Source organism: Amblyomma americanum, chromosome 9, assembly GCF_052857255.1.
Source record: "Amblyomma americanum isolate KBUSLIRL-KWMA chromosome 9, ASM5285725v1, whole genome shotgun sequence".
Taxonomy (NCBI): domain Eukaryota; kingdom Metazoa; phylum Arthropoda; class Arachnida; order Ixodida; family Ixodidae; genus Amblyomma; species Amblyomma americanum.
In genome coordinates, this window is record NC_135505.1 from 148161925 (window position 1) to 148223331 (window position 61407).

The 61407-nt window shown below is 47.1% G+C and overlaps 3 protein-coding genes and 1 long non-coding RNA gene across 4 annotated transcripts in view; all 4 read left to right on the plus strand.

Moving 5' to 3' along the window:
- The window catches only part of LOC144103778 (venom metalloproteinase BumaMPs1-like), a 12039-nt gene extending 5567 nt beyond the window's left edge, over nucleotides 1-6472 (plus strand). The window contains exons 7-8 of the mRNA XM_077636432.1: nucleotides 1299-1407; nucleotides 6331-6472. Coding sequence (XP_077492558.1) covers nucleotides 1299-1407; nucleotides 6331-6472 — 251 coding nt within the window. The remainder of the gene's footprint in view (nucleotides 1-1298; nucleotides 1408-6330) is intronic.
- A 4456-nt stretch (nucleotides 6473-10928) lies between these two features.
- On the plus strand, nucleotides 10929-13825 carry LOC144104831 (uncharacterized). Its single transcript, XR_013308635.1, has 3 exons — nucleotides 10929-11071; nucleotides 11807-11929; nucleotides 13675-13825. It is a non-coding gene; the product is annotated as an uncharacterized LOC144104831 (long non-coding RNA).
- A 9433-nt stretch (nucleotides 13826-23258) lies between these two features.
- LOC144103779 (venom metalloproteinase BumaMPs1-like) lies at nucleotides 23259-37230 on the plus strand. Its single transcript, XM_077636433.1, has 14 exons — nucleotides 23259-23336; nucleotides 25546-25736; nucleotides 26148-26243; nucleotides 27456-27588; nucleotides 28827-28862; nucleotides 29056-29174; nucleotides 30616-30687; nucleotides 30741-30871; nucleotides 31119-31168; nucleotides 32383-32491; nucleotides 32762-32902; nucleotides 34506-34656; nucleotides 35416-35541; nucleotides 36751-37230. The coding sequence occupies exons 1-14, from the start codon at nucleotides 23279-23281 to the stop codon at nucleotides 36775-36777; spliced, it is 1440 nt and encodes a 479-aa protein (XP_077492559.1). The 5' UTR covers nucleotides 23259-23278; the 3' UTR covers nucleotides 36778-37230.
- Nucleotides 37231-49903: 12673 nt separating this feature from the next.
- LOC144103781 (venom metalloproteinase BumaMPs1-like) overlaps nucleotides 49904-61407 on the plus strand; it is a 17909-nt gene continuing 6405 nt past the window's right edge. Inside the window, exons 1-11 of the mRNA XM_077636434.1 lie at nucleotides 49904-50080; nucleotides 50919-51112; nucleotides 51862-51954; nucleotides 52609-52741; nucleotides 55433-55471; nucleotides 55552-55679; nucleotides 56565-56636; nucleotides 56696-56826; nucleotides 58347-58396; nucleotides 59391-59499; nucleotides 61138-61278. Of these exons, the coding sequence (XP_077492560.1) occupies nucleotides 50026-50080; nucleotides 50919-51112; nucleotides 51862-51954; nucleotides 52609-52741; nucleotides 55433-55471; nucleotides 55552-55679; nucleotides 56565-56636; nucleotides 56696-56826; nucleotides 58347-58396; nucleotides 59391-59499; nucleotides 61138-61278 (1145 nt within the window). The 5' untranslated portion in view covers nucleotides 49904-50025. The remainder of the gene's footprint in view (nucleotides 50081-50918; nucleotides 51113-51861; nucleotides 51955-52608; nucleotides 52742-55432; nucleotides 55472-55551; nucleotides 55680-56564; nucleotides 56637-56695; nucleotides 56827-58346; nucleotides 58397-59390; nucleotides 59500-61137; nucleotides 61279-61407) is intronic.

Below are 61407 nucleotides of genomic sequence, written 5' to 3' on the forward strand. Positions count from 1 at the left end.
CTTGCCACTTCTGGCAAGTTATGGTCCGCGCTCTCCAGGCCGCAGTGATGAAAAGCCAGAAGGGGGTCCCATGGCAGCGTCGAAGGTCAGTCACCTGCACTTCACAGCGGTAGCATGGGAACTAAAGGTTGCCACTGCAGTTTGCAGAAGGTTCCACGTATAAGGAAAAGCACAGTCTAAGACGAAGTTGTTTTCGAAGCACGAGGATTGCGGCGACGTTGGCTTAGTAAAACCCGGCCGCATTTGCCACGGCTCATTTGCAACCCCGCCGCTCGCCGGCTCCCCAGCCGTCCCCTCCGGGATAAAGATGTCCCGGGTGGGTCCGGCGTTTAGAACAAACGACAGGTTCCCCAAAGCCGTTCTCAGGCAGCGGACGGCCATTGCACCCCGTAAACAGCAGGGGGGGGGGGGGGGGGGGGGGGGTGGAAGGACCCTTGTAGACGCCACCACCTGCACTCGTGGCGCTGGAACCACGTCGACGGCCCTTTGAAGCCTCTGTCGATTGATGCTTCTCAGTGGCTTGAATATTCTTGGCATGTTGGCGTCTCCAAACGTAACAATGCCTAAGGCCCCGTTGCTCAGGCAAAAGTTACCAGCGACCCCGTGCAACTACACGCACACGAAATGCCCTAGATTTCGAAATTGGTCAAATGATTTATTTTTATTTCAAAAGCTTGCATTTCGCTCCATGCGCACGCAGTTTATCGCGGTCAGACAGCACTGATAAGCTGGAGGTGATGCTCCGATAAATATTCTATTAAACAGCGTGCGCTAACAGGACGTACACAGGAAACTTTGAGACAGAGGAAAGAAGCGCAACTTCCAACTTTAATGACAGGAAAGGACGCCAGACGCTCTTTTATAAATATTCATGTCACCACGCCTTGCAGCTAACGTAATGACGTAACGTAACGTTATGTTGTTCGACATGCATTTGAAGCTTCGCTCGCAGTCCTCGTGCACACCACATGTACGCCGTGAGTCATATAGAAATCCGTTGGTTAGGACCATTCTTGCTAGATACCTGCGTGTAAGAAAGATACCCCCCTCCCCTCCACGTAGTCCGCGGTAAAAGCATCAGTGCAGCAGGAAGGGCAGCACTCCTAATCGCATAAAGACCAGAGACATCTAGTGGTACCAAGAGTCCCACCAGAAACCTCCTGATTGCAAGGTGGTTGTTCTGCCGCCACTGAAAACTGGGGTATCGGAAGTTGGGATCTTTAGATGCATGAAAAGTTGAAATGTTGTCAGTCTGAAACTAGTCCATTAGCGCTGAATAAACCACGTGTAACTCGTAGGACTCGCCTTCATCGGACAAGCCTGCAGGCTGCACAAGACCTCAATCGCTCAGGACAAGCCTGGAAAGTTCAATGGAATAAACACCGCTGCCCACGAAATAGGACATCTGTAAGTGCGCTCACACGATATTGAAGCGAAAGCTATATCGGCTATATCGGCGGTTTCGTGTCAACAATACGTGTCCGCAGCCATTGTGGGGAACTATAAAAACAGAATGTCTAAAAAGTTATTCTAATCGAAGGAGGGTGATGTGAGGATATGGCGCAAAAAGTTTGGTGACGATAGGATGAATAGGTAATTAATTGGAGCCAAAAATGTGTAATAAGTGGCCGTGGCCAGCTCAAAAGTGGCACCAAGTTTGAAACGCCGGAAGTGTAGTACCACGTGACCGGAAATGTGGGCGGAGCCACCGCGCGGCGTCAAATGTGAAAGTTTGGAACGAAGCGTGTTGTGAATTAGCTGAATTTCGCAAATTCTCAGGCCAATAGAGGCAATAGAGGAAAAGAGGAGCAAATAGTGGCAAGAGGAGCAAATAGAGGAAAAGAGGAGCAAATAGTGGCAAGAGGAGCAAAAAGAGGCAAAGAGGAACAAATAAAGGTGACGAGTGCCGAGGAGGCGTCAATGCTTTCGCATTACTCCAATGCGGGTTACCGCAGAGAAATTTTTTTGTTGAAACCTTCGCCAAGAATGCCTTACCACATTCTCATTTACTAAGGCATAAGAAGTTGGCACCACATAACACCTTCTTATCTTCTTGCATATCTTTTCCCTGCCCCTCCTTTCTGTCGGAGACATCGGGGCCAATAATGGGCGCTAAGCAGAGGACGTTTGTAATCTTATGAGGGACTTCATTGCTGGAAATGACCGAACTTTCAAGGCCATCGTACACCTCGCAAGAATTAATTAGGCGTGATGTTTTTGACACCTGGGGATCTTTTTCAGGCGAGGCTTTTAACACACCATGGTCGCCTAAACTCGCGTAAATTTATTTTCACAACTGCTCCTTTTACTGGGAATAAATTGCTATGTAGTCCTGCTTTGTATAACTTTGCGTACGCCGTGTTGTGTACTCACCCTTTGGATGCGTAGTTGTTCATTGCTATTATGTATTGTGCCGCTTGCATGCCCTTCTCCCCCATGCCTTTAGATTATTTAAATTAATAAAGAAATAGAGGTTGAACTAAACCATTTGCCGTTTTAAGGAACTTGATATTAAAAGTATTTTTGTGTCAAGTGCCAGCCATTCCGTTAACTACTTATTATTTCAGAGCAGATATTACAAGCTTTTATGTAAGAGATTATCTGAACTGTGGAAAAGACGCACTTGCTGTGTGATTATTTTCGGTGGAGCAAAAATCCCTCGCCCCGTCCTTTTTTTTCCTTGTCTGATATTCCTTGACCGGCATTCTTTTTATAAACTATCCTTTGATATAACATGTCGAGCCGTATTACCTTGTGCGGTCTTGTCTGCCATTTCTTCTGTTGGGGCGCGTTTAAATGCACAGAGCAGGCCGTAAACATACCATACATTCGGTGGCATACTTAAGACCCGTTTTCACAGCGACTGCACCCCATAGCTCACGCAGGTTTAATTTATATTATTCTCTGTTCATTCTGCTTCTAACAGAACAGTATATTGTATTTTAGGTCAGATTTTAAACTTTGAACTTTTTCTCAATACCATATATATATATATATATATATATATATATATATATATATATATATATATATATATATATATATATATATATATATATATATATATATATATATATATATATATATATATATATATATATATATATATATATATATATATATATATATATATATACATATATATATATATATATATATATATATATATATATATATATATATATATATATATATATATATATGAAGGGAGCTAACAGTCACCGAAACCAAGGTGCATAGGGGAATGTTTTTTTATGTGTTGTGCTTATCAGTGGGATATTATAGTACTTAGATTAATAAATCGCTTAAAGAAAATTAATTATAAAGCAGCAGGAAAAACAACCATGCCGCCGGTGGGATCCGAACCCACGACCTGCGAATATCGCGTCCGGTGCGCTTCGGATATTCGGAGGTCGTGGGTTCGGATCCCACCGGCGGCATGGTTGTTTTTTCTGCTGTGTTATAATTAATTTTCTTTAAGCGATTTATTAATCTAAGTACTATAATATCCCACTGATAAGCACAACACATAAAAAAACATTCCCCTATGCACCTTGGTTTCGGTGACTGTTAGCTCCCTTCATAAGTTTGTCAAACGGGCCCCTCATTTTCATTTAACTTATCTGCTAATAAACACACATATATATATATATATATATATATATATATATATATATATATATATATATATATATATATATATATATATATATATATATATATATATATATATATATATATATACATACTCTGTTTTCATGGAAGATAACTTTCCTAGAAAAAAAAGAGACCTGTTGCGTAGACGTGAACCATTCTAGCTCAGTAGTTTTGAATCTCTCTAGTTAAGGTCGAAGAAAATATTGGCATTTTATTTCGTATAGTACTTCTGACAACTGATCGCATTTAAGAAATCAACAGCTATTTATATTCGGATACAACTTAAGTCTGCAGTGAAGCTCCGCCCACATTCACGACCGCCGCACAGATTTCCTCCACGACAAAAACGTAGTCCGTTGTTAAAATCTATCTTGTCACCTTAACAAGAAGCTAATCACGAAAAAAAAATTATAGGGACTAGAGTTTTGATACCTGGCTTGTTTATTATAGTCAAACATTAAAAAGTTGATTTCGTTTACTTTTGTAACTGGCTAGCGGAGTAATACAGTACGCCGCGGGCCATGGCCCACTGTTAACAACTGCTGTTTTTTTTTGTTGTATCCTACATTAGTAACCACTTATCTTAAAGTCAGCCACAGTCTCAATTTGATGCTTATTTGCTTGTGAGCTTGCAGCTGTTTTTTTTCTTTGTGATTTATTCAGCATCTTTTTCCATATGATACTTTCCACGACAGTCTAGCTCACTCAGCCACCTCACGATGCAGCAGCTCGCTGAAATACCATATGCAGCCGGGAACATCACAGGGCGTTAACTCATTCCCTTTTCTGGTCAGGGAACACCACAGCTGCGTCTAAGTAATTCCGCAGGAAGGCATTTTTGGTGGGAGCTCAAAAGCCGCGGGTTAATTGAGCCGTTGGTATTTTGGCTTCAGCCGTAGAGAAGTTTCTTTAGAAAGTGTTTTTCCGCGCTAGCTATAGGAAAGCAGATTTTGTGGAGCGAAGAACTGATCTGAGCCAATACCTATTCGCAAGAGTATTGTCCTTTGGCACGCAGCAAATGTCGCAGTATTTCGCCCATGGAACATGGCAGGCATTATTGTCGTTACGTGAAAATATGTGGCCCAAACAGCCATGCGCATGTTTTCTTATTTCCGAACCAAAAATAAAAAATAAAAATTATGATGATAGCCGCACGGGAGTCAGTGAATCACACACCTAGGGTACGGTAATAAAAGCATAGAGCAAAACACGCCAGCATAAAATAAAATGAAATTTGAGGTTTACAACCCTTTTTCAAATGTGAACAGCCCAAAGGGTTTCATTTTTAGCCAGGCTCAAAGGCCATTTTCTCAAAGGCTATTTTCTCAGCTTGTTGTTTTTTTTTTTGCCAACTTGACTATCCTTACAGAAGTTTTCGACATGTTTTTGAGGTGAAATTTCAATTATTCTCATACCGCTGACTTCGGAAAGACCTTCACTATGGAGCTATCCCATATTTATGGCCGAGTCAAGCTTGTAAAATTTTTTGAAAAATTTCCCCTAATTATATTTGATAATTATAAAACTTCGACATAATTGAATACTTTTATATGACGATGTAGACCAATATCAATATAAACAGCATAGCTCTCTATGGCAGGCATTTGGCTACACTAACATTTAAATCGGAACGAAAAGATGTTGAATGTGCATTAACGACCCGTAAGAAATTAACTAAATAGGCTTTATTGTTTTCCCATAATGTGAAATCTAATTGAGGTTTACCAAGCCTAATTATATTTTGAAAATAGGTTGAAGAAATACATACACACTGCTAATTTCCTTATATCTCTATATAATAAAAAATTTCATTTAAAACCCAAGTTTCCCCTAAAGTGATAAAACCTGGCTATTCTAGCTCCACCAAAGAGCGGTAAACCGGCCAGGTCATTAATTGAATGCCTTTCATGAAGGTTCGGCATTCAATATTTATAGAAAACAGAAAGTCTTATTTTTTAAATATTTTGGCCTACCCTTTGTCCTCAAGGCGCCCTCCGTCCAATAACACTGTTACGGTCCCTGCGGCCCATTCTGTTATTTTCGTAGTGTAATACTGTCACTGATCTTGCTGCTCCTAATAGTATATACTGCTACTAAACCTACTGGCAATACTACTACCTACTACCGTTATTGCCACTACATCTGCTACTACTACTCCTTTTACTACTACTGCTATACTAATGATGATGATGATGATGAATTTTTATGGCGCAAGGCAGCTGTGGCGAAGAGCGCAATGGCACAAGGTATTCTCGATTTCTCAAGGTGGGGTCAAAAACCAATTTCCCAAGAATTTCACCCTAAATAAGCCGAGCACCAGACCAGGGGAAAGCTTCTACCCACTGTACCCGGCGGCACTGGGGACCGAAACCCGCACCTCCCGAATGCGCGGCGGATGCTCAAACCACTAGGCCACCGCTGCGGACTACTACTACACTACTACTACTACAGCTTCTATTGCTGCTGCCACTACTGCTACTGCTACTACACCTAATACTTCTACTACCATTATCCCTACTACGACTGCTAACACTACTTTTACTACTACTACTACTTTTTTGATGAAGCAGGAATTATTAACGGACGACAAATAACCGGTGACCTCACCATTTTTAGTTATTATTTCACTTCCGTACAAAAGCCATGTTTTATAATGATTAACTTGCCTTTCAGACTGGGTGCTTTCCATGACGGCGATAAGAATAAGATTGCACAGAATTGCTCTGCGAACGGCCGGCACTTGATGAGCAAGCACGGCGGAGGCTTCGACTTTTCGAATTGCAGCAAGGAGCTCATCGCCGACTTCGTGACGTAAGACCTCTGGTCGCAAAACATCTACCGCTCAAAAAAGATGTGGTTGCCATGACTACATGCGTTGCTAAGAAAGAAGTCAAAACAATAGTTGATGGCAATAACTTCATCCTTCCATCTCACATTCCTTTTCGATCTAGATTATTATTCCTGTGCGATATCAAGACCACACCCAGTGCTCATTGAGGTTCCTGAGAAAGCCTTAGCACCTGCACGAATTTCATGCCAGCTAGATGTTTATGTAATGCTCTTGTCTTCTGCCGACATTGCAGTGATGCACCGTGTAGAGGTCTGATATCGCCCTGCAGAGAATTTATTTCCGTCCCTTGTTTCCCGGATAAATGCCCAGCGTGTCTCCTTTTTTTCACGTTGTAAGGCCACTACTGTAAGCGCTAAACTTTTCCAGCGCGCGCCGCGCGGAGAAAGTGAACAAAAAAATGCGGGCGGTTTAGCATTGCTAAGCACGAAATATTGTGCGAAAGCACAGTTTTTTGCAGGTGGACGCCATCTTTACGTACGTGGAAGCGCGATTCAGGTGTCCACTGACACAGGGAGCCAGTTGTGCGCGTCTTCAACATTTTCATCGTCAATGCCAATTTACCCAATGCACGCCGCTGGCATATATGCTCCAATTCCGCTTTCCCGCGGCAATGTTGTCAACGCCAATGCGTATTGCTCTAATGCCGTGTTTCTGCCGCAACGTTTACCAAGCCAAAGCATGCAGCGCACATCTCTCTGTCACTACCGCCACATAGCTCCAGGCGCGAATATTAGTTTTATAGAAGTATTAGTTGGTGAAGAAAAGAACGTGCAACGCACATGGCGAGAGTGTGCTGCAGTTTAACACGAGGCGTGTTCTCACGAAAATTGTAACTATTTACCTTTAAAGAGTACGTGTAAGCATTAAATGCGCTGCAGGAAGTGGCGTCCATTTCTTTTCTGGTTCGAAGCGTTAAGCTGCAAAATAGTTGACCTGGCAGTGGCGCAGTGCGTTTGTATACTGTAACACACAACGTTGGATACACGACTTTAGAGGAGCTAAATATTCTTTTACTGGTGTCTCGTGTCTATTCGTTGTATAGCCCTAAGCTGGAGCGCACGCAGTCACTAAGTTGCAACTCAAGTCGTTCCACATCGACCGCCACAGCTACTTCCAGCCAATATGCAGATAGAATCCCCAACACACCCAATACTATGCGCTACCAGCTGTAAACCGTTTATCACGATCAATTAAGAAGCTTCGAAGGCCCGCAAGGCGGGGTCTCGCTCGCGTGGTGCCGGTTTTCTACGTGTACGCCCAGCTTCATACCATTCGCACGGAAAGTTCCGGAAAGTTCACTTCATAGTCTTGCTCGTGTTTGGTGTTTTGTTCGCTCTGCGGCTTCCAGGACGATGTTCGCTTGAGTTCGCTGAAAATGTGAGCTCGAAGCTTTCCACGTTTAAAATATTCCCGAGTGATCTCAAAGGTTGGCGCGGCCCGACGCACGAACGTGGCCCGCCTCCCTCAGCGACCTTGGCGGAGAGACGCAGCTTCACGCGGACTTCTAAGCGATGCCGGGTTCGAGAAATTCAGCCTTCGTACTCGACAGCGTCAATTCTCGGCCACCTTTGGGCTACCCATGCGACGGAGGGGGAGGCTGGTAGTTCAAAAGCAACTGTTCGTGTTCGCATTACTAACTGACACGCGTGTCTACACGAGCGTCCGCTGTGCGAATTGATTCAGTTTTTGTCCAGGTCTCGAGCAGCAAAGCAGACGAGCCCCAGGTAAGAGAAAATCCAGTATTAGCGAGCTGCGAGCTCAGTCAGCTGTGGTAGCTGACACGTGAGTGTGCACGCGTTGTTTGTATTTTTGTTGAAGTTTTATATAATGCAGAGTTCTCAGTCCTTCTTAGCAGACTTCCCGTTCATTGTCACCGAGAAGCGGTTCGCTGCTGCGCCGTCTAGCGCCAGTCCAAAGAACCCAGCTGAAGAAAAGAGCCTGTAACTCAACCCCGGTGTTATAGTTAACCTCCAAGGTTTCGCTTTTCTCTTGCCCGCCATGCTGGCTCCCTCTGCCCAAAGGATGAAGCAAGCTACCACAGTCAAGAATGGTCTGACGTTGAAAGGATTCACAACCCGAATGAAGGTTATTAAAAAAAATGACCATCATTAGCCACGGTACTTTCACTGCAAGGACAACGCACTTCTCAGTGATCTCTGATTAGTCCTGTTCAGTGCCATCTCCGATCATCTTCTTCCCGCTGACCTCTTAATCTCATCTCCCCGAGAGACCGTCCGCCTGAATCAGGACGCAGGTTCTTTTCTTCACCTCCTTTATTTTATGTTCATGTGACTTGGCGCTGGAAGCCATAGCAGACGGCCCCTTTCCAATGCAGGTAAATGGACGATACACACAGTCTCTCGGCAGAACAGGCAGCTTGACCTCATATAGAAACTTCAGACAAGATTCTAAGAGGATATACATAGCAAAGAAACAAACATTAAGCACACAGCTATCATAGCTGACAATCATTTCATAAGCCGAGGCTCGTCCACATCGCTCCTCGAAGCCAGATCAAACACCGGGTCATAACGCACAGCACACGCTCTCCTAGATGTGAGAGTCTGGAAGACACGCGCGCTCGAACGCTATAGGTTTCCGCCCGTTAGGCTTCCTGACCGTCGCATCACAAGCCCGATGACGGCCGAAAACTGTCACTCTGGTACGCAGAGAAAAACTAAGCGCTTGGGCGTCGCTCAGGCAGCGGAGAGTGAAGTTCACAAGGTCGACAGCCAGTCAAAAAAGATGTACACAAGCCGAAGAAGGGCACAGGACAACATCCACAAAATATGGAGAAGAGCGCAGATAGTACAGGTGCTGGTAACGGCCTTTCTCCTCTGCTTTTTTATGCCTTGTATAGAGTATTCCGCATATCACTGGAACTTAATATCACTGCTCGCCGTGCCGAAAAGGCCGCCGAGGGAAGAGGGCCATCGGCTGTGGACCGGGACGAGCACGCAGTAGCTCGCGCCTTCCAGATCAGTCTGAAGAAGGGTGGTGATTTGGGCTGGTTGGATCATCACAGAACAGGGAATATGCAGCGCATGAAAACGCACAGGCGACAGAGACAAACGCAAACTCTATCGTCCGTGCGTTTTTATGCGCAGCATATTCTGTCTTCCTGATCAGTCAACAGAATTTTTTTTTTCCGGCTGGTGCGCCAGAAACGCTTAGCACGAAATGGTACAGCCTAATATCAGGATTCTGCTAAGTCCTCCTCGCTTTGAATTGATTCTTTTGACGCAACAGCCATCTCTAAAACCGCAAAGGAAATATTTGTCGTCCCACCAGATTTTTGTATATTATTTTGAGACAGAACTTGTAGTACCAAGAGAGATTTCTGTAGTATTGCGCTGTCTACTGTCGTAGCGACGGAACTACGGAAAAATGCCACAGGAAAATACTGCAGCACTACAGAAAAATGCTGCAATACTCCAGAAAACCTTGTTCTTACGACCGGACGGAAAACATTGTGATGTATTTTGGGCTCAAATCTGTAGTCTTTTTCGAGAGGGAGACCAATGTGCACCATTAAAAAGGAACAAGAAATGCAACTGCGTTCTTGTCAGCTCATGATAAAATATCTAGTGCTAATCAGCAGGGTGATATATGTCGATTAGCGGCATACAAAAGCTCCTTCTGCACCTCTACAAGAGCATGGCACTCCCGCCTCACCAAATGGATGCCTCACTACCACCAAATGTCATTGGTGTGCTGAGCGAAAGTTCCACGTAGTAGAAAATGGGCCATATATTTTAAAGGTGCACTAAAGAGGAACCTGAACTCGTCTTTTTCTACCGCGGGAACGCTATCTACACGTTCCGGGCATTCTTAGAAACTTCGAATTATTGCCCTGTGTTGCCGACTGCTCTAATTAAATCGGGTTAAACATCCCGGCACCCGCCTTTCTTTAACTCAACGCGGTAGGTAGGCGGAGTCAACCAACGCGTCAGCAAGTCCCGTGGCGGCTTCGCTTTCGCTTTTATTTTGTTTTTTAGGTTTCTGTGAATAAACAGTTTCAGTAACAGACAATATAGACGCATATTAGGCGCACGGAAACAAAAATACACGTGGACTCTTTGGTTTACGTATCACTCCGCCGATGGCAGAGCGCCAAGCCGCCACGGGACTGGTCGACGCGTTGGTTGACTCCTCCTGTCTACCGCGTTGAGTTCAAAAAAAGAGTGGGAGCCGGGACGTTTAACCCGTTTTAATTAAGGTAATCGGCCGCACAGGACAATAATTCCAAGTTTCTAACAATGCCCGGAACGTGCAGGTAGAGTTCCCGCGGTAAAAAGACGAGTTCGGATTCTTCTCAAGTGCAACTTTAATGTGCGAAACAGTTTTGATGTGGAGTCCTTGAACCGCGAGCGCTGTGCAGCATACTTGACTCGCCTCTTCTTTTCTGAAAGGTGGCCTTACTCTCGCTGTCTCAAGAGCCGAGCGAACTGCGGCGTCCTTTCGGTGCCGAACAAAGCGGTGTTGCTGCCCGGGAATGTGATGGACGGAGACACCTTCTGCAAGAAAAACTACCCGACATACAAAAGCGCCACTTACATCAAGGTAAGGCGACATTTAACTATTGTTCAACCGAGACAGATTACCGCCTGCGTTCCATTTCAAGCTCCAAGTTCGCCAAGCCGACAATTTGAATTTAAAATCTCAAAGAACGCAAAGTGCGAAATACCGGAGCGATGCTCGCTTATCATCTTTCGCGCTGCGCGTTTGTTTAAGGGGTACAGGCACACAATTTCGAACGCAAACAAACGATACGATTTATTTCTCGGGCGAAAGGATATGCCTTCTAGCAAGTGCAGTCGCAGGCGTCGAATGGAGAATAATTTAATGTGATTTAGGATGTTCTCCGAGGATCCACTCGGCATTTCCACCCGCATCGAGTGACGTCAAGGTGCCCTTGGCCCCAGTTATTGTGACGTCACCGAACGCAGTGGTTGTTCTCAGAAACAACCAGTGCTTGCCGGCGACGCCGACGTCATCAGTATTGTGGTAGTCCAGGTTGGCCGCTCAACCTGACATCAAGATGCACTTCAGCGCTGGCGCCCACCGAGACCTAAACTGCCGGTACAAAATCCATTGTAAACAATGATCTACGCAGCGAACTGCTATTCTTAGCCGATTTCCATGATTTCATGAGCTGATTTTCATGATCCACGATCAGCGATTATTACTGCGCATATTTTTCTCCTTGTGCTTTCCGTTAGCATTAGCATTATTTTCAAACATTTTGCTCAACTAATTAACAGCATCTGTATAATACTGCATTCTGTCTCCTTGCAGGTGGAGTCAGACCTAAGTGAATGTCGACTTCGTTGCTTGTTGGTGCCTGAAAAAAACAAGGCAAGAAATGTGACGGCTTTTGCTCTGGACGGGACACCCTGCAACGCATCTGACCCCAAGAAGGTAGACAGACATGCGATGTTTAACGTACTTCATGTAGTCACTGCATGCCGACCCCTCGGCGCGGCGTTGTTACGCCAAAATCACCGCCGACGTCGCAGAAGCGGCAAATGTGCCCTTAAGAGTGGCTGCGGTGAAAACCAAACCAGTTGAAGCTGGTTACCTCTCAGTTTAGGTACCAATGTCAACATGCTTGAAGTGAAAATTATACGAGGCGCTACAGCTGGTGTATAGGTCAGGTATTCAGTGCGCCATCAAGAGGCAAAAAAATCTTCGGAAGTAAATATCCTGCTGAGGCGCCCGGGTTCAGTGGATCCGGCATGCTGCTGAGACCGAATAAATTGTGGGTCTCCGGCTTTTCCAAAGCATTCAGTTGTGATCATTTGGGTGTTAAAAGATGATTCAAATATATTTCGTTGTATTTCAAACTTTTGGCATTACTTTGTCCACTATAAAGAAAACTGTAACATTTCCTTGGAACATGGAGAAACTAGAGCTATATCTGCCCAGTGTTAGTCTCCGCGTCGGTCTCGTTGCTAGCTGTGCTGAAAAGTGCCTGAAAATGCTTTGCGTCATGTTAAAATGCACGGGAGTTCGTTTGTATTGTATGACTGTTACGGTAAAAGGTGCTTGCGCTGATGCCCGCTTTTTGGAAGCTCCAGAAGAGGCGGGAAGCAATTCGCGACTTTCACCACTTACAGTCGTGGACAAAACTTTGCAGGGGGTAGATTCAAGAAAAAAACTTTATTTCTACCCAGCCTCGATAACCACTCTGCTGGTATTTATTCCGTCAGAAGAGGCAGGTTTGTCTCTGCGTGCATCTTCGCTGTTCATTTAAATGCTCTGCCTGAGAGCACATAAGAAATGTCTCCCCGCGATTTTGCATCCCGAAAATTTTCCTCCATGACTATTCTTCCTTTACGGTGGCACACGCTGTATCAGTAGCCGAGAAACAGCTTCCTACGGAACAAAAACCTTCCTCCACGGTTTCTGCACTAGTGCTGTCTTGTCTAGCAATATATATACATATATATTGGATGAATTTTCTATTTCCGGGTCTGAGACTATCAAGCTGAGTGTACACAACCCCGGCCGCATAAAAAGAAAAGTTAGGAGCTAAGGAGTGAGTTCAGATACATATGAACCAAGCCAGCCAAAAACATTTGAAATCAAAAAGAATGTTTAAAAAGTATTGAGATTGACCTTTTTGAGCCATAGCATATAAGCCTCGCCGCAGCAAAAACCCGTCGCCGTACGGCATTGTCAAGAAAAATCATGGCAGGCAGTGACGTCACCTGTGATGCCCCAGACTGACAGTGACGTCACCAAACCACGTGCGCCTGTGAATAGTCTCCTTCCAACCATGGCAGGTTCGGAACAGCAACCTGGTCTCAAGCCCTGCAGCCACTTCCCTCAAATGCGGCAACAGCTTCGAATCCTATGGCACTGCCAACGCATAACGGCATTATGTATTCCATAGTTTTGTTCTTGTTCCGAAAGGAAGAGTAAGAAATTTAATCAGTCCAAAAATCACGCCGTTTCTCTAAGAGGCAATAAAAAAGGTTCGGTAATATTTTTAAGCTTTCCCTGGTTTACAAGACTGCTTGCCTTTATGGGCTGTATTCCGCTTCCAAAGACACTAGAAAAGAATGCTTAGCTTCGGCCACATTCGGGGTGACTGCGTCACATATCTGAGAAAACGCTAACAAGGAAAGCGAACTAAGCTACCAATCTTTTCATTATTCCAGGTATGCAAGAACAGCATCTGCGTGTGACCAAGAACCTCTTACGTGCTCTCGTAACACTTCAGCTTGGCCTATCGGCCCAAGATATATATTTTCTTCGTCTAAATATTTTGTGCATAAAAGCTCTATCGCTTTCGTTTGTAATAAACTTTATTCCCCTAAACAGCGAAATGACTGAATCAATCGCTTTGGGAATTGCCTGTATAAATCGGTGATTGTTGTTCCTTTCATTTAGAGTTCTTCTCGCGTATTTACAGGCTGTTATAAAGACGTGACTTCGCAAGTAATAATAATAATAATAATAATAATAATAATAATAATAATAATAATAATAATAATAATAATAATGTACCAAAGGGTTGGATTTAAACGCAGACGATCCTATGTCTTGTTCCGTGGTTTCGTATCGCTACTCATATGGATAACCGGTTGCTTAAAGAAACACTGAAGAAAAAGACAGTAGGGGGTCTCCTTCTGTGCCTTTGCGTGCCTTTCTTTTTTCCCTCCTTTTACCTTTGCTCGAAACGTGCAGTGCAGACCGTGGTTTCTTCTTGAATGCGCTATGTTTCTGCTCCCTACGGTGAAGCGCGACGAAGTCGGCGCCTCAGCGAAAGCGGCCCGGAAAAGTCATGGACGCACTCTTGTCTCCAGCCTGTCATAAAAAAAAAAAAGCTTGCAACCGCTAATGTGCCAATCCTGGCAAAGGGTCTCTCCCCACGCGGACAAAAATCTCCCAGAAATGACATCAGAGCTTCTGCAGAAGATCAGTTACATTCGTTAATCCCTTCCACCAGCTTAAGGAATTCCGCCAGTTTTGTTAAATGCACAGCGCATGGCAGAGGTAAACAGTGGTACAAAAGCAAATTTCTGACGATTCAGCGTGGTTACGCCAAATGCAACTATAGCAGCGCTAGCACTTCGGTTCCGTTGCGCACAGATGCAGTTGATGAAGACGACGATATCCAAAACACAGCGCAAGAGACTGGTATTTTAGGTCGCAGAATGTTCGGGGGCGGCGGTGTTGCAGTTGTCTAGTGCAGTAACCAGCAAAACTGATGTGTTCTCGCCGCCCAGGGTTAGAAAATCACTCGCGGCAGTGAAACATTTTCGATTATTTTATCACAGGTCAAGTAAATTTCATACATACAGACAGACCACGTCCAAATACAAAATTGAAGCCTCAGTGCCACAATAAAATAGCAGTGGCTTAGCTCGGCTACGCCAGGATATACGTAGCGGGAGCTACGCTGAGCCGCCGAGCATCAATTGCCGCTGAGCAACAATTTCGCTCTCCTTCATGGCTATACCACCCTGGCAAACGCCCCGCTATATGTACAACCCCACTGATACCTCTGCGCATGCGCACAAAATGAGAGGCGCTATCAAGCGGCTCCGGCGCAGCGTCAGACGGCTACTGCGCTACGAAGGCGCACAGCTGGGCACGCGCCGGCGCCAGTGCGTCTGCCGCGGCTATGACTTCATTCCTCTGGAATGCGCAGACCGCCGAGACGTGCGCGGCTGCGGCGGAGCGCGCGGCGGCTCCGGCGCGCCAGCTGTGCGCCGTGTGACGTCACTGCTCCTCGCGCATGTGCAGCACGGCTCTCCAGGAGCCACGCGAAACTGCTCAACCTCCGCCAGTGTAGCTCACGCTACAAAAAATGCGACCCCGTTTGCCCGCTGTTGTTCTACCAGCTTGTGGAGGAGGCGGTTGGTACAAATGCGGCTGCTCGGTGGAACCGCATCATCGAGTGGCTGTGGTTCTCGCCTTCTCATATACTGGAAAGGACGGCGCACTGAAAGGTTTTTCCTTGGAGCCTTTACTTCGTTCCTTGTCATGCAACGTCAGTGCACTTTGTTGTCATGGCCTGTGTACAGTACAAAATAAAACCAACCGTTGTGAAGGGGCGAGACCTTTCTGCGGCCACGTAATTGGCGAAGGCTTCAAAAACCACGTGTCTTCGCCTTGTGTGGCAAGAATCGAGTCGAATGGAGCAAACTGTCCATTTCTCCAGAGATCGTCTGGGGACGCAAAGCGGCGAGCGCGGTGCATCGAGTCTCCAACGCTACTATATCAAAAACAAAAAACCGCAAAGTAGAACACAAAAATCACGAGACACGGTTAACACTGCGGAACCCCTGGAATCTTATTCTTTATTGGCTTTTAATTTCATATTGCTTTGAGTACGCATGGCGTAACTATTCTTTTACTCGTGATGTCACTGTGCCCGTATACCTCTTAGTGGGTAAACGTGAGCACGTGCACTGAGAATGCGGGCAACACTTTTTCAAAGACATCTTGTTCACATCATCTTATCTGCCTCTCGTCACTGCATTCTAAGGCAACCAAACACAAAGAACTATCGACAGGGTGGCTCCTTCGAAGATACCCGCTTTACCAGTGGGTCTCTTGGCGGCGTTCCCCTACTCCCGACCTTTAAATACATATACAGAAAGAGCGTTGACTCACAATGGCGGAAAAGAACTAGAAGGCTAAACAGTAAGTATGCCAGACACGAGGACGGAGAAAGACAGAGCACTAAACGGCAAATTAAAAACACGGAAGGAAAAAATTGATAAATTCAATGGAAAAAAAGCATAGTGTAGAACTATATCGATACTGGAAGCAGCATATCCGGAAGAAAGCGTTTTAAGACAACTCAAGAGGCAGTGCCCTACTCTTTGAAGTTAGGTCAGGATGCCTTTGAACGCGCAGCTACGAAAAGAAATTTAACGAAGAAGATGACACATGTGCTGCGTGTGGTAAATCTGTAGAAAAAGTAGAACACCTCATACTAAAATCTGATGGTTTCCATCCCGATGTCGATGCAGGCACAGTCACTCTTCCTGAGGCCCTAGGGTTTATAAATAACAACAGTCATGTAAATAAATCTGCGATGGAAATTAGCAAAAAGCGATTGGAAGATTGCAGGCTCAAAAGCAGAGTGGTGACATAAGGTTAAAAGTGTAGGAAGACGTACTTAAAGAGAACGTTGAATTTTAATAACTTATAACACAATTTAAAAAATAAAGGAAAAAATCTGAGTATGGTGGCTACTGCCATCACCCCGCTTTAAAGGGGACGCTCCAACCATCCATCCATCCATCCGTCCGTCCGTCCGTCCGTCCGTCCGTCCGTCCGTCCGTCCGTCCGTCCGTCCGTCCGTCCATCCGTCCATCCGTCCATCCATCCATTGTCTCAGAAGTGAATGGACAACTTGCAGAATTGCTGACTTACAGAAAAGTTTCTTCCAACCAACAACCCTCGATCGCAAACCGCGTTTTCACTTCCTGCTCTGCTGAATGAAGGGTAACCCCTTCATTCAGGACAGATGAGTCAGTCGTCCTCCACTGAATTCTTTTTCGAAAAGGTGAGGGGGCTGCCCCCTTTTCTGCGGGAACATGAAGCCCCGACGTTCACCACCAGCTTTCGAGATAGAGTGTAAAAAGGAGTTGTCGAAAGGTTGCAATGATGTATTCCCTTGACGAGTACCTGTCTCGACCCGCTCCTCACATCCTTTCAACGACTTCTCTCTCATACAGATAAAGGGACATCTCCCCCTCATTTTTCGAAAAAGAATGCGAGATTACCGTCTGTAAACCGTCTGTCTTTCCTCTCCGCTTAGACAGATAAGGTTGTCTTCCATCTACTCAGGAAGGTTCAGCGTTTGATTTACCACGGCCTCTCTCTGTACGTAAGACTTCATTAGGTTGCAATGGTAAATGCGCGCTTCTTTACGCCTTCCCGGGGTTTTCACCACGTAGTTGGTGTTAGAGAGTTTGGCAGTTACTTCAGCAGGCCCTTCCCACTGTACTTTGAGCCTATTATGCCTTGAAGCTCTCAGCAACATTACCTTGTCACCGATACAAAACATCCGTTTACGGGCTGTCCGATCATAGTAGACCTTAGAACGAGCCTGGGTTGACTTCATGCTGGCCTCCACGAGTTCTTCAGTCTTATGTAGACGATCCAGCAGAGTCAACACGCTACTGTAGGGTCCTCTCCGCGCCCTTCCCAGGCTTCGCGTACCATTCGCAGAGGTGAGCGCAGTGACCTTCCGTACACCAACTCGGCGGGGCTAAATCCAGTGGATTCATGCGGCACGGACCGCAAAGCAGAAAGTGCTGCAGGTAGGCATGCGTGCCACTCGCCCTTGTTTTCATAGCACAATTCCCTAAGTACGCGCTTTAGAATAGAATGCCTCCTTTGTACACTCTTGCTCTGCGGATGATGGATTGAGCTGTGCGCTATCTTAATGCCGCTTCGCGTACCATTCGCAGAGGTGAGCGCAGTGACCTTCCGTACACCAACTCGGCGGGGCTAAATCCAGTGGATTCATGCGGCACGGACCGCAAAGCAGAAAGTGCTGCAGGTAGGCATGCGTGCCACTCGCCCTTGTTTTCATAGCACAATTCCCTAAGTACGCGCTTTAGAATAGAATGCCTCCTTTGTACACTCTTGCTCTGCGGATGATGGATTGAGCTGTGCGCTATCTTAATGCCGCAACGCTCTAGAAATGAGGTGGTGAGGACACTCGTGAATTCACTACCCTCATCATTTTGAATCTCGGAAGGTAATCCAACTCGGGCAAAGACTGATAACAGGGAATTCACAACACTCTCTGACGTCACCTCTCGCAGCGCGACAGCCCCTGGAAACTTCGTGGCAGGGCATAACATGGTGAGGATATAACGACACCCTGACTGTTACTGCGAGTGGCCCATCTACATCTATCACCAACCGGGGGAACGGCTCAGTAACGATCGGTACTGAAACCATCGGCACTTTCCACATATCTCGCGCCTTTCGCATCCACTGAATTGTGTCGCACGACCTTACAAAACGCTCCATGTCCTTAGCACATCCAGGCCAATAGTATTCTTGTAAAAGCGTCTGCTTTGTTTTCCTGATTGCCAGGTGGCATGACCACGAATTGCGATGAGAAATTCGCAGTAAGTCTTGTCGGTACTTCTGGGGAACGACTAATTGGTCTCGCTCCACTCCACGCATATCCTTGTATAAGCGATAAAGTACACCACCTCTCATCTGGAAAGCAATATTCTTTTTTTTGCCTTACTCGTTCTGTGGATCTTTCTGATCTCCTGTATCGTCGTGTAATTTGCTTGTTCCATACCTAGCTCTTCTCAGCAGCGTCGTGAAACTGCTTGACACTGGTGCCGAAAACCACACTCTGGGATTTCCTCGTTCCGCGGCTCGTCATGCTTACTGCCAGTCTGACCGGTCTCGGGTGCCTCGTTAGCGCGATTTGCTGAACCTTGTTCATCCATTTCCGTCCCAAGTTTGGCGGGCTGTTTCCTCCGCAGTGTAATTCTCAGGAGTAAGCTGTGTAGCAAGTTCTCGCGCCTTCGAACGTGTTAAGGCCTGCTCATCTCTGTCTCCAAAATGGATCCCCTTCTCTCGTAATAACATATGCGATTTGTTGGAGAACAAATACGGATAGCATTTAGGTAGATCTCCTGAAACTGCGGCTTCGGTTGTAAGCGTACCGAAAGGGCCCTCAATTACCACTCTCGCTATAGGCAAGCACACGCTTTGTTCCGCCGCCACCTGTCGGATCCATACACTTTGACCTGTGTAATCGGACGGCGACACATACGACGGGTGGACAACATGCATCGTTGCGGCTGAGTCGCGCAGCGCCTTGCATGGCTTCCCGTTCACTACCAGGTCATGCATGTAAGGTTCCAACAGTTTCACGTTTTCATCGCAGTTACTGACATACGAGAACGCAAGATTTTCTTTTTGGCAGTTCACTGCTACGTGACCCAGCTCATTGCATCTGTAGCAAGTGAGCGGCCTCCTAGCCTCAAATGCGACTTTTTCTTTCGGTGCTTTGACCACTTTTGCACCCTTCTGATTGTCTTACTTTCATTGAGGTTTATAAGAAGTAACCCTTCTTTCGTCTTTCTCGACTGTAGAGATCCCAAAAGGCCTCTCGTGACGATAATTCGCACTTCTCTCGAAATTGCGGGGCCTATCAACTCGTGCCGTTAAACTGTCGGCGCCAAGCGTACTCCTCAATGAGTTCGACAGTTTTTGACGCAGACGTCACGTTGTCCCGGTCCTGTAGCCAGTTTCTTACCTTTTCAGGGAGGCAGTTGTAAAAGTGCTCCAACGAAATTCACTCAACCACAGCGTACCGGTCACTGTAGGACTCGGCGCTCTTTAACCATTCGACCAAGTTCACTTTCGTCTTGTACAAAAAATCGGGATAGCTCTCGTCCCTTGATTTCTTAGTTCCCCGAAATCTTTGCCTGAACGCTTCGGCGCTAAGTCTGTACTTTCGTAGAAGGGAAGCCTTGACCTTCTCGTAGTTGTCCGCGTCCTCCTTGCTGAGCCGCGCGACAACCTCCGATGCCTCGCAGGGCAGAACAGTCAGTAGCCTTTGAGACCAAGTGTATCGACTGAAGGACAGTTTCTCGCACGATCGTCCAAAATTTTCTAGACACAGACCGATATCCCCTGATAGCACATATGGCTGCATTTGCCTAGACATCTTGAACTCTGCCTCCTTGTTGAGAAGAGGTACCACTTGCTGGGGACAATTGCCCGACGTCTTGCTCAACTCCATTTCTAACCAACGGAGCTGTATCGACCGTTCCAGTTTTTTTGCTTCATTCTCACTTTCACGCTCATGCCTATTTTCCTCTTTTTCCCGCTCTTTCTGCTCTCTGAGCTGTTCTTCCTTTTTTTCTGTTCTATGAGTCTCCATGCTTCACTGAACTCCTCATCATCTGCCCCCAAATCAGTGATTGCCTGAATAATCACGGGTTTTCGTGCCAAACCCTTTGTATCGATCCCCAATTCCTCACACAACAGCGACAGGTCCGGCTTGCGCAGCTTCTGTAGGTCCATGATAGTTCTGAGTCTAGGCTATTTCCAAAACAACTATGCAAAAATACCAAACCTCGAGGATTTAAGCACAGATCTGTACCAGTTCTAAATTTTGACGCTCTTCTAGAATCTGGTCCTCATCAGAGGAAAACCAAGCACTCACCCACACATGTGATCATGTCCCGAGACAGCTGCTGTCTCGCTGGCCGACCGTTGTTGCCGCCTGTAGGTTCCGATCTCACCGCTGGTCACCAGTTGTTGTGGCTCAGGGGTTCACTTGAACTCGGGCTCCTTCGGGTAGCGTGTCCGAGCTTTCGAACTGAGTGAAGATGGAACTTGAAGCTTGGAAAAACGAAAAACAAACGGGTTTACTGGGTCATTGAAGAAACTTGCCCTCCTTTTTACACCTCCTTTTCGTGCTCGTTTACCTGTTCTCGCGGCAAGAAACCTACGCCTACTGACTCAAAGTCATTAGTCGTAAGATTGGGTCCCTTAATGACAATGTCTTTTTACTCTCGCTTCGACTTTGGACCAATAGCCGCGAGTTTTATACGGTTGTTTCACTTCCATGCAACTTTTTATTATTTTTTTAATTTTTACATCACAGCTTAAACAGCCTTTGCTCCTTTTCCGCCACTTTTACGCCACTTTTCGTCACATATAGCGTTCAAAGAAGTATGGTTTGCAGTGCGTTTGACGTCGTATATTCTTGTAATGCAAAAAGCAGATTACGGTACAACGTACGAGATCCGAGGCAGGTAGGCCTACAGCCAAGCTTTGAAAATGTACCCCCGCTCGAACCGCTTTGAGCCTAGCACGAATGCCCGGCCAAGCGGCCCCCCACAGCCACTGCCGAATATATCCGCATACCGAGGTTAGAAGCAAGAGTTGACACTATCGCTTCAGGCAGTGACAGTGGTGTTGTATGGCGGGCAGTGGCGAGGCGCGTTTCGCTTTCTCTACAAGGGTGTTGACAATGAGGCATGTTTGAATCGCTTGAAAGACGAAAAAAGTGCCTTTTACAAACACGCACCTCGCTTGTAACATGGTGCTGACGCGGCAACTCTCGGCCAGTTTTCTTTCTTTGATCTCTTGTCCTTGCACTGCTTGCGCAGCGTTAACTTCCCTGGACACAACCAAATAGCCCGCAAAAACCTTTTCAATAAAACAACAGTAAAAGTAATGTGAAACGAGTGTGTGCTCTCGACATGTGTGCCAGGAAAGCCGCCCAAACGCCCTTGCTACACAAGAGATGGTTTTCCTACCGCAATTCGTAGTTTAGCGAAATCCACCAATGTGGAGCGGAAATGTAAAATGTAGTAATTACTTATCACCATGCGCTCGAGCACACCCATAAGACTACAAAGATAAGTTACTCAGCTTTCCCTCAAGAACCTTCGTATTTCACGAAAAATTCGTCCTGGTCTGGGGATCGAACCCAGGACCACCACCTGTCCGGGGCAGTCTCTCTAACAACTTAACTAACCAGGACGGCTGGCAGCTGCAGCAGCTCAGCGACCGCATGAGAAATCCCAGTTCAGCAGCTGCGGCTGTTAATCTTTGACAGTGCCTGGAGCAACGGCCGGAAACTGCAGACACTGCGCTGACGATGAGTCGCTGACACCCGGCCTTTTCTTTTCCGCGGTGATTTTGCTCAAATTCCGCAGGTGACAAAAAGTAGAAGCAATACGAACTTTTCGGCATCCAGAAAGTTGTCTTTCTGGCCGCAGGGAATAATATTAATATCTAAGGTAAGCCAGTACTTGTGGCTTTTGGTTTGCCACGAATCAATCCCTCTCCTGTCTTCATGATGGGCGACACTGTTTTAGTCCGCAGTGATTCGGGTATGAATTGAGATTAATATTAAATGTATCTAATAAACACTAGCTGAACAAAACTGGTTCTTCGCAGAACCACATTCCTGTATAGTGAGCCTATGTACGCATTTTGTAATTTGACATCTCGCACCTTATGTTCCAGTTGAGGGTTCACTTTTCTACTAAACTGCAATCAATACAAAACGACGCTGCAAGGGTCATCTGCCCGGCCTATTCCAATTCTGTGAGTGTCATAGGACTAAAACGTATTGCAATCCTAGCAATCGGGCGCAAAGCTGCAAGACTATGCCTTTTTCATAAATTCTAACAACGTCCATTCCACGAGTACTCATCAGCCCACCTACTGCATCTCCAGCCGCAATGAACAACAAGAAGACTCTCTGCGCTCCCAGTGCCATGACATCTGCCCATCTGTCATAACTTTTTTGTTCTCACTGCAAGGAAATGGAATGATTTCCCCACTGCCGCCGTTCTTCAATCCAGCCCATCATCCCCCAGAAAATCTGTCACGGAATCATGTTCTCAGAACCCCATCCATGCACCCCTCTAGTACCCTTTACTAGGTCCTTTGGTGTACTAATGAATAAATAAATTCAACTTTGGACAGGACTAACCAAGATCTCAAGGTGATTCGCAGACAACATCTGGACACACCTTTTAAATATAAGTTCAGTGTACTCCTTGCTGAAATGCAAAGGCTTGTTAAGCGGTTTCGAATATGTTTGCTGCGGAAATAGTGACCGACACAGTAAAGACAGTTGAACAACCTAAGAGAGTGCGATGACATTAACTGCGGCAAAAGGTGAGCAGCCCTTGGGCGCTGGGTCAAAGTATACCGGGCAAACGACACCGAGCAAAACCTGCCGCGCACCTACAAAAAAGTGGAAAGTACGGCTCATTTCTGTCGGAGCCCGAGATGGAAATGACTTTTGTCGTGTCCTTTGTATGGACGCAATTTATGTCGCCCACATTCGGTAAGTAACTGAGTCGTAGCTTCTCGTCGCCGGACAATCAACCAGGCAGCAGGGTGCATTGTTGTCCTCGTTCATGCTTGCGGTGGAAACACTACGCCCATGCCCTTATGTTTTTCCCCGAAATCAAACTCAAAAAATTAATAGCGTCACGTTACATCTCAAGCAGCCATTATGATGGTTATAGTATATTGCAAGCTTACTGTGAGCAACGGTGAGCTTATTGTAAGCAACCCACCGCCGGACACCCACCGGTATAAATGGGTACAAGCCACCTCCGCCAGACGGCCGGCTTCCTCAGGGGTGTGCGCTTGGAGGAAGCTCCGCAAACGCCGCTGCGCCCTTTCGGGGGCAAACCCAGTTTCGAATACTCAGCCTGCAAACGTGGTTCGCGTGTCACCGCGAAGTGAAGAGTCCAAGCTCGTACGCTCTAACCAGCGTGTATCAACAGACGTACAGGTTCAACTGCCATTGTTGCGAGCACTCGTTCGTTTCGATGAGGAAACGACATTATCACTGCGGACTTGGGCGAGTCCAGTTTTCCGGTTGTCTGGGTGTCCACCATTGCTCAATATTGGTGAGCAAAGGTGGCTGAAACATACGATACGAAGTTTAGGTTGGGCTAGTTTGTTCATCATTCACAAAAAAAAACGGCGCGAAATACGAGGACAAAAGATTGATTTGATTTATGGGTGTTTAACGTCCCAAAGCTACTCAGGCTATGAGAGACGCCGTAGTGAAGGGCTCCGGAAATTTCGACCACCTGGGGTTCTTTTACGTGCACTGACATCGCACAGCACACGGGCCTCAAGAATTTCGCCTCCATCTAAATTCGACCGCCGCGGCCGGGATCGAACCCGCGTCTTTCGGGCCGGCAGCCGAGCGCCATAACCACTCAGCCACCGCGGCGGCAAAAGAGGGCGCTGGTCCTGTCGTATATGTTTCTCTTTTGTCTCCGTATTTCTCGCCGTTTTCTTTGTAAATAAGATGCGAATATGATGCCTTTACAGCTAATAGCTCTTATAGGGGGGTTCGCCGAGGAATGCTTGGTCTGTGTCTGTCGTTCTAACAACGGCTTGTACAGCGGGGGCAGGAAGTCCAAGCTACAGGGAAAGCGAATAGTAGTCGTTCTCAAGAAGTTATTGGCACGTACGCACTGCGGGGAATTGGCCAAGCCACAGTCGCGGCCGTGCACTCAGGCCTCGCCTTACTTCGTCATCCTCTGGTTGGAGCGCGATCACCCAAGGTCACGTCATCATTCAGTGCACGCAACCCGTGTGTCATGCCTCGTGCAACCTTCGCCGTCATCGGGTGGAACTCGTCAGACGCTTCCGAATGACACTCGGACGTTGCGCGTAGGCGCGAGCCCCGCAAACGTGCGGCGGGCTAAGCACGGGAAGCACGCGTCGGGAACCCTGCCCGATAACTTCCGCATATCTGACCCACACATTTCGCAGATAAAAACTGAAAACGTTTGAGCCATGCTGTCTAACACGGTAACTCAACAGCAGCTGCATCGCATCACTGCGCTGGTACAGTAAGTGTCGCCAAAATCTATCACAAGCGTCACCAGCGCGGACAGCCAATACTGCTATCACCGAGCTTCCGGAATTACGCAGCATGGTGCTTACATTGATTTTATTTTATCGGCTGTGTTGTAAGAAAGTGCTTGCTAAAGCCTCTCAATGAACTAAAAAGAACGCCAAACGCCAACTTTTGAAGAATGCCGCCCGACTCATTCCCGGCGCATCCCCTTGATGCTCGACCCTCCCATTGGCCGAACGCTGTCACGTGTTTTCGCGCTTTTTTCTCTTTTGTTTTGTTGCTTCCTCTTCGCCCCCCCCCCCCCCCCCGTTACAAACAACGCGAGCAGTGCATTTAAGCACCAATGCGATACAATGCAACGTGATCGCTGCGAGAGCGGCTGCCAGGCCAGCGCTCCTTAGGCGAAGCCATTGTACAAAAAGGAGAGAGTGAGTGGACACGCAGGAGGAGAAAGGATAAGGCGCCTTCTATTAGATTATTTAGGGGATTCAGTCCTTCCACAGACACCTACGCAGCGTCATTAACATAAAAAAAGCAAATGCTGCTGTGCATTGTGATAATTCTTGAGTGATGGTCCGGAACAGTTCTTTTTTGCAATGAATTTTATGTCCGTGGACCTCTGGAAGCACCACGGAAATGTATATTCGTTGCCTTGTCTTCTTTTCAGTTTTGGGCGACCCAGAGATTGTCCAGGACTTTATGGTAGTCTACCCCGAAGTTTTCGAAAGCCGGCAAGACAGCTCTGAGAAGGTGGTGTACATCAAGGATGGATACACGCTTAACTTGAGAAAAGCTTCAGTTCTAGCCGACAGTGTCTTACTTCGAGACGTAACGGAAGAGGGAGTTGTTGAACGCCGTGTGAGTAAATTCCATCTTCCTCTGGTTAACCCTTTCCTACCACTTACGCAGTTCGCTGTCACGTCCTTCAATAAGTGAAATTCTATGAGCTAGGAGAGCCACCCGAGGAGAATAAGTTTCTCATTGATCTTCTTTTGGTCCGCTAGGACAAAGCATACGAAGCAAACTGAGTTAAACGACATACAGTTACAATGCCTTCGCAAGTTTTCATTTCAGTCTGTGTTACCCGGCTCCATTCATGATCTTTCGCGGCTTCTGTATTCAAGGAAGTACTGACTTTAGTCTATATAAGGCGTGAAGGAAGCGCGAAGGCGACAGCTCTTGATTCTGCATCTGCTATAATTAGCTGCTAAGTGAAGCAAGAATTTTTCGCGGCCTTCACTAATGTTTCGAATATCGGCTTCTTTCTAGATCGGGGGTGCGTACTATGAGAGGCACCTGTTCGAGGACAGAAGCAAGCAAGCTTCGCTGCTCTTGCAACCTCAAGGACGCTCTGGATACGTCATTGTGAGTAAGCCTAATTGTTTAACGTGGGCATTACACGCAACTTGAGCTAAAATAGAAAGCATAACTAGTGCCTATTTGCGGGAATAATATTCGCGTAATATTATTTTCAGAGCAGCAGCGCCGAGTCTGAAAGTAAAATGCGGTACACAGCGCGGGCGCTTTTTGAAAAACGTAATTTCACGCCGACTGCCCCAAACTTGACCTTAAAGTCACCTGCGCCGAACTTGACTGCCGATGAATGTGGGTGTGCTCGTGTGGAAGACAGGCTCAACCTAGTCTCAAAATGAAATTGACCCACCTCCGAAAATTGGATGAGTTGACACACGCTCGGAACCGACCTAGGGCACCACCAAAATTCGCTTGACCCACCCCCGAAAGTTCGAAAATTGAGTTCATCCACCAGAATAGATTTGAACCACCCTCAAATCTCCCCCCCCCCCCAAATTTGGGTGGCCCACAGTGCTATCGCATAATATTTTGTGCGTAGCAATGCTGAACCGCCAGCTTTAAATATAAAATTGCACATCGTCAAAATGGTACCATTCCTCCAAATAAAGTTCCAATCTTAGAGCCTTTTAGTTTGTTTACTGCCTTTGTTTCGCCCTTTAAAGGAGCTCGTGAAACAGCTTGGAGCAGCACAAGAATGCAGCCGCTCTCGTTAGTTGGTAGCCATCGTGGCAACGCAGATTTGGGCACACCATCATGGCAAGGAGTAGGAGACCGTTTGTAAGGCTTTAAGCGAGGCTTGAAGTCGCAAGTCAATAGCGAGACCGCTACAAGACAGGATGCGTTGCTTTTCTCTGAGCACTGTTACTCGCATTCTACCTCAGAGCCTGTAGAAGCCGGAACCAAAACTAGATGCAAAACAGCACAGTAATGAGCAATTTAAAGCACAACAGGGCCTACCTTTTCCAGTTACTTCTTTCCCGAGTTTCTGCGCACTGTTATCGACAAAGAACAAAGCCCAAAGGCTTAGTGTCCCAACTACTAAAACCAATTAGGTAAGTTTTCAGCAAGAAACACAGGTTTTCGTCTATGCGGGTAACAATGTGGCTACTTTAATCTAATCTGAGCAAAGGAGAGAAGAAAAATTGTTAAAGAAAACTATCGCTCAGGTCTCGTGAAATGCCCCTTTATATATAAAGATCCTTTACTTTGCATGAGAGCTATGCTATATTGCACAAGACACCAGAAAATATTGCAATTCTTCAGAGAGGACTGATGAATTTCACCCATAAAATTGAGCCACTATCCAGCGTGGAAAGATCGTCATCGGGGAGGCAGCCTCACAGAATATCGAGGCTTGCCCGTAGGTCCGGAAGCTGTGGGACTGAAGACATAGCCCGTAAGTATGATTTTTTGCTCTTCCGTATTTATTTTCTGCACAGTCAATGAAAAAAAAACGAAATCACTGATGTTCCGGGTCAAAACCTGAGAGAAAGAAAAAGGCGTTTGGCCTTTCGACTCACGGAATTTCCTTCTTTTACCGCGTTCATATCAGGTTTCAAGGGGCTTTGTCTTTCTTTCATACTGAAATCAATTCAAAATCACTGGTACATTTCACAGAGTGAGGAGGCAATGCAGGTTAATGTTTTTCAAAGCATCATTGGTGCATGTAATCATGGAGTACTTCAACTACATCTCAATTGGCAAACATCAACTTTCTGGTCACATATTACGTGATAGTGTTTACACTCACGGCGTGCTTGAACAATCTGTCCTTCTTGCATTCCTAAATAACCGATGCATCCGTTAAATATCCTAGTACTTCTGGTGTCACTCATTGCTCTTAATTATCACTCGTTTTCAGGCGTTATTGATCAAAAATGACTGCGTGCCGCGTAGATAAATATCTCAAGCAAGATCACTTTATTGTCCTTTAACCAACCGATTTCTGATTTGTTAGCGGAGGAGAGTTCTTAGCTTAGGATTTTTAAATTAGCGGGCATGTTTCCAGACAATTAAAAAGTTTTCCTTTTATTGTTCATAAATAGCTACTTAATTCATGATTCGCAGAAATGACGCTTAAAGCAGCAAGAGAGGCAGAGCTCATTAAAGGGGAATTTAAGACAAACTGAAGTTGACGCGTATTGATAGATTATTGCGTTCTAACAAAAAAAGACTTCACATTCACTGAAAACAACGCCTTTATAAGCTAGAAACCAAAAAAAAATGAAAAACGGGCATCGCAGGCGTTAAGCTTTTTCCGAAACAAACTGCGTGCATCGACATAACAAAAAATCGTGGTTCTCGGAGGCTAAGTTGCATCACCATTCACTTGAAGACGACGATTACGGAGTCTTTTCTCGCGTAGACATCATGAGTTTCAATCGAGTAGCGATAAAATCTTTAAACACAAATTTCTTAGTAATGAATGTATCTTTTTCTGTCGAACAAATAATGAACACAGCCAGGAAGAGCCACACAAGCGATTTTTACCAAAACTTAAAGTTCGAGGAAGCTTCCTCCAATGCTGCTTTAAGCAAAGAGCAGACATTTTTTTTTCTAAAAACAACACCAGTGAAAACCCGCTGATCCGTCCTAACTTCTTTGTTCATAAATATAAACACGTTTTTGTTTCAGAAAACGAACCTCCAGAAGCTGAAGCTCGCAAAGGAGGTGAGCAAATTTTGAATATTAAAGATGCCGCCGATAATGGAGATAAGGTGCCGATTGGTACTGAACTAGAGCTGTTTTCATTTGTGTCAACGGCCGCGGACGTCTGATTTTTTTTTCGGCCACTAAAGGTATTCTGAGCAAACTAGACATGACGAAACTTTTTGTTTGAAATATTGCCTTCTTGTTTTTGCAGGTGCGACAGCTGCCAATTATGCGCTGGAGGTGTACTTCATGAGCGACTATTATCACACCGTCTATTTCAACAACCAAACGGAGGACCGGGTCGCATATGCTACAGTGTTTATGCATTCGGTGAGTACAGCATTAGCGATGTGTGCAGTGTATTTTGAGGCAGTGATTTCAGCTCGTTGGAAGACATACAGAGAACAATCTTTCTACCGCATTGAAGGCCTGAGTGAACAATACGTAAAATCGGCAGTTGTCAATGTGCCGTCCTTACTGGTTATTTTGAGCCCGTTGTTCTCGTCATAACTTTTGATTCACGTCCAGCTCAATTCCAACTTCCTCGTGTATTAGGCGGCTAAGGATGGTTTGGAAAGGTTTGCCAGTCAGGTTTGCTGTGTACAAAAATGCATTTTTTTAGCGCGACAACTTACTGTGGTCCTATACAGGTTTCATCACAAATGACTTCATTGACTCTCTTGCCAGCCATTAAGACAATAACATTTATCATTGGCATTTAATTTAGCGTTTTATAACACACACACACAGGGCTTGAATCAGTGCTTTATTTTCTGCTTATGCCCTCTTTATGTCTTGGCAGACTACTTTTTACTGCATCATCTATTTCTATATTCATAATACCATATGTCCTCGCATGGTGTTTCTACGTGACCTAGTGTGTACTCGTTTAGTCATGTCGGTTGTTGACGCTCACTCAAAACTATCTAACTCTTCACTTACCGAGCATTCAGCAATTTACCTTCAGCGCAGCCCTGGAGCATTGATTTAAATGCATCACCACACAAATAAATGAACCACGGGCGCGCACTCCAGCTATATAGAGAGTCCTTTATACAACACACCACAACCCATACAAGATTCTCAGTTACCTGCAATAAGCCGTATAAGAAGTATCCTAGACCTGCGCTTATTCTGACAGCACTGATATGCGAGGGTTGCATCCCTAATGATGGGCCTTGACCAAGTTCTTGCCATTCATCAGCAAAGAGCAAATAAGCGTTTATAGCTTCCTATAAGAGGGGCGAAAGAGCAGGATTAGGAACCGGAAGTGTTACCAGAAATGTTCATGGTATGTACGCGACATATACGTATCTAAGGTGCCGCTACGCCAGAGAAGTTGCTGGAAGTGTACCGCAAGGCTAGACCGGCCAGTAGCTAAGGTTAATCTCATGCTCAACCAAACGCAGGAAGACTGTAGAGAAAGTCAGGGTTCCTGAGCGAAATCAAACAACAACCGTTTCACATCTAGCTTTGATACAAGCACTGTGGAATGAATAATTGCGGTCAAATGTGTCTAGGACCTGCCGGTTACGACCTAGGAGTGTGCCTGCGCTTTATACCAGTAACTCATGGTTACTCTTTGTTCCCGGAACAAGATCATGCTTGCGCCTTACTGTCATCGCGAAAGGTCGCGGTATTCAGCAGATGTCGCTGTCGCAGGTGCCGCAGCGTTCTTTCCGCAATAGGAAACCGACGTCGGTAAAGAGAAGGAAGTTCTAAAGAGGCGCGAAATGCAAGGTCAGTCTTATGTGTTACATCTAATTCGCAGGTGAGCCTTCGCCTAGCCCAGCTCGACCCTCCTATTGCGGTAATCGTGATTGCGATCCAAGGAAGCTTTACGGTAAGTTGGACAATGATGGCCATTGCCTCCTGATAATTAAGCTATCTTTCCAGGCCAACGAATCTTATGTAGACCTGTACGAGGATGGTGATCTTATCGGTGGTAGCAGCCTGAACAAGTTAGAAAAGTACTTTGACAAAGACAACTACATGAAGAATGCAGACATAGTCCTCATGGCAACGGGGTAAGGATATCTCTTCTTTGGCAATGTGGAATATATACGATAATTGGTGAATATCGGGAATCAAGTGCTAACTTACATCAGCCTCCACCCGGCATTCAATTAGGCACAAAAACAAGGTGCTCAAACGGATTTCCAATCCTTTCGCTCGAACTAAAACTACAAATATTTGCAATAAACTTTTATTTTGAATGTGTGCATATCTGCGCGTGCGGGTGCGTAACTGGCGTCCTCTGTTCATTCTTTCGAGGCGAGAGATGATAAAACTGATTCCAGGAGGAAAAAGCTCAACTTTGGCAGGTACGTCTATTTTGTACACGTTCAACCGTTGAGAGATGTGGTTTGTTGCAGCGTCTCTGAGACATTTAGGCATGTATACAGTATTTACCGAGGACATTTTGCATGAGATCGAAGCAGCAGCAGATTACTTGCAGAACTGAACAGAAGCTATCACTGCGAAGTCGCAAGATACCAGTGCTCATGTGTAAGACAGTCGCCACAGAAACATGTGATATATCTCTTCTTCCTTAAAAAGTTTGCCTTTCGCTCCGTGCGCATATCGTTTGTTACCGTCAGACAGCCCTTGTACGCCACAAGAAGCGGTGCTCATATATTCTCGCGGCAGTACCTCACAGCTAACCTAACTAACACTTAACGTTGCTTTCGCTCTTCGAAATTTCCCAGGAGTTCGCCTCGCAGGGAATACTTCACAGACATCGTGAAGTATGCATCAACTGGTTAATTGCACCACCACTAACTAGTACCTATAGCTGCAAGAAGGATATGAGCGCCACGAGCGGCCAGAGGTGCACCCCTCCTCACGACAGTGTTACTCCCAGCTTTTAAATATCCGTACCTCTCAAGAAGCGAGAACCAGGCTAGGGAGCATGTATATTCTACAAACAACCAGTTTAGCAATACAATGAGTCAAATCCGGCAATTCCTTATTACAGGCGCGTTGCTCTACCACAGCTGCACTGTTTTCAAAACTGAGATGTTGCAAATTAGAATCTCTCACACAGTAAACATTTTTTTTATACAAAAGTTTAAACGTTGTTAGGAAAGGCGAGGAATGTGCTTGTACAACTGCGGGCAAAAGTATAGCACGCAATTGCCATCTAACATTTCTCACGCGCTCCCTAATTGAAACTGGCAACAACGTTATGTGCATGCCGGTATAGGGTGTATGCGCACGTTCTCATGGACAAAGAGTGTTTCTTCGTTTCCAGTAGGGGAGGCGCGATTGCACTTATAATAGAATAGCACTTATAATAATAGAATTTCCGCACCTTTAATTAAATTTGTTCAAATACCACTCGTGGCTAGGGGTGCTGCTACACGCTTCAAATTTTCCTTCGTGTGGTTTAAACTATATATGAGCGCATGGTTTAGGACATGGTCCCTTATTGTTAATTCTAATGGCCACTTCTATATAACCCCTCCGCTCCTCTGAAACTACTCAAAATTGAGCAAACCGTCAATTACTACTGAAAAAACCGGTGTGCAACACGCAGGAATCGCTTACCTTGGAAAAGCTTGCAGGCCAGGGAGAGTCTCGATTGCTGAAGACAGGCCTGGCACATTCTCAGGAATAAACACAGCTACCCACGAAATTGGACATCTGTAAGTACATTCACATGCAACAAGAAACCTTTAGAATAAATGCCTCAGCATTTACCATTGAATTTATCTACTCGTCGTTCGAAAGCACTTGATGCGAAAAAAGATATATACGAGTTTTTGCGCTGCACAGTTACCTGAGCCGTGGGGGATGCAGCACAACGAAAGGTTCATTTTTAGTTTCAGTGAGCTATAATTTGCTAACGAGTAAATGTAGTACAGTTTCAACTCTGTCCAACTGCTGCTGGCGACAATGAATAACTTTTCTTGCAGTCTGGGGGCTCACCACGACGGCGATAAGAAAGCAGAGAATTGTTCAACGAAGGACGGATACATGATGAGCAAGTACACCAAAGGAGAGCGCGAGCTGACCTTTTCGGAGTGCAGCAAGAGGATGATCGCTGACTTTGTCACGTAAGGCTTCTGGCGGGACAATGTTTACTCCTCGGAAAAGCTCGCTGTTCGGTGAGACATTGCATTGGTAAGGGAAAGGTGAAAAATGCGCGCACTGAATGTCAGGAATTCCACTCGAATATTGCTTCTGTGATAACACCAAGACCACACGCGCGCTCAACGCGCATATTTCAATTCTGGAAATTCTGTTCCAATAGCGCGCAATTATGCACGTTATCTTTTCGCGGGCCAGAATACTAAGAGTTTTGAAATGTCGCGCTTCCTTGTTTTTCTAATACTCGCATCCTCTTCCGAGAAATGTGCGATGCACAGCTTGGAGGGCTGACATAACCTGCAAAATAACTTTTTTAGAGGGGTTTTATATATCGACGCCAACTGCCATCTTCGTTGCACCAGTGTATCAGTTATCACCTTTTTTCTGGCCAACGTGCTCATTTACACCGTGAAAAGGACGAACCAAATTTTCACAGCAGTGACTGATCTGACGAATAACGGATTTATAATGTCAGGAAAAGCCTCACCTTAATCATCTATACTGCGTCCACTGCCCAACAAATTTTCCTCCCAATGATCACCCGATAGCGCAGTTCTGTGCCAGCCGTGGTCTCGCAGATTTACTAATTTGACCTTCCCAAGTGGCTGTGCGTCGCCTTTGGCTGCGCCTTCCCTCGATAGGAATTGATTCTGTTAATTTAATAGACAACAAATTACTCGTATTTAGCTCTGCATCTCCAACATGAATCATAGAAACGAAATAGGATATGCACTCTCTCTCATGGCCGCGAGTGGGCATAACCATGAAACGGTTTTCAGTACCGGTGTGGCACACTTTAGAGACTGAACCTCGTTGCAAGGTCTCGCCTCGGCCAAACACAACCAACCGTCCGCAGCGCTACTCTAGCGGTGGACTGCAACGCAAAGGACCACTACTTTCCGCCTCCCTCAGTGTTTACAACGGGTACCCCGCCGCACCGAAGGGTGGCGCCATGACTCCGCACGAGACCACCGCGCTGGCTGCGGCTGCCCGTAGGCGCGCAGATTTTGCAACACGCGCCTGCGCCGCTGTGTGTGCGGGATAGGGCGTAGGCTCCTTCCAGCCGCACGCTGGCTTCGCCCGTCACGGGACTAGGAAGACGGTGTTGATGCAAGCGCTGCTCCTGTTGCACGTCGGCCCGAGGAGGCCGACGGAAAGTTTCGCGCAAGTTCGCTTAGGTTCGCCTCCTAGCTGTCCCTCTGTTCCGGCGTCATAAGGTCACCCGCGGCGCGACGACAGTACGAGTTAAAAGCATTTCATGCTTCAAGCATCCATTCCTTCGCTGTCAGTTCGTGATACAGCATACAGTGGTAACCTATTAAACTAACCGCGCCCGTCGTATTAATGCACATCAGCGGCACACGAAAGATCCGGCCACACATCAATAAGACCAAGGCTCCCCTGTTGGGCCGAACAGGCGCCACACAGCCGTGCAGTGACATTGCGTACTCTGCGAAACTGCATGCTAATAACGCGTGCACCATTACGACTACGGGCAACCTAGCTATATAAAGTCGCTACACCGCAGCACTCTGCAGCACACTCAGTCCGGCTCTTGTCTTCGCAAAGGTGGCCTTACTCTCGCTGCCTGAAGCGGCGCGCGACCTGCGGCGCCCTCGCGATGCCAAACAAGGCGGTGATGCTGGCGGGAGATGTGATGGAAGGGGCCGCCTACTGCAGACTATATCACCCGTCATTCAAGAATGTCACCTACATTAAGGTAAGAGGATTTGAAGCTGTTATTCACCTGAGTGAGAAAAGCACCTGAGTTGCGTTTAAAGCCCAAACAAGGTTCATCAAGCAGACACGTCGTCTTTAACGTTCCCAGGAACGCACAACGCAAAAAATATGGACTTGCAGGCATGAAACAACTGAACAGGCAGTAAGCTCGTGTCTTTAGCGCTGGGAGTTTTTCTATTTATCACTATACCAACTAGCTGTGTTGCCTTTACGGCTTTTTTAAGTCCCATCTACTAGTACCGAAGTAAATACCGCAGCTACGAGCAAGTCGCACTTTCACTCGTACATTGAAATTTCTTTCCTTCCGGGTTTCTGTACGCAAGACGTTCCGATCCCTGTCTCATGGGTTCTGCTCGCTGAACAGAAGCACTTAGCTGGGAAATCCGGCCTGCAGGCCACAATGCGTGGAGTCGGATACCAAGCAAGCTCTCTTGGACTGTTTACCGAGCACGCACCTTTCATCAGATAAAGAAGCAAAAAAAATCTCAAAGCATGGTTACGAGTGTGCAACGCGGCTGTTTGAGCGTTAGCTATGGTGTGAGAGCAATGAACTTTTCATAAACACGCCGTGCGGCTATTGGTCACACAGCGTCTTGGCGCGCTACCAAGTTCGCTTAGCGGACCATCGCAGCCAGCAGTCACAGTGTCTGTGCGCTTTAGTAAGGAATAAGCATTACTGTCATACATTATGCTCACCCGCTAAGCGTTACTTCCATGTTCTTTCTTTTCTCTTTGACAGGAGGAGTCAGATCTAAGTCAATGTCGATTTCGTTGCTTGTTGGGACCCGAAAATGGCAAGAAGGCCAAAAATGTCACGGCTTTTGCGATGGACGGGACACCTTGCAGCAAATCCGACCCAAAGAAGGTCAGTATACCCACTGCTTGGCTTACTCATGACATGCAGTAAGCGTGATTGGGCTCATACTGTACATGGCACTGCCCATAAAACTACCATGAAAGGCGTTGTGTTCGAATTGCGATTATGATAACTAATTTGCAGTTTCTCATCGATGATGGTCGATGATTGTAGCTTGCAACTTGTCGATGAAGGTAAAAACGTCAACATGTCTGAGGCTAGCAACATGACGAGGCAACTGACGTACCGATGCGCTTTTCAGTGCACCAGCGCATCATTCAAAGGATGTAAAGTATGGCGAAGCAAATTTCCTGCTGCGACACCTGTGGTTAGTGTCGCAGCAGGTGCATTGGGTCTGGACACAGTCACGAGCACAAAAGATAGTAGAGGTAGTGAGCGAGTATCAACGTTACATATCCCAAAAGGGAAGGGGGAAGCGGGAAAGAGAGGGGGTCTTATGAGGAGTAGGCCTCCGTTACCCCCTGGGCCCAATCCAGGATCTTGTCCTGGAGATCAGGCGCTTGACTGCGCAGGGCAGCCTCCCACTGCTGGTTAGATATAATATTGAGGGATTGTGGTGGTAATAGTGGAGGGGGGGTTGAATACAACTCTACATGATGCGGACGAAGTTAGCTCTGGCCAGACAGAAATTACGAGCTTAGGAGGAATATAGCTGAGTGGGTGAGGTGGAGGAAGGTACGAGTGGCAAAACCTCATCACTGAAGCTGACGCCGCAGAACCTCGTGATACTGAGAGGTTTCACAGCTCCCGCTATTAAAGCAATAACCTTGGGCGATTCCCCTAAACAACTGACCAACACTGTCCCCACTTCGAGTTGTTGATCAATTCGCTCTCGCCCTACCATAAGCTTGCCGTCCCGGTTAGCTCAGTTGGTAGAGTGACTACTCCGGTGAAGTTGTGGTCCCGGGTTCAAACCCCGGACCAGGACGAATTTTCCTTTAACTACTAAGTTTCTGAGAAACCTGAATATATTTCCTCTGTAGTATGACTGCGCTTGGGTGGATGCCAATTAGTAATTACTTCCTTATTACAAATTACTCTGCCTTGGGGGATTCCCCTAAACATCTCACTAAAACTGTATTACTACAAATTTTCCAAGGTTCAGTTGACCGTTCGATTATTCTGCGTCTATGCAGCCCCACGGGAAAAGACTTACCAGGGGAAGTAACTAAACTGCTCATCCTTCCCTTCTTCCAGGTATGCAGGAATAGCGTCTGCGAATGACCAAGGATCACTACTGTGTCATGCAAAAGCATCTACCTGCGCTGGTCGCATTCCATTACAACACTGCTGCTCAAGATGTATTTTAACGCGAAAGAGTTAAGCAAAAAAAACGCCATCGTCGTCGTCGTTCGCCGTGACCAAAAAATCCGCGGGAAATCCACACAGCAGCAACGTAGGGGGCATTTGGGCCACCTAGGTTACGTGACCGTGAGTTGTGTCTCAGAACCCCACAAGAGGCAGCACCTGCCATCGCAGGGCAGTAGTGCATCGCTTAACCGCTGCACCAATGATTTTAAATTCGAGAATGCTCAATTCCACATACGTGGGCCTTAACCCATTGACTCTATCCCGTCACACCCTTAAGGCGAAGCTGAACTGTCTCCTCCAAATTTGCTCACCTGCATGCATTTTTTGCGCTTCAACTGTTTGTTTTTACAATAAAATTTATTTTACCGGCCAGCTTGCTAACATCATTTACAATCGCTCTCATTCTTCCTGGGAGTCTGCTTTACGGACCGCTCAGCCCGCCGGCCAGAAATGGCTGGTGGATCGGGCTTTATGTGAAGGCACAAGCGCGTGGACTCCTGATCCAGTAGAGAACCACCTTGGAAGAGTTTTTTTCGTCTAATAAAATTGCTTCCATCCATCCATCCATTCATTCACACAATTCCCTGCTTTGAAAAATATGTCCGCACAGTTGAATGATAATCGTTATTTGGATTTAGTGATTTACACACTCCCTGTTCGTAGCCTGTCTTAAGCAAAAGCGATTTTACAAGAATGTACCATTGTTTATTTCCCTTATTTTGCGTCAAAAGACGCAAGCTACCATGTGTTAAAGCTAACCCAAAGCTTTCGAGATCTGGCTTGTCTATGCATAGACGGGACAGTATACATATATACAAATACTCACAGCGCGGATTTCTGTTTCGATTCTGTAGCTAAGCTTCAAAGGGTAGCAGGAAGGTGACGCACTGTTGCCGTCACACTTTAGCCAAACACGCTTCTGGCGCACCTATTAAAGTTATACCGCTCGACCTTGAGTTTTCCGATGCAGGTCTAGTAGACACGCCATCCTGACTGGTCTGCTTTTCGGAGCGGCCAGTTATTAGTATTCACCGAAAAGCGGGCTCCATATCTATTGTATACGCGCTATCATATTACTCAGGAGCGTTTCGAGGCAAACGCGCAGGCACCGCTGCAAGGAAAGAATATTGATTCGTTCAGCTAAGGTCGCTGTACTCGTGCAGCCAACGCCAGATGCGACGAGTGTTTATGTTACTGCTGCGCACGACTCGACCGCGCGCTGCGGTGTCGGCTGCCGCGATCGCCATGTGATGAGCCCCGTGCGTTGCTCAGGTGGCTGTTATCGTATATATATTATAAGAAGCGCTGTTCGGGCTGCCTGAGAGTTGTTGTACTGATTTCGTCGAAGTAAACGGTTCAACTACGCCTGCGTCTTCACTATTCCCCTGTAAAAATGGTCTGTAGACAGTCTACAGGCTTGTTATAGATCTATTTACTTTCTATAGACATTTTTGTCTATTCATAGACTATCTATAGACAAAAGTCTACTGAAAGTGTATGGCCATAAATCTATAGATTGTCTATAGGATTTGTATTGCCTATAAACTGTTCTCTAGGGTTGGTCTACAGAGAGTCTATTGACTTTATAGACAGAAGTCTATGGACAGTCTATAGACTGCCTAAGGAAATTTTTGCAAGGGATTAACAGTCTCTAATGTCCAGATAGAGTCATGCAGTGTTCGGGATACATATGTGAAAAGGCGAAAACTGGGGCTCTAATTATAGACGGCCTTGGCCTTTTAATGTGGCCTAATATCCCTTTGCAGCTCATTCTCGTGCTTTCAATAAAACAAATATGCGAGTTGAAACCCAACGTCATCGAGGTGATGCTATTTTCTACACATGTTGCGGCAGCGGAGAATCGAGTTTTATAGTCAGCAACGCTTACAAGGAAACAGTACAAACAGAGGATCCCAAATCCCGCGGACACCACTCCGCCACGTGCAACCCATAGAGGTTGGATACGGACGCGCTTTTCTATCTTCTGCTGGGGCAGACCTGTTGCGTGTTGCCTGCCCGTACTGCTTTCGCTTCGTGGAAGATGTTATGCACATCCATCACAGTTCTGACGCTTTTAAAGGGAAGCTGAAACACTTTTCGAAAAAATTGAGTTCCATGCGGCATTTTATAATGTACAGTCCGCTGAAAAAGAATATCGCATTCGAAAAGGGCAGAAATAAACGCAAAAGGCTGTTTTTTGGAAGAAAACGGGCACCAGCGTCTCAGGGCGCCGAGCGAACGCCGCGAATGGCCGGGATCGTCATGACGTCATCTACGGGGATATCCGGCCAGCATCGAATGTGTTGCTGCGTAGCGCGTTGCTTCAGCTGCCTTAAGAACTGCGTTTTGCCAATTATGTATCCGTCGTTCACCAAAGTGCGGGCCAAAAAGCAGCAAGCAAAGCAGGACGGCCGGCAGACTACCCGTGAATGACGTCACTTCCGTCAGATCCGTCCCCCCATTCGGCGCTTCCGGAAGCGAAGAGGGCGTGTCGGCGGCGGGTTTTTAACAAGCGATTGCGGCTCATTTTGCGAACAGAATCGAGAAAAAATTTACACACATGATTTTCAAAGTCCCTTCTTCCCAACCGCAGCGTTTCATGCAAATTGAAAACCGTTTCAGCTTCCCTTTAACTGTGAATGGCGCAGTGAATTCGTCAATCACGGTAAACATTGAAAGAACGGCAAAATATTGACAAGGCGTTAATAAAACCTGATGCGAGGAAGCTGCGATAGCAATTGGGCTTACCTTCGATGGTCACTTTCACACCTTTACTCTAATGAATGTTTCTATGGGATGGGCGGTGCGTCTGGAAAGGACTTGACTTCAGTGGCAGCGCAGGTAGAAGGAAGGGATGGGATAGCACACAGGAGTAAAGAGCGGCCACAAGTGGGCTTCTACCGCACGAGGCGGATTTAGGGTTGCTTGACGGCGGAGCTTACCTCTGATCCGTCAAGGCAACGGTTTGGTCCGAGACCCTTTTCCCAAACATCTCACCCTAGAAGAGCCGAGCACCAGGCCGGGGGAAGTCTTGTAACCAATAAAAAACCGGTGAGTACCCGGCGTCATTGGGGATCGAACCCAGCACCTCCCGAATGCGAGGCGGATGCCCTACCACAGGCCACGCTTCGGTAAAGGAGCTGAATTTGTGGAAAAGAGCTGAATTTCCCACCGCATTTTTTAATTCGACTTCGACGTCGCTTTCTAGCTCTCCTGCTGCGTTGGCTTCAAGTGGGCTGAGGCCTTGTGGCGGGTAAACGTCAGCGGGTTTGGTTAATGACACTTTTGGGTGTGGATGAGTGTGCGACGGGTGGCACTTTTTTAGAGTAGAGGTGGGCTAGAGAGGTGGGTTGTGGATGGTGGTGGACAGGCGGGCTAATCCAGTCTGATCTTTAGCACAAGCACTAGCACCATGGCCTAAATCCTACCCGGAAATGCCTAAATTCTGCCCGGAACTGGCGAAACATTGTCGCCCTTGCCGTAACTGCACGCCCTGGTTCCGCAACACAGTTCTCTTGAAAAAATTACCGACCCAGCTTATCGGGGAAATTTTTAAAGCCTACCGCATAAAAAAAAGAAAATGATCATTGCATATGCACCACTTCGGTATCCTTATCCAAGAAGGAATACAGCTATCTGGATGCTAATGCATCTGGATGCACGCGCCCGCGTGCCAGTGTAACGGGATGGTGTCAGCTGTCTACCAGGTGTGATTACGAATCTTGTATAAATGTGGTCTTCCTTGTAGTAAACCTGTTGAAGTTCCGCGTTTGGTACTGTGCTTTCTTCTCTACGGCCCTCGTCGTTTTGCGTGGTTGCGATATGCACTCCATTGTCAACCACCAACTAGCCCGCCTTTGTCTGTTACCGGAAATTTAAGCAACCTTCATAAATATTGCGCTTTCAAACGCATATTCCTGAATGTACTATATTGAAGCTAGCAGCCCTCGAGGATCAATTTTAGAGTGGTCTCCAGATACCTGTTTGCGATTATAGACCTCTTCTAAAGCGTGCCATGTACGCAGGATCAGTTCGCACTGAACTTGATAGAGGAAATCCTGCAGATCACAAGTACAGACCTCGTAGTCGTAGCTGTGCCCACCTTGCCTATTGCAAGGTGGGCACAACTAGCCTGGTCGTGGAACTGCTGCCGATGCAGACGATAACGCATGTAAGATAATACCTGCAAAACTAAACACGAAAAATTGTGGTCTGGAAAACATCATCTCCTAGCAGCTGGCCATTTAAACTTGATTTGGGCCACAAACGGTTTTTGTCGCACCACGAAAAAAAAATTGCGGTTTCGACTCTGTCGATTGTTCCGACAGTTAAAAGTAATCGTAGAAAACTAAGTATTTGGACTCAATAATGTGACATTCCGTGTGTGCTACGAGGATCCACGTTCGACGGCGCGGCGTAGACGGAGACCCGTGACAGCGGCATCATCAATTACCCAGCCATGCTCTTTGAGTGACGACCAGAACAACCGGACCCGCCGCCGCCCCGGGGAAACAGGCTTTATCCTCCCCAATTTCCGGGCACATTCCAGGACAAGGGAGCTGTCAGCGGGCCAGAGCGCGCCGTACCACAGCCGACGCTATGCGCTACCGCGAAGACAACATTCTTTCCCTCCCCCCCCCCCCTTTGTCGTGGGCTATCGCCGGGAAGGCACCCACAGCTTCCCAGAAGGGCCGTGACGGACACCTGTCATGGCGGACAGGCAGTACTCGCCAGGAATGTGGAAAGACAGGCGCTAGTGAATTAGCTCCGAAGAGAGAGCCTGTGTATACTCTCACTTGAGAGAGAGTGGTGGCGTTTTTGTTGTTTATTTAGTTTGTAGTGTTAACAGACTCTGGGTTCGAGGCTAAGCCCAACCCAAGGGGTGGTCCCCATCTCGCATGTTATTTTGGATTGGAGAATTGATGCTTTGGACGGGCCACTGGAAATGACCGCCCTTAGTCCTTTGTTAATCAAGTGCTTAAAAGCACATGTAAACGGATGCAGTCCAGTCTGAGCTGGGGCTCCATGCTTAGCATGTAATGTGATGCTACTTAGGCACTAACCTGCCCGGTCGATGAGTAAAGTAGTGCAAAGTTTGTTTTGTAAATTCAGTTCTGCTTTTTCCAGTTTAACTCTCTGTATATGTATGTTGTAAAATTATGCTCTGCTGTCATCATCTACAAGCTCGCCTCCTGTTCATCTTCCAAGCCGAACGACACTCGAGGAAGGGTTTGTGAACCATCCTCGAAGAAACGGACGACTATTGAAATTCTACTGCATACACGCTCAGGACGACATCGTTCGCGAAGAGAGCCTTCAGCGCCGAAGCCCGACAGCGTGCAGCTTCTGCCAGCAACCGCTCGAGCCCAACTCCGGAGCCACTCCATCGCCCCCATGAAGTCGTCGGCACGTAAGCTCGGACGCCCCAGCCTCTGATGTATAATCTTAATCATGTGTAATTATTGAATATACCTGTTTGTTTAAACTGAGCCATACGGTGTCTCTTTGCCTCTCCGTCCCGTGTGGACCTGCGCATTATGGGGGTCATCACACTGGTGTCAGAAGTGGGGTCTCAAAAGCAAATGTCCTCTGAATGCTGTGACATTCATGACTTCAAAATTGTAATCAAAAGGGAATCACGGGACTGATTGTGGGACTTTTACCCCCATTTGAGAGGCTTGAGGCACTGGAGGGCTTGAAAAAAAAAATGACTGTATCTGAGGGAGCTCCCACTCCACAGCCGTCGCTCGGAGCAAGCATGCTGGCATTAGGAAGCGTCGTTCCGACGTTTACAGGAGATAAGACAGGGGTTCCAATCTGCGATTTCTTTTCCATGCTAGAAGAGATTGGGAAAATGGGGGGATGGTCCGATGCTCAAATGCTGGGAATGGCGAGGTGTAAGATGGCAGGAGCTGCTCATGATTTTGCATGGCGAGACGAAAAAGTAAAATCCACAAAATCATTTGCGGAATTTAAGAAGCTCGTGTTTGAGCATTTCGACACGGAACCACGTCACGTGCGGGTACAGAGGTTCCGTGACGCCGGACAGATGGTAGGGGAGGACGTGCGAACATTTGCGTCGCGGCTTCAGCGCCTAGCGCACGATACGTTAAGCAGGGAGGAGGAAGGAGACCAGCTTAAGAAGAAATACGCGGAGGATATACTTAAAGAGGAAATGACCGCTTTGTTCGTGGCTGGTCTGCAAGACCCCGTGCGCCGGTTCGTGCTCTCGCGCAAGCCGAGCAATTTCGACCAAGCCGTGGAGGCCGCATTGGATGAGGAACAAAATGAGGCGTTAACGACAGCCGCAGCGAGAGTACGCGTCATAGAGAGAGCGGTGCTCAACCCTGAGGTTGCTCTCTTGACAGAGCGGTTAGATCGCTTAGAACAGCTGCTATCTCAGCAGGTAGAATGCCAGGTTGAAGCGCGCGCTCAACAGCGCCCATTCGCTGGAAACCGGAGACCGCCACAAAGCTACAGGCGCGGTATGCGAGATTTTGAAGAAATCGTATGCTTCGCTTGCCAGGGTCGCGGACACATCGCCAGGTTCTGCCAAAACGTGCGCCGTGGGGAGCCACAAAGAGAAGCAGGCGAGACACGCCCTAAGCAAGCCTACAGCGGGGCTCCAGATACCGAGTCAAAAAACTAGTTAGTCCTCCCCAGCCTGAGGAGCGTGGGGAGGGAGCAGTAGATCATGAGGTGGTGGTAGTTTGTGTGGCCGACGAGGCATGCCCTGTTGTGCGTTGCAAGTTAAATGGTTGTTGTATGGAATTGTTGATAGATACGGGGTCAAAGGTGACATTGCTTAAGGAGAGCAGTTTTAACACGCTTCGAAGGAAGGGGGACCGCGAGGTGTTGGAATCGTCTGGTGGTATGGCAACCAAATTTGTAGGCATAACGGGGGATCCTCTTGGCATAAGTGGACTCTACCGGTTACACTTCTCTCTCGGCGGAATTGCATTGGAGCACCCCTGCTACGTATGCCCGGACACGGTGTCTCTGCCAAACGGAGTGTCAGGTATATTAGGGCAGGATTTTTTGAGAAAAAGGAAGGTAGTAGTCTCATTCTCTGAGGAAGAGGTTAATGCGGGCGGCTCAAAAGTTCCGTTTTTGAACAGGAGAGGGGCTGAGATTCGCATTACCGATATTGACACCCGTCAAACAGTGGGATCATTGGAGAAGGTATATTCGCGGGTTGCCGTCCGGCTGGTCGAGGAGGCGGTCGTCCTTCCTTGGTCGGAGCACATTTTGTACGCGTTTGTGCCTTCAGATGTAGAGAGCGGCGCCGTGGGAGTGCTTGAGCCGGTCGACTCTCTCAGCAATGGCCTGAAGGCAGCCGCGTGCCTCGTGACAGTTAATGACGCCCACAGAGTGCCCCTACGGGTGGTTAACTGTATCCAGCAGCCACTGAGCCTTCCCAAGAACAAAACATTGGCTTTCTTCACCTCTGCGATAGAGCAACGTGAGCCCACCGATACGGTACTCGCAACTGTAGAGCATGCTAGTCCTTCGGCTGCTCCAAAGGTGTCGTTCGATCTTTCTCACGTAAATTCCAGGGAGAGGGAGGCTCTGGCTGGTTTGCTGAACGACTACTCGGAGGTATTCGCCGCGTCCAACCTGGATTTGGGCTGCTGTGGCGTTATAAAGCACAGGATAGAAACCGGCACTTCATCGCCCGTTTACCAGCGTGCGTACAGGATTCCTTACTCCCAACATGAGGAGATGGAGCGGCAGGTGCAGGACCTGATTGATCGCGGCATTGTCGAACACTCAAAGTCACCCTGGGGAGCACCAGCACTATTGGTGGAAAAGCCAGATGGCTCGTATCGATTGGTAGTGGACTACCGCAAACTAAATGCCGTAACTCGCATCGATCCATACCCCATCCCCAATATACAGGAGACGCTTTCTCAGCTGGGCTCTGCCAGGTACTTCACGGTAGTGGACATGGCGGCGGGATTCTGGCAGATAGCAATGGATCCGGCAGATGCCGAGAAAACGGCATTCAACACGCCCTCAGGGCACTATGAATGGAAAAGAATGCCGATGGGTCTGGCCAACAGCCCTGCTGTCTGGCAGAGAACCGCTGATGTTATCCTGGCAGGTCTTCTGGGGAGGCTGTGCTTCGTGTATATGGATGACATTATCATATACAGTGACAGTTTTGAGAACCATTTGCGCGATATTGAGCAGGTTTTGGTGCGACTAAGAGGAGCGGGTCTCAAGCTGAAGCCCTCTAAGTGCCAATTCCTCAAAAACGAGGTGAAGTACCTCGGGCACGTTGTTTCAGCTGACGGCGTGCGACCGGACCCTGAGAAACTAAGGTGTGTCTCGGATTTTCCATCCCCGACTAGCGTCCGCCAGGTCCGGCAGTTTCTCGGCCTGATCGGTTACTACCGAAGGCACATAGAGGAGTTCGCCAAGCTCGCTAAGCCGCTCACCGCCTTAACAGCCAAAAATGTCGCCTTTCGCTGGGACGAAAACGCGGAGAATTCTTTTGGGGCCCTGAAAAGGAAGCTAATGAGTGCACCGCTGTTGCGCCACCCGGATTTTAATTTGCCCTTCGTTATGGCCACAGATGCGTCAAAGTTCGCAGTTGGTGCCGTGCTATCTCAGGTTATCGAGGGCAAAGAACATCCCGTTGCTTTTGCTAGCCGACAGCTGAGCCCCACAGAGCAAAAGTACGGAGCTACGGAAAGGGAGTGCCTCGCCGTTGTCTGGGCAGTAAAGCACTTCAGATGCTACCTTTACGGCCGCAAATTCAAGCTAGTCACAGACTGCCATCCTCTGAAATGGGTGATGAGTGTCAGGGACCCTAGCTCGCGACTCGCTAGATGGAATCTACACCTGCAGGAATACTGCTTTGAAGTTGAGCACAAGTCAGGAAAGACACATCTGAATGCTGATGCACTCAGCCGCACAGCTGCCGTGGCAGCTATAGATGAGTTTGTCCCCGTAGTCGACCCCGCCGAATTACGCACAGAGCAGTGCAAAGATCCTGACCTGAAGCGAATAATCGAAAGCTTAGAGGGCGCACCGTCTCACCCCGAACAGCTAGGTTATTTCATTGACAAAGACGGCACCCTGTGTCGGCGCACGAGGCCAACTAGGAAAGGGAGACCAGAGAAAACCGCTTGGGAGAGAGTCGTCATACCTCGGTCGTGGACAGAAAGGGTTCTTCGCGAGTTTCACGATGCGCCATGCGCCGGTCATTTTGGCGTAGCAAAGACACGCAGGCGTGTGGAGCGTTTGTACTTTTGGAGTGGCATGCGTCAGGATGTTAGAGACTACTGTGCGAAGTGTCATTCCTGTCTCGAAAGAAAAACACCCAAGGGACGAAGACCAGCTCCAATTCAGCCGTTCTCTGAGGTTTCGGCTCCCTTCGAGCGGACAGGTATGGACATAATGGGCCCATTGCCCACGACCACTTCCGGAAACAAGTACATTTTAGTATTTGTCGATCACCTTTCAAAATACGCGGAAGCGGTAGCACTCCCAGATCAGAAGGCAGACACGGTTGCAAGAGCATTTGTCGAACAGATCGTGCTCCGACATGGACCCCCGAGGCAACTCTTGACAGATCGGGGAACGAACTTCGTGTCGCAGCTAATGAGGAGAGTTTGCGAGCTGCTTAAGATCGCTAAGAAGCAGACAACACCGTACCATCCGGCTTGCAACGGCGCGGTGGAGCGACTGAACCAAACCGTGGCCGGGTTCCTGTCGCATTTTGTTTCGCGCGACCAGCGGGACTGGGACTTGTGGCTCCCGTATGCAATGTTTGCCTACAATTCCGCAGCACACGAGAGCACGGGCGAATCGCCATTCTTTCTTCTCTACGGCCGAGACCCGGACCAGCCTAGTGAAGTGCCAGAGGGCCCCCGTCGTGTCCCATACGCTTCACTGGACGACTATAAGGTTGAGCTAGAATCGCGCTTGCAAGTGGCGAGGGACATCGCAAAGGAGTCCTTAAAGAAAGCGGCGAAGCGCAGGAAGGAGGTGCACGATCGCAGTGCTAGAGACGCGCCGTTTGATGTGGGGGACAGCGTGTACATTGAAAACTGCCAAAGGCAGATTGGGCTAGCTCGTAAGTTCCAGACGAAGTGGAGAGGACCGTGCGAGGTTGTCGAGAAGCTTTCTCCGGTAAACTTCAGAGTCCGAGACGTGAACCGGCGTTTGATAAGGATACACGCAAATCGCCTCAAGTCGGCACCGGTTCAGTATTCACGAAATGAGGAAAGGGAAAGCGCGGATTTTGATGGGGACAGAAGTGAAGCGGAGCGCGCAGATAGTTCGCAAGAAACGCCCTCTCCTGCATTTGTTCGGCAGGCGCCCGAGGTGACGGCCGGAATGCCACCGGATTTACTTCATGCATTGCTAGAAGAAGAAGCGCGCGAGGTTGCCGCGCAGATAACGCCAGGAGAGGCTCCTGCCACGAGCCCTCGCGAGTCCCAAAGCAGACAAAGGGGCACAGACTTACTTAGTATGACTCATGAAGGCCGATATCCGCTGCGAAATCGGAAATCTAAGTCGGACTAATGGCGTAAACAGAGCGGAGTTGTGAACTGGTTAGAATTGTGTAATGCCGCAGCTCATAACATTGCTATATGCGTATGTGTTAAGTTATCGGAGTTAATAGTTAAACCTTTCTGTCATTAAGTAACACCTTCACAGGAGAGCATGCGGAGCGCATGCAGAACCTGCCCTACTTCCTTTCGTTATCTATATTTTTGTCTGTGCCGTGATCGTGCTAGAAGTGGGAGCTCCTTTGTAACTGTGGTAAATTTATTTCGTCCAGTTTGGACTAGAAAGGAGAGGCTTGGGTGCTGAGTTTCATGTTTATCTGTAAAAGAAAATCAGTGCTGCCCCTGGAGACGCCAGTATTGACAGCGGAGGCATATGGTGTTGTGCAGTGGTGTTGAGTGCAGCGAAAAGTGTTTTGTCGGACGCACTGTGCGAGGCGATTAAGAAAGACAAGGGGAGCTGCGTGGACTCAAATGTTCGGAGAACATTCTTCTGGAGGGTGAGCGAGTGTGACATTCCGTGTGTGCTACGAGGATCCACGTTCGACGGCGCGGCGTAGACGGAGACCCGTGACAGCGGCATCATCAATTACCCAGCCATGCTCTTTGAGTGACGACCAGAACAACCGGACCCGCCGCCGCCCCGGGGAAACAGGCTTTATCCTCCCCAATTTCCGGGCACATTCCAGGACAAGGGAGCTGTCAGCGGGCCAGAGCGCGCCGTACCACAGCCGACGCTATGCGCTACCGCGAAGACAACATTCTTTCCCTCCCCCCCCCCCCCCCTTTGTCGTGGGCTATCGCCGGGAAGGCACCCACAGCTTCCCAGAAGGGCCGTGACGGACACCTGTCATGGCGGACAGGCAGTACTCGCCAAGAATGTGGAAAGACAGGCGCTAGTGAATTAGCTCCGAAGAGAGAGCCTGTGTATACTCTCACTTGAGAGAGAGTGGTGGCGTTTTTGTTGTTTATTTAGTTTGTAGTGTTAACAGACTCTGGGTTCGAGGCTAAGCCCAACCCAAGGGGTGGTCCCCATCACGCATGTTATTTTGGATTGGAGAATTGATGCTTTGGGCGGGCCACTGGAAATGACCGCCCTTAGTCCTTTGTTAATCAAGTGCTTAAAAGCACATGTAAACGGATGCAATCCAGTCTGAGCTGGGGCTCCATGCTTAGCATGTAATGTGATGCTACTTAGGCACTAACCTGCCCGGTCGATGAGTAAAGTAGTGCAAAGTTTGTTCTTTTGTAAATTCAGTTCTGCTTTTTCCAGTTTAACTCTCTGTATATGTATGTTGTAAAATTATGCTCTGCTGTCATCATCTACAAGCTCGCCTCCTGTTCATCTTCCAAGCCGAACGACACTCGAGGAAGGGTTTGTGAACCATCCTCGAAGAAACGGACGACTATTGAAATTCTACTGCATACACGCTCAGGACGACATCGTTCGCGAAGAGAGCCTTCAGCGCCGAAGCCCGACAGCGTGCAGCTTCTGCCAGCAACCGCTCGAGCCCAACTCCGGAGCCACTCCATCGCCCCCATGAAGTCGTCGGCACGTAAGCTCGGACGCCCCAGCCTCTGATGTATAATCTTAATCATGTGTAATTATTGAATATACCTGTTTGTTTAAACTGAGCCATACGGTGTCTCTTTGCCTCTCCGTCCCGTGTGGACCTGCGCATTATGGGGGTCATCACAATAATAATTGTTTTTTTGGGGGGGGAAGGAAATGGCGCGGTATCTGTCTCATATCGTTGGACGCCTGAACCGCGCCGTAAGGGAAGGGATAAAGGAGGAAGTAAAAGAAAAAAGGAAGAAAGAGGTGCCGTAGTGGAGGGCTCCGGAATAATTTCGACCACCTGGGGATCTTTAACGTGCACTGATATCGCATAGCACACGTGCGCCTTAGCGTTTTTCCTCCATAAAAACGCAGCAGCCGCGGTCGGGTTTGAACCCGGGAACTCCGGATCAGTAGTCGAGCGCCCTAACCACTGAGCCACCGCGGCGGGGTATTTGGACTTTTCCCTAAACTAGATTTGAACGCAGTTTAACTCCTGAAAAATGTCGGCTCAGCTTAAGACCCTGACATTCTAAATGAAGTAATGGAACCTGGAAACGAACGGCTCTACGTATAGTTTTTTTTTTCTAATCCTAATTCTAGGTATTGTGTTGTGTTTTATGGCACATAGGCATCTAAGGCCATCATGCGCCAAGCTCAACAATTGTAGGTATTAGACACGCTGTTGCATAAAAGGAATGATCACCTGTGAAAATTAACTGCTTTGATCGGCCGCTTTGGCACGCACACCCTTTTCACCGTGCCGGCAGAGAAAGTGAAAAGTGCGGGCATACTTCGAAGTGCACGCATGGCTGCCCCGCCGTGCAAATAGCAAGGAGACGATAACCCCGTCTGTTGAAACATCCACTGACCTACGCCTCTAATGCCAGTGAAATGAGAGCGAAAGAGCACTGACCCTGGATGTGGTTCGAGCTAACGGGGTGGGGGCAGACGAAAGACCGTGTGCAGGCAAGTGTGCGAAGTTCACATAGGTAGAAGTGTTCATAACACGTCGATAAAAAGTGGACGTTAGCTTCCCAAACTGGGAGAAGGTCAAAATTTTGCGGCGTTCGCTTCGCGATAATGCCATTCGTAGCGTTCTTTCTGCGTACACTGCTCGTAGCGGTGGCTCCTACCGGTAAGAACTTCAATATGTTTGCTTAAGCATCAAATCGCTAGCCTTAACAGAGGCAATCATGGTATCTCACGACTCGTTATTTTAGTCTTTCACAGATACCATGCATCCGCATTTCGCTAAAATGTTCATGCAGACTTTTAAAAGCAAGATAGTTTTATTTAGAGCTATGCCAGTTGCAGCATTCAGCAACAGTATTTCACATAATAACGCGGTATGGTTATGCATATGAAATCACTGAAACTTGCATAATTTTTAGTTGACGTTGCCGCAACCTTTATTTTTAGCATATTATGAAAACACAGTTACATTATGAGGCGCTTTACAATGGCAAACGGTATCCTTCCACCAGCCTGGAGGATTTTCGCTATCAAGTGCTACCAGAAAAAATTTGCGGTATGATCGTGACTTGCTGGAAGCGCTCACGAGTCAGCGCTTGTGTTTGTCCATATTCTCGTTGCGCTGCCGCCGTTCCTTGAAGTGGTTTATTGCACCCTTGACAGACGCGCGTACAGTGCAAATTTCAGATAAAAGACAGTTTACACCAGGCATACGAGCTAGCAAAAGTTTTCATCTAAAAAATGGTTGGCGTTTACTTTCTGCCTCCAAAGTCAAGGCCAAGCAATTGAACGGCCGCCGTTTAAAGGTAACGAGGTGCAGAACGCAGCGAGCAAGGCACAAAAAACATCTGGAAGACTCAAGCCCCTAAAATTACCTTCATGACGCTCAGATGTCTTCTACTTCAATTTCATACATGTTAGTTAGTCTCCCTGTATGGCTAGTCCCTGGCACGGCCTCGCAAAATTGAAGTACTCCCTGCTACCTTCTTTTATTTTCACAGCCACTGAAGACGAGACGGACTTCCATGAACGCGGCGTCACGGTGTATCCCCGGGTGCTCGAAGATAGGCAAGAGAGCTCAGAAAAAGTTCTCATTATTCACGATGGCTACCACCTTAACTTGAAGAAGGCATCGATTCTGGCCGCAAGGCTTTTACTGCGAGATGTGACCGACGAAGGAGTCGCCGAGCGGTATGTGAGTAAAAACTTCCTCCTATCGGGACACGTACGCTCGCGTTTTGCGCTGGACATGTTGTATGTTTATTATTTTCAGCGTGTGCAATTTTCGCATACGCAGCAAAACCGCAGCGGTGGCCTAGTGGTTGAGCATCCGCCTCGCATGCGGGAGGTGAGGGGTTCGATCCCCAGTGCCGCCGTGTACCCACCGGGGATACTATGGGTACAAGATTTCCCCTGGTCTTGTGCTCGGCTTATTCAGGGTGAAATGCTTGGAAAATGGGTCTTTGACCACCTTGAGCAAACGAAAATACCTTGTGCCATGGCTCTCTTTGGCCGCAGATGCCCTTGCGCCATAAAAATTCACTGTCATCAGTAATTTTCGCACGTCTTGTCACCTAAATAGTTCCAGGGCAATTAAAGACAAGTGCAGATAAATCAATGGCCACATCTGGTAAACGAATGGCTATCGGCTCTGCAATTTAAGCACGTGTGAAATATTGTGAAATTTTCGCAGAGAGCAGTTCGATCTGTAGATAACATTTCGATTATGAATCAGATGCTTCCGTCCACCCAGTAGTCACGTTTTCAAGTGCCCAGTTCTCCTCGTTGTTCATCTGACCGTTTCATCAACCGCGTGTGTGAAGCCTGCACATTCGCGTAAATATTTACAGATCTGAAATACACAAAAGGAAAAAGCCTTAGATGCAAAAGAGCCAACCTAACACTGTAACCATGCGTGTCTTCTCTTTTCGGGTTCACCTGTAGGTCGACGGAGGTTATTATGAGCGACATTTGTACAAAGACGCAAGCAAGCATGCCTCCCTGATGCTCAAGCCTCAAGGAAGTGACTATATTGTTGTGAGTGCACCACTGATGTACTTGTTTAGCTACCGTGCGTTTGGACAGTCGCGAGGTCAGTCTGGGTGTAACCGTAGAATAGCCTACAGGCACTGTGATGAATGAGCAGAAACATGGAGGCTAATAAAAAGATTTCAGTATAAATTGAGAACAACGCAACGAACCATTGACAGGAAAATGATTGGTGCACCGTTAAGAGACATGAAGATAGAAGAGTGTGTTACGGAACAAATGCCGGTTAATGACATCCTAGTCGAAATCAGGAAGATACAACCAAGATAACCAAGAAATAAGAAAATATAACCGATGGTCAGTAAGGGTACAAGCGTAGCGCAGAGGGGCAGAAGGTTAAGTGGGCGAATGAGATTAAGAGTAAGAAGTGAGAAGCACAGGACTGGCTCAATTGGAGAGACGTAGGAGAGGCCTTTGTCCTGCAGTGGGCGTAGTCGGCCTGACGATGATGATGATGATTGTGGTGAAAATTCCGTTGCTCTCGCGGCACTTTAGAAGATACACGTAGTGAAAGAAACAATATTAGGCCTGTATAGCATGCATCTCTAGCGCTGGCAGCGCAGTAAGATGCACACAACCACTGTGAACGTGCGTCTAGCAACGGTTTTGCACACCGCATTATTTACGACCGTATCCGCTCAGACAGGGCTCGTGAACCTCACTCATCGGATCGAGCCTGTGGTTAACTCGGAAAGATCTTCAACGACACCAGCCCTGCACAAAGTTATCAAGATACAGAACAGCGCAGGGATATGTGAAGATGAGCCACTGATCGGTAAGCCGAGAACCTTAGTACGGTCTCTGCACATTATTGTTTTCTTATCTTGAGCCTTCATCCCGAGCGATCAGTGTATTTTGGTCCTGTATAACTCCGTAAACGAATCGATAAAGCATTGCTAGGAAACTGAGTGTGCCCCTTTGTAGCTCGACCTCGTTCCACAGATTCGAAGCCAGGGGCCGCATTCCATAACTTTCTATGGTCCATTTGACCATTCGGTCGTCTGTCATTGGTCAGTAATGTATACCGGCGGCTTTTAAGCGCATATAGGAAGAGACCCGACCATTGAATGGTTAACCATTGGCTGAATATTACAGCCAATAGCAGCCAGTGGTGAGTTCCGGTCACCTGCTCTTGAGAAAGTGCGGCGATGCACCTCACCATTGGCTGCCATAGGCTGCACATCGCAGCCAATGGTGAGGCCCGTTCGCTAACTAGCCAAAGGTCGGGTCTCTTCCCACAGACGCTTAGAAGCCGCCGGTATATCGCACTGATAAATGGTAGAGGACGAAATGGACTAATTGACAATAGGCAGTTATGGAATACGGTCCCAGGTATAAGGTATGCCTTTTAACGCGGGTGTCCTCTTAAGATATCAGCACGTTTGCTTGAGAAGGTGGCTGCAATTTCTACCGCCTCTAAAATCCCATGCAAATGAGCATGGGACCATGAACGGCACAAGACAAGGCTGTTGAAAGTAAACCAGCGCAAAGGACGGAGACACAGAACAGGAACACAGGACGACGCTGGACTATGGGCTGCTTTTATTTCAGTAATGGTCATATTTATACCCTTCAGTATCAAGCCACGCTTGCACACATATGACAAATTTACAAGTTAGGCAGAATGCAGCATCGCAAGCAACCATGAAGACCTCAATCAATGTGCAACATGGTTACGTTAAGGAGTTCAGAAATTTCATTTCTTTATCGAAGGCTCACCGTCGTGTCACTTACACATCGACCTGCTTTTTTAGTTCTCTGCGATGCTGCAATCTACCTTTTCTTGTAAATTTCTCGTGAGTGCGCAAGCGTGGTTTGATACTGAAGGGCATAAATGTGACCGTTACTGAAATAAAAGCAGCCGATAGTCCAGCGTCGTCCTGTCTTCCTGTTCTGTGTCTCCGTCCTGTGCGCTGGTTTTCTTTCTGCAATCATGTACCGACTCGCCCAGCTCTCCACTCTACTGAGCAAGACAAGGCGGCGTGCCGTTTACTTTGCACAAAGCGATTGGAGATAAGGCTCCACTAAAGCAGTTTACAACTCAGCGTTATCTCATTAATCGTGTCAGGAAGTAGCAGAGCTCAGAGATCTCAAAGTCTGTACTTGCTCATGTTGTCCAGACGTCAAATGGCACATACCCGCGAGCGGTACTGGCCAGACAGCGAATAATTCAAATCCTGACCTTACACATTTTTTATATGAGAAGCGAAATTCACAAGCCCCGCTACATTATTCTGTATTCTAAAAAACTGAAGTTCTTGATTGGTCGCCTTCCTAAAAGCTGTCCTGATGAATTCCGACCCTCGTGGCATTTTTGAGATGCATGTATTTTTTGCAGACAGGAGAGCTTAGTTTACCAATTTCCCCTCTCTGCCCCGAGAATTACACCGGATCACGCAATCTTAGGACAATTTCTAGATGCGAAACCTGATTTCAGATTTTGCTTTTAACTTTAAGTCAAGCAAACCTAACGGCAACGTAGCGTTTCATACGTCGCAAAAATTACCGCCGCCTTGATACAGTTACAAGCTTTTGAAACAAAAATATGGCAGCCTCGCTATGGGTCATTCCAGACATTTCTCGAACGAAGTGCTGTAGTCTTTATTTCGAATATTTAACGGGCATGCGAAAGTACGGTACGCAAACGTTTCAGTCGCAATCGGTACGGTACGCAAAGCACCACCCTCGTACGCTCATCTCAGTTTCGATCTCGGCTTGCCGTACTTGCTGGCCTGAACACGTCTTCTTCGGTATCAGAAAATAGGTTTGATTGGAAAGGAGAGATGGTACAGCAATGACTACGACGCAATTATCAATTCAAAGTGGTATGAAAGAACTCGAAAGCCGCGCGAAGTGCATGAACAATGATGAGGACACTGCTTTGACTGATTGATCAAGGGGGACTTGGAAACACGAATAGGGCGACTGAAATTTTCGCATCACTGCAACTCACACAGCATATCTCGCACTAAAATGCTTGCTGGTCGCATGAAGCGGGTGGACTGTTTCCGTAGCAGTCTGTGTCTTAGTAAATCCACTTGGATATTTTTTTTCGATTTGAGGCAAATTGCAGTGCCTTTTTAAAAAACCGACGCACCAGAAATATTTGCATACAGCCGCTTGCGGCGAGCTGCAGTTACATTTAATGCAGTTTGGTACACAGGATGTTTCACGTAAACTGAGCGAATGCTTTGAACACACGAAAATGACACGACGGGGAACAATAAGTATCTATTGTCACCAGACTTCGATGTACCGCTTTTTCTAAGCCTTCGCGTGGAAGTTACGTGAAACAGCTTTTATACCGATGATGGACAGCTGGCTATATGGCGAGGCATAAATGAAAAATTTACAGCTCAAACATACTTGAGGCGGTGAGGCAGAATGCTCAGGTAATCAAGTATCGGTAAATGCGAAGTGATGTCATTCTGGTCACTTTTTTTTACCTTCCCCATTCATCCTGCAGAAAAGGATCTTCCTGAAGAAGCAGGCGCCCCAAAAGTTGGTGCGTATGCACGACAATCCGAACCGACTTGTTTCTAGGCACCCCATATCCGGGCAATTATGGTGTGTTCTTGCTTCCAGAAACAAGGGAAGCAATACCGGACAGCATTGGTGTCGAGCTTCATTTCATTAGCGACTACAATCACACTATGCATTTTGAAAACAGTACCGAAGACCGGATCGCATATGTAACGCTGTTTATGAACTCGGTAAGCGTGCCCCTTTTGAGGAAATTGCATGCCGGTGCTATATCGGGGAAATATGTTAGATTGCTTTACGCTCCAAAAGTCGCCCCAACGAAGCTTTTACTTCTGATACTAGCATATAAGTATAATAGCGTGATAAAAATTGTAATAATCCAATAAACAAACAATGTAACGTAAATAAAACTTATTTACAGCCCAGAGAATGAACTTAATACAAGCATGAAGTTAAGTCAAGTCAAGTCAACTTTATTCCAGACATGTAAAGAAAGTCACACGGCTGAGGAGTAGGGGAAAAAAAAAATTCCGATTCCTCCTCTTTAACTGCAGCCGTGGTGAACGTAATACGAAACGCCACTCTATATCTCTATATACGTTTCAACCTCACATAATCATTTTGAACAGCGATAAGTACAGTGTCGTGAATAAGCTGCGGCGAAGTAAATAAGTTAACGGCTTTTGGTGCGCTGTACTTGAAGATCTGAAGTACTCCCAGAATTCTGGCCTTAAAGTATGTTTCTGTACGCATTTCGAAGCCAAAGACTGCTGCGTGGCGGACTCAGCGTAAGTCATTCGTAAAAATACCGTTATAATAAATCCACCAAAGTTATATTTCGTGTGAGAAAGCCGCAGAACTAAATGCATGCTTCTATATTTTCCATGCAAGTAGCAGTTTCTAATGCATCTCAAGTTTATCTTAATTGTCAAGAGCCACTGGCAACCAGTTATAAGCCGCGTTGGTAGGCATCGTTCTAGCATTTTAGCACATACAGTGTACGGCTCAGCGCGGCACAATAAGCTGATCACAATAAGGCCATTTTCCTCCGCTCCATTTTTCTCAATTAAGCAAAAACCAATCCACGCGGCAACGTGAATTTTTATACTTTGTAGGTGAGTCTTCGACTAGATCAGCTTAAACCTCAAGTTCCAATTGGTTTGACAACAATCCAAGGAACATTTCAGGTAAGTGCTCGAAACGTGGTACTCTCTCAAAAATATTGCAAGTGAAAACACGTTTTCAGGAAAATGAACCTTACGTGGAGCTGTGGACAAACGGCGACCTCATCGGCAATGAAACGCTCAAGAAGCTAAACGAGGTGGTAAAGAACGACTCAAGTTACAAGAAAGCAGACGCCGTCTACTTGGCCACAGCGTGAGCAATTTACATTTTTCTGGTATTCTATAGAACAGACAAGCACGCTTGTATAAAAAATTGCCATCACTGCCGCGCACAGGGATACCTTGTGTGACATGCCATTTTATTGTGATTTTTTTGCGCAAAGAGAATGAATTCAGCACCAACAAGGCGTGTCCCATTACTTGAGCACGTTTCTGTACGTACTTCAAGTTAATTCCAATCGAAGCTTACATTAAGCTTACTGAAAGAAATCATTTAAAGCAAGGATGGACGACGCACTAAGACTATTCACCCTTTTGTCAGTGACGACCTACTCATTTCACATAAGCAAACATTTAGTTTTAAGCAAAACAGGTGCGCCTCACTCAATTTCGCAGTGTTTTCCACGCCGTCGATGACAACCTAGTTCAGTACTCGTAAATTAATTATACTCTCGTGCTGTCAATTTATTTTATTTTTTTCATTTTTTCAATCTTTATATGCTTGACTAACTGCACGATATAACCTTCGGCTTCGAGCATTATGGCTACAGTCGGACACAACTCAAGACCGAAGCGGCTTGTCCCCTTCAAAGGATCCACTTCCAGCCAATGGCGTCGGACGATTCTCATGAGCCTGTTAGCGTCACCATGCAGGGAATGGCAGATGAAAGGAGATAGTCCCCTCCCTCCATTGTAGGCCCGCTCCCTGCTTTGTCACGCTAGCAGGGTCATGAGAATCGGGAGACGCCATTGGCTGGAAGGGTGTCCTTTGAAGGGGACAAGCCGCTTCGGTCTTGAGTTGTGTCCGACTAAAGCTCTGTTGCCATTGCAAGGCTTAATTCCTACTAGTGCCACGATGTGCCGTTTGCATGCAAAGGGAAAGGACAGAGAGCTATGGTTGCCATGTGCCCATCTCTCCATTTCAGTCCTTTTTTCATTCACGTTCTAGGCCGCCGCGGTGGCACAGTGGTTATGGCTGACCCGAAAGACGATCCCAGCCACGGCGGTCGAATATCGATGGACGCGAAATTCTAAAGGCCCGTGTCCTGTGCAATGTCAGTGCAAGTTAAAGAACCCCGGGTGGTCGAAATTTCCGGAGCCCTTCACTGCGGCGTCCCTCATAGCCTTACTCGCTTTGGGACGATAAACCGCCATAAACCAAACCATTCACGTTCTCTGACTGGAAAGCAATAGAAACTTTCCCATTCTCTTGTTCACCCAACCGGATTTCCAACGGTCTCTGGCGCCTGGTTTACCAGTACTTAGACTTTCATAGCGAGCCGCCAGAACACAGCAAAGCCTTCGCCCACATTGTACCACCTTAACGATGCAAGAAATGCAACGCTTATCTGCAAGTTTAAATCTTGCAACAGGAAGACCTGCAAGTCAGCAGTGCGTCATGGCCATGTCCTGTTGAACTCTGCGCAGTCCTCAATTGCTTGTGTCCTTCTTATGAATCATAACAGTGGGCTCAGCTTTTTTTTCTTGCAGTTGGGTATGCAGCATTGTGTACAGAAGTTTGCTAACCCAGCAATTTAATTCTGTTTTTTTCAGAAGGGAAATGATTTCTCTCATTCCTGGAGGAAAGAGCTCGTACATAGCAGGTACGATGAGCGTCACTCATAACTTTTTTTATGTTTTCAAATTCACTACTATATTTTATAATCATCAGCCTGTTATGAAACCACAGTAGACGAAGTAAACCGCAACTGCCTTGGTAAAAAAAAATGTATTCCAGTATTTCATTGTGGTCCCCCATTTGACAAAAACTGCCCGCTGAGTCGCAATAGTCCATCGTTCAAGGCTTCTGGTGTCCTCGAAGTTCTCTATGGCAGCGTCAAAAAGCAGAAGCGCAGCTGAAAGTCCTCGCAATAGGAATGGATGACTGCAACTCTCAGCTACACGTTATTTAGGTATGCCACTCAACTCCCTAGGTAATTCACCGGCATTTTCGCGGAAAGCCAGCAACGTCGTGGAAATAGGGCTGCATGATTGCCATTCCTCGCGTACACACTTGGGGCATTGAAAAAACACTGGCTAAGTAATTCGCCTGCAATGATGAAAGGAAACAAAAAAAGCTGCGTGCCCGATAAGATAAGGTTCTGAGGTTGAAAAAGTGGACTCAAATATTCCCGGCAATACGCTCAATATTTCTTTGTTATGTCGTATTAGTTTTAAAGTGTAATGTTTCACTAAGCACGCAAAGCAGAGCATCCTTGTCGTATAATGCGCACGAATGAGACTGTAGAAACGCGTCTAATTTGGACTAAGCTTTAATAGCTCCCGCGCCGAATGTTCTGTGGATCCCAAGAATGTGCATACGTTCGGTTTGTCGCTCAGTGAACAAGAAAAGTTTTCCCGCCTCCTGATAAACACGTATCGCATAGCGCGCAATCTTCATCTGTCACAGTACTTCGACTGCGGGTAGAAACGAAGAAAACGTGCTCGCTATTCCTGGTCGTGTTTCTGCGCTTCCACTTCCATAAGCAAGTTGCTGCTCGCTATCCTACCGCCCTCGAAGCCCCCTCCTCCCGAAACACAATGCGCCTATCCATGCTGTGTGACAATCATTTTACACGTTTCTTGGTAAATGCGCAGGAACTGCCGGCCAGTCACGAGCCTGCAGTGACGAAAGAGGCGCAGTCGGGGAAGACAAGCCTGACAAATTCACCGGAGTGAGTACCGCGGCTCACGAGATAGGACACCTGTAAGTTTGCTCTGGCATGCTGGCAGTTTTATACAGCGGCAGCTGTTGAAGGCCGCGTTTCCCGGTTCTGCAGCGTCGGTGTTGGCGTAACACCGGGCCGCACTGATTGGTCATCATGCAGTGGCGTCATTCATGACGTCGACACAACGCGCAATGCTGACTGGTGCGCATAAGTGACGCAACTAGTGGCCGCACAGCTACGTCACGCGCTTGCTGACACAGAGGACGAAAAATTAATAAACGGTGTTACGTTGACAACTGCGAAAAAGCTGTCACAGAATCTTACGTTACAGAGCGGTAATAACTCAGGAATGTTTTCTTTTTTCTTACAATTCAGCAACAAATATCCCCGAGTCTATAAACACTGTGCTCTTGACCACTTGAACCCTGTAAGCCGATTGTTTATTAAGGTACTCTCCGAGTAACAAAGAATGCGATGAGGCTTGCATTTGTAAATACAACAGTAGTGCGTTCAAACACAGGGCAAAGCACTGCCGCGCCCGCCCCAACCATTACCTTTTCCTTTATATACGAGAATTCGTTGTACAGTACTCACGGATTGAAATAGGACATTCGGAGCGCTAGCCTTGCAGTGCCACGCAGGCATGTGGTAAACCACAGGCCGGCTGATTGGCTACTGGAAGGAACAATTCTGCTTTGTAGATGTTCTCCCTCTCACGCCATACCACAATGCACCACCTTGGTTCCATGAGCGTCTACGGGCGGCGCTCCATGAAGCGACGGCCACGCGCTCCGAATGTCCTATTTCAATCCGTGAGTACTGTACAAGCGCCACAGCTAAATTTTCTCACCACTGCGAGGCTATATTCCACTGCTGCGATCGGTGCGCTCTGCTTATTGATTGAGCGCTACAAATGCACACCGACGATGAGCAAAGCACGAACTAATAACGTATACTTCTTTCAATCCAACGATGCCTGCTTCAAGGTGGCTGCTATGCGCACGCTTCACTTGCGTTTTCTCTTGCGTTTTTTCGTTCTTTGTCCTGTCCGGTGTCATTGTCACGTTGTGTGTCCTAGCTCTGTGTAGCCTTTCGTCTAAAAGTGCCCTGAACGTGTAAACCTGAACAATTCAGTAAATTAGAGCTTTAAACTCTTTTTTCCTTCGCAAATTTTACGCGTTTTAGAGAATGAAGTAATTTTAACGCATTTTTTCGTAACGTTGTTGCCTGCAAATGTAGCAAAAAGTATACAATAGGACCCTTCAAAATTTACGATCTAGTCCCGTGCCTCAAATTCTCCACGGTGTGTCACATATTCCACCTCGAAAGCTTTTTCTCTTATGTGCTGAGTAGTACCACACGAGAAATCGAGGATTAAAGCTACGTAGTTTTACTCATACGCTAGGCTTGCGGTATATAACGCAAAGATCAGGGCTCAGCAACAGTGGTCATTCCAGAGAAGCAGTCCGGGAAGTTGTACAACGAAAATGACGCAATAAAACACACGTTAAGGTGTGCGATTGGGAAGCTGCTCTCTTCAAGACTTGCTTCCAGCCACATTCACAATTATTCTAGCCCCGGTATCCTAATTGGCCAAGTAATAAAATGATTAAATTTGCCGCAGTTGAAGATTTAAAGCTCTGCAGTGAATTTCAAGCCCGCATGTATGCTTGCAGGCTAGGTGCCCCTGACGATGGCTACGAATCGGCTGGGAAGTGCTCAACCGGTGATGGATACGTGATGAGCAAGTACACAAGAGGAAAGCATGAGTACTCTTTTTCTGAATGCAGCAAAGAGGCTATCGCAGAATTTTTGACGTAAGCACTCTTTCCATAGTCGCTAAATATATTTACTAAGTTGCAAACAATGCACTTCAACTACAAGGCCTATAACATTGACTGTACCGTATTTTATTATTACTAAAGCAAACACTTGGAACAGACAAT

Coding starts and splice junctions, on each gene's coding strand:
- LOC144103779 (XM_077636433.1), top strand. CDS start 23,279: ATGGAAATGACTTTTGTCGTGTCCTTTGTATGGACGCAATTTATGTCG. Junction 30,872..31,118: donor ATAGTCCTCATGGCAACGGG/GTAAGGATATCT, acceptor CATTCTTTCGAG/GCGAGAGATGATAAAACTGA. Junction 31,169..32,382: donor AAAAAGCTCAACTTTGGCAG/GTACGTCTATTT, acceptor TGCAACACGCAG/GAATCGCTTACCTTGGAAAA.